The 71,580-nt window shown below is 36.5% G+C and overlaps 5 protein-coding genes, 1 long non-coding RNA gene, 4 other non-coding genes and 1 pseudogene across 11 annotated transcripts; 6 read left to right on the top strand and 5 right to left on the bottom strand.

Moving 5' to 3' along the window:
- Window positions 1-21,758: 21,758 nt before the first annotated feature.
- On the top strand, window positions 21,759-21,843 carry LOC113342008. Its single transcript, XR_003356328.1, has one exon. It is a non-coding gene; the product is annotated as a small nucleolar RNA R38 (small nucleolar RNA).
- A 96-nt stretch (window positions 21,844-21,939) lies between these two features.
- LOC113341997 lies at window positions 21,940-22,020 on the top strand. The gene has a single exon (XR_003356326.1). It is a non-coding gene; the product is annotated as a small nucleolar RNA R38 (small nucleolar RNA).
- A 44-nt stretch (window positions 22,021-22,064) lies between these two features.
- LOC113341991 lies at window positions 22,065-22,135 on the top strand. The gene has a single exon (XR_003356322.1). It is a non-coding gene; the product is annotated as a small nucleolar RNA R66 (small nucleolar RNA).
- Window positions 22,136-22,259: 124 nt separating this feature from the next.
- On the top strand, window positions 22,260-22,344 carry LOC113342476. The gene has a single exon (XR_003356692.1). It is a non-coding gene; the product is annotated as a small nucleolar RNA snoR118 (small nucleolar RNA).
- Window positions 22,345-28,917: 6,573 nt separating this feature from the next.
- On the top strand, window positions 28,918-29,751 carry LOC113329960. The gene is made up of 2 exons (XM_026576816.1): window positions 28,918-29,109; window positions 29,325-29,751. Exons 1-2 carry the CDS (start codon window positions 28,948-28,950, stop codon window positions 29,631-29,633), a joined length of 471 nt encoding a protein of 156 aa, XP_026432601.1. The 5' UTR covers window positions 28,918-28,947; the 3' UTR covers window positions 29,634-29,751.
- Window positions 29,752-40,495: 10,744 nt separating this feature from the next.
- On the bottom strand, window positions 40,496-41,699 carry LOC113326134 (protein BASIC PENTACYSTEINE6-like). Its single transcript, XM_026573943.1, has 2 exons — window positions 41,631-41,699; window positions 40,496-41,440 (listed from the first exon to the last, which is right to left on the bottom strand). Exons 1-2 carry the CDS (start codon window positions 41,697-41,699, stop codon window positions 40,496-40,498), a joined length of 1,014 nt encoding a protein of 337 aa, XP_026429728.1.
- Window positions 41,700-44,654: 2,955 nt separating this feature from the next.
- Window positions 44,655-48,033, bottom strand: LOC113289759 (apyrase 2-like). Its single transcript, XM_026539136.1, has 9 exons — window positions 47,581-48,033; window positions 47,364-47,492; window positions 47,208-47,264; window positions 47,019-47,111; window positions 46,414-46,616; window positions 46,157-46,248; window positions 45,371-45,588; window positions 45,056-45,245; window positions 44,655-44,942 (listed from the first exon to the last, which is right to left on the bottom strand). The coding sequence occupies exons 1-9, from the start codon at window positions 47,875-47,877 to the stop codon at window positions 44,827-44,829; spliced, it is 1,395 nt and encodes a 464-aa protein (XP_026394921.1). The 5' UTR covers window positions 47,878-48,033; the 3' UTR covers window positions 44,655-44,826.
- Window positions 48,034-48,521: 488 nt separating this feature from the next.
- LOC113326043 (60S ribosomal protein L14-1-like) lies at window positions 48,522-61,775 on the bottom strand. The gene is made up of 6 exons (XM_026573878.1): window positions 61,599-61,775; window positions 59,866-59,944; window positions 57,580-57,602; window positions 54,199-54,325; window positions 53,981-54,096; window positions 48,522-48,593 (listed from the first exon to the last, which is right to left on the bottom strand). The coding sequence occupies exons 1-6, from the start codon at window positions 61,773-61,775 to the stop codon at window positions 48,522-48,524; spliced, it is 594 nt and encodes a 197-aa protein (XP_026429663.1).
- A 252-nt stretch (window positions 61,776-62,027) lies between these two features.
- On the top strand, window positions 62,028-63,737 carry LOC113289753. 2 transcript variants are annotated; one of them, XR_003331100.1, is made up of 5 exons: window positions 62,028-62,311; window positions 62,732-62,858; window positions 62,953-63,120; window positions 63,243-63,396; window positions 63,587-63,737. It is a non-coding gene; the product is annotated as an uncharacterized LOC113289753 (long non-coding RNA). The 2 variants fall into 2 exon arrangements; XR_003331098.1 differs by having other exon boundaries at window positions 62,029-62,311; window positions 63,243-63,716.
- Window positions 63,738-66,793: 3,056 nt separating this feature from the next.
- Window positions 66,794-69,098, bottom strand: LOC113329950. Its single transcript, XM_026576805.1, has 4 exons — window positions 68,959-69,098; window positions 68,146-68,251; window positions 67,089-67,158; window positions 66,794-66,952 (listed from the first exon to the last, which is right to left on the bottom strand). Exons 1-4 carry the CDS (start codon window positions 69,064-69,066, stop codon window positions 66,832-66,834), a joined length of 405 nt encoding a protein of 134 aa, XP_026432590.1. The 5' UTR covers window positions 69,067-69,098; the 3' UTR covers window positions 66,794-66,831.
- Window positions 69,099-69,400: 302 nt separating this feature from the next.
- LOC113329945 lies at window positions 69,401-71,162 on the bottom strand (annotated as a pseudogene).
- Window positions 71,163-71,580: the final 418 nt, after the last annotated feature.

Raw genomic sequence — 71,580 nt, 5'->3', positions numbered from 1 at the left:
GGCCAACCGCCCATGCCTTGGTCCCAACCGGCCCCACACCCCATGGTTCCTTATTATTTTATTATTATTTCTCTAATTTCATGAAAAAACTCCTTGATTTCATGGTATTTTGCACAAATCATCAAATAATAATAATAAAAATAAAATAAATTATGAAAACTTGTGTGACCGGGCCTTGGCCGGCCGGCCATGACCTAGCCTGTCCCACACGCCCTTTGCTTTATTATTTTATTATTATTTATCCTATTTTTCCTTGAATTCATCAAATTCCTTGATTTCATGGTATTTCTCTCAAATTAGGAAAAATTCCCTCAATTCATCAAAAATATATGAAAAATACACAAAAATTAGGGAAACTCGTGGGACCGGGCCCAAGCAGGTCGGCCATGCCTTCCACGGTCCCACACACCCTTGTTTTTATTATTTTAATATTTTTTGCTTCCCTGAACTCATGAAAACTCCTTCAATTCATGGAAACTCCCTAAATTCATCAAATTTCTAAAAATTCATGAATTTTTCATAAAATCATCAAAATATTATAAAATTAAGGAAAAGGCACCACGAGACCGTGGTCGCGACCGGTCGACCATGCCTTGACCACGGCGGTCCCATGCCTCTTCATTCCTTATTTTATAATTATTTTTCATCATCTCATGGTGTTTTCCTCAGTTTCGTCGAAACCCTAATTTTGGCATATTTTCTCGAATGGATGCTCAATTGCACGCCAGAAAATATCAAAATTCTTAGGACTGAGATGCGGACGCCTTGGGGACACGAGCACACTATCTTGAACGACCAAGATTGTCTCTTTGGCTCACGGAAGCCAGTCCCATCAATTTTCACAGTTTTGACCTAATTTGCACAATTGCTCGTATTAGGTCCAAAACTCTTCCAAACACTTTGGATTTCATGAAGAGATCGTCAGGCGGTCATGTGACAACCGAGGGCCGGTTTCATGACTCCATGGTCGTTCCCTCGCCTCGTCATAATTAGTTAGGTTTTCTCGCCTAAGGCTCAGACGAGCATTTTTGAATCCATGGTTGATCCACGGTCCCATGTAGTCGCTCCCTCCTTCGTCCCATGGTTGAAATTCTGACGAACCATGAATTGATCATCAATTGATCAAATTAGGGATTCTGAATCCAAGGATCATCATTCCAGATTCCAACCTTAATAATTTTCGACGACCTCATGGGCATTAATTTTATTAATTATGCTCGGTTCAACGACCAGTATTCTAATTAATATTTTTGGTACGCTGCCAATAAGCCATCAGATGAGCAACACATGCTCAGACGATCAAATATTCAACAATTCATCACATGAGCAACACTTGCTCAGATGATAAATATTTGCTCAAACCAAGGAATATTGGTTCAACAATCAATATTCAACGATCCATCGAATGAGCAATACTTGCTCACTTCATCGTAAGAATTATACCTCTGTCTCATGACATGTTCAATTCATGAGTTTCATAACATCATGTTCAACTCAACAACTACATGGACTCATCGTCCCATCAAACCACGAAGTCATCAATTGACTAACATACCATGAGACGTCAATCGTGTCACTTTGGGGGGATATCACTTAAGGTTTTGGTCTGGCGGTCTACGACACGTGTGTTCAAACACACGATGGAATGTGAGAAAGTCGTGCAATCAGTTGAAGGAATTCACGAGGTAGTGGGTGGAAAATCGACCAAGTCTCCACACGTTGAGCAACTAGTTTCTAACACGATCTCCACTTCCCCACTCCTTGATTCCATCAACTGTCACACTTCATGGAATCATGGTGTCTAAAATTCCAGCAATATAAATAAGTATCTGAATCATGATTGAATCGGCATCATCAGTATCATCAATCTCACGTCAAACTGACAACACGAGATCATCAACTCATCAGTTGAACAACTACTCTCAATTGAGCAATTTCAATCACTCAGAGCTTATCGTATTCAGAATTTACACACCCACAATCTTTGATTACCATTGATTCCACACATTTCTTAGCTTCCCTCCTACAGATCAACCCATCCTCTCTTGTGACCGAATTTACTCCGGAACGGTCATTGTCTTGATTTAGGCCGGAGTATTACAGATTGATCTCTCGAATCTAAAGCACCCCCTTTGCAGCGGTGCATCTGTGTGAGGTTTAACATTTCGCTCGGTTCGAGGAGTCTCCTCCGTACGGTCGTCTCCTCAATTCCTTAAAAACCAGCAATTCGTTTTTCCCCATCTATAAAGATAACCCCTATAAAATTCCACAGCCGCACACCCCGCAAGGTATTACCATTAAGCACAAGTTCAAAAGAACTCTCCCCCATTTGATGTCATTCCCGAAAGAACAACAAGAGCGATCTTAATTTCGAAAGAAAAGAAGGATTTTTACTTGGACACCAAAAACCATAGGAATGATTTTCTATATCCAAAACTCAATCAAATTAATCACAAGTAAACCTATGATTGATTTAATTGGAATAGGCAACTAAATCAAACCACAAAAGTGATCAATTTAATTGATTGTTCTCAACATAAGTAAACTTACGGAGCTACGACTAAGGTAATCATACGGAGATGACTAACTTAATTGTTCACATACTCAACATAAGGAAAACCTTACGGAATATACGACTACATTAACCAATAGAACATGATTAGTATAGCCGTTCATATACTCAACACAAGGACTTGTGGAATATATGAATACTCAACTAGACTAATTACAAGAGATCTTATAATTAATCTAATTGGAAAACACAACCAAACTAATCACCGAAGTAATCAATTTAATTGTCAATTGTTTTGCTCGACAAAAGAAGACTTTCGGAGCAAATAACTAAATAACCAACCAAGATGATTAATTTAGTTCAAAGATGCTCGACATACAGTACCTTACGGAACAACCAACAAAGCTAATCACAAAATAATCAACTTAGTTGTAACGTGCTCGACATAAGACACATTATGGAGCCTCACGGTAATACAAAAAGAATGGATCAATGAAGATCAATACCGTGGAATACATACAAGGATCTATTCTATCTTTACATCACTATATGCATAATGACATAATAGACTTTATCCTTGTCACACAAAATATTTTACCCTATTTTCCATCAAATACATGACTGCATAGGCATAACTTTTGTATTTGTCAAAAATCCATTCGTCCTTTCATCAATACGAATGCCAATTTATGAACGACTTTACTTTTAACAAAATATGGGACCTTCAAGTTCACGGGCGCAAACAATACATATCCCATAACCAATTGCAATATCAAAAAATCAAAAAGATTAATACTGCAATAACATCATCCTCCAAATTTTTTTAGAATTTAAAACCAATAAACCTAAAAAATAACACAAGAAGATGAAAACAAAAATAGCTATGTGTAGTCACAATCATCGCTATTCAAAGCACTAGTTATTCTTCCAACTAATCCAAACGGAAGACATACTAGGTATCTAAACAAAAGCATTACTCATCATCTTCATCATCGGACAATTTCCAGGATGCTTGAATTGAATCCAACTCTTCCTTGAGCTCGGGACACTTGGTTCCAATCAATGCCACTTGATCTTTTAAGCACTTCACTCTTGCATTTACCTTGTACACCCCCTTGTAAACCTTTTGAATAAGCCTCAAGGTGGCAGGGTCTTCAACATGAAGTGGAGTACCTCTTTGTTGCTTGCGAATATTTTCCCTTATACGCCGAAAGGTACATGGACGAACAAGTTTGGGAACCCCAAGAGAATTTTCAATAAAATCAAGTCCACGATCACGGAAAATTTGGCTAATCAAACAAGGGTAGCCTAACATCTTGATGTGAGAAGTCATCGTCATCATTTGAAAGATGATAAAACCACAAATATCAAGATTTGTATTACCGGATGCAAGGAAGAAGACCAATTCCGCAAACTCATAACTCAACCAAGAATTCTCAATTGTGGAGGGACAAAGGTTAGAGATACCGAGTTTTCCAAACGCCATTAAAGCAATACTAAGATCATTAGTAGGAAACTTTCCTTGACTACAAACAACCTTCTTTCCACAAAGTCCAATAGAGATATCATCATATGATGGACGTTCATCACTTGGTCTAGGTAACCGTACGTTTCCCAACGGTATTTCAGTGACCCTTGAAATTAACTCTCTATTAACAAGAAACCTTTCTCTATTTATCATGGATTTGAATTTCATCTTGTTAAAATCAAAATCATGAATGTTGGCATAGAAAATCCTTGTTAGAGAATCAAAACCTTCACCAAGGCCATTAAAGATATTCCCAAGATTGAACTTTTTGAAGCAAGCTAAATCCTCTTCATGTCCACTAAAGGTTTCCAATCTCTTTTCTAGAATAAAACCTTTGGAAACAATCCTATCAAAAGTTCTAGCACAAGAATCATTCACAAACCTAATTCTAAGAGAATTTTGATCACAAGGAGAATTCAAGCTAGGGTTTTTTTGAGCTTTTTGAACTCCTTTTCATGCTCCTAGAAATCATCATAAAGAGATATACCAGAGGGAATTACTTACTTGAGGAGAACTTCAAACACCCTTCCTTTTGATTTCTTCAAAGAAGCTTTAATGGTGGAGAAGCACAAACCCTGGTTCACGTACGCGGACGAAAGATGAGGAAGGAGAAGGTTCGTGTACCACATACATATATGTCCCTCATTCACGGGCTTGGGCTATACACGAATCGTGACCCACATAAGACTTATGGGATTTTCTTAGCCCTTTCCACATTAAAGGTATGCAACCAACATACATGTGAAAGATAACAGAAGCAATAGAAAGCTAACCAAGCACAACACAACTTTACACAGCTCAAACCATTTCTTGCCCCACTTCAAGATATGTACAAATGGGGTAAATGCCAACCTTGTTACCAAGAGGCATAATGCGCAGAGGAGTTCTCATGCGACACGTCTGGTTGATAAGTGTGAGCAGTTCCTGTAGTATAATCAAAATAATGATGATAGTCCGGGCAATTAGAGCTTTCTATCCTTCGTTTATTCTGGCTAGAAGAAGGATTCTTCCGATTTCTGGGTTGTACAGTATTAACAAATTTAACACATACGAAACCCTTTTCGGAATGATTCTTAGACTTAACAGAATTAAGTTTTTCTAATAATTTAAAAACGCCTTCGAACGATTTGAACATATCTTTATCAATCGATCCTTTATGATAGTATTCCTCAAAGAGATCAAGAGTTAATCTAGTGAGGTTCCATATCCTTGAGCGTGTTGAACATTTTCTCAATTTTTCCTTCTTTTTATTTTTCCTTTTTGATTGCTTCTTAACATCTAAATTTCCCCTTTTAGATGAAGTAAGATTATCATGAGAAACCAGAGGTTTTAACCATAATAATCTCTGAACAATCTTTAAGGAATTCTGGCGTGCGTTACAGATGCCAGGAGCAAGCTTTCCAAAGAAATTTCCCATAGGAAAATTTATAAGGAACGAACAAACACAAACTTATTAGGTTTATCGTGGTTGCCTGCTCTGATACCAATTGAAAAAGCGGGGGTCTAACAACACCACCCAATATTTCGCTTAGAAATCTCTATGGACTAACTCCGAAATACTTTGCTAGAGAATCAACTAGACAGTCGACTCAATCTAGATAAAAGTATCTCAAGGAGTTAATATCTCTCTCTTGTTTTTGATATTACTCAAGCTAATAGAAATCAAAGAGTCCTAATCAAACACAAGGAATACTTGGACGGTACCAAAGACAAATGTCCAAGGATCAATCAATATCAATCAACAACCAAAGGTTGGATTTCCAATTGATGATCTTTAACGCACAACCTGTATTATTTCAATTATATAAAAAGTATAATGCGGAAAAGAAATAACACAGATACCAGAAGTTTTGTTAACGAGGAAACCACAAATGCAGAAAAACCCCGGGACCTAGTCCAGATTGAATACACACTATATTAAGCCGCTATAGACACTAGCCTACTCCAAGCTAACTTCGGACTGGACTATAGTTGAACCCCAATCAGTCTCCCAATAATTCAAGGTACAGTTGTACTCCTACGCCTCTGATCCCAGCAGGATACTGCGCACTTGATTTCCTTAGCTGATCTCACCCACAACTAAGAGTTGTTGCAACCCAAAATCGCAGACTTGATAATAAACAAATCTGTCTCACACAGAAAAGTCTATCAAAGGATAAATCTGTCTCCCACAGAAAAACCCTAGGTTTTTGTTCCGTCTTATGATATGAAATCAAGGTGAACAGGAACCAATTGATAATCTGGTCTTATATTCCCGAAGAACATCCTAGATTAATCAATCACCTCACAACATTCTTACTTGTATAAACAAGAGGACGTCGAGGAATCGAAAACAGTGAGACGAAGATGTTTGTGACTTCTTTATCTTTCCTATCGGAGAACTCTCACGATCTCAAGCCAATCAATAAGATTGTACTCGTACGATAGAAGATGCAAGATCAGATCACACAACTACGATAAAAGTAGTATCGGTCTGGCTTCACAATCCCAATGAAGTCTTTAAGTCGTTAAGCTGGTTTTAGATAAGAAAACCAAAGGTTAAAGGAGAATCGACTCTAGCGAGCGCACTAGTATCACACAGACGTGTGGGGATTAGTTTTGCCCAATGCTAGACGTCTCCTTTATATAGTCTTCAAATCAGGGTTTTGCCTTAGGTACAAAGCAATCAATATTCACCGTTAGATGAAAACCTGATTTAGATTCAAGCTAATATTTCTCAACCGTTAGGTCGAAAACTTAACTTGTCACACACACTTGAGATATACGTTTACTGGGTTTGTGAAAACCGTGCCCAAACGTGTACGTGTATGTTGGTTCAACATAGTAACCCAAAAGGTTAACCATATGAGCATTTCATATTAACCTTGTTCTTCTTCAACATAACTAGTTAAATTGACTCAAATGAACTAGTTAGAGAGTTTTTCAATTGCTATGAGATCTTATGTAACTACACAAGACATAATAAAACAAAGATGATTAGATTCGATTGAATCGGCTCATGAACTTTATAGCCACGGTTTGCATCCTGCATTCTTTAGTAATTTAAGTTTCATGTTCAGAGCACATCTTTAGATCATAACGCACTCAAGTACGCAAACAAGTTCGCGGACTTAAGGCAACCGACAGAGTTTTCCGAACTCAGCAGAAAATCTCGGAAGGAGACTTCTGCCAGTTCGCATACTAGGTTCGCGGACTGAGTTCGCGGACTAAACACGCAAACGAGTTTTTGGAAAATCTCAGAAGAAATTCTCGGTAAGAGAACTTCTGTCAGTTCGCGGACTGAGTTCGCAAACTGAGTTCGCGGACTTGGCAAAGCCAATTCCTCCGGTTTCTCTCAATCAACAAAGTTCGCAAACTTCGGATTAAGTAATAGGACTTATGCACATATGTGTTACCACACAATGCTTATATCCATCATTGGTTATATTGACCTAAACTCTCATTCCAACCTTTGAAACATTCTTAGAGGATGTTATATAGTTTCTACACTATTTCTTGTCAAAGCGATTTCAAAGTGATTGAAACATTATGACTTTCGTCATTTAGTGAAGATAAACTCGATCAAAGAGAAACGCTTTACCAACACATGATTTTGAGATATAGATAGGCGAGATATACTCGGCTCGAAATATCAAATGTGTATGATCCAGTCTATATAGCATACGAATTTTGTCTCATAAGAAGTAGGACATAGAAGAGATAGACTTTTGAGTGATAGATAAGTTCAAGTCTCCACATACCTTTTTGTTGATGAAGTTCCACGGTTCCTTGAGTAGATCTTCGTCGTTGTATGATGAATCACCATGAAGTCCTTGAGCTCAACTACACTTTTCTATCCTAGTCCGAGACTTAGATATGTAGACTAGAAATCAAGACTGATAGTTTTGATCACTAACATTGACAAACATGCTTGATATAGCAACGCGTGCCAGGTCGACCGAGCTATGCTCTAACAACCATGTAGAATGATAGATAATGGAAAATATGCCATGTGAATAATAGATGGCAGAAAATATGACATATGAATGTATATGCATAATCATGTTCATTAACACTCAAGACTTAAATCATAATGTTAGAGCACTGCTCGGTCGAACTCCCAAGCGTTGCTATCTCAAGCTTGTTTGTCAAGTTTAGCTGCAAAAACAATAAGTCTTGATTTCTAGTCTACTTATATCTAAGTCTCAGACTAGGATAGAAAGTGTAGTTGAGCTTTAGACTCCACGGCGTTCATCATACAAAGACGAAGAACTACTCAAGGAGCCAGTGGAACTTCATCGACTAAAAGGTATGTGGAGACTTGAACTTATCTATCACTCAAAAGTATACCTACTCTATCTCCTATCTTGAGACAAAAGTCTTATTGCTATATAGACTTCGATTATACACATTTACTATTTCGAGCCGAGTTTATCTCGCTTATCTATTTCTCGAAATATGTGTTGGTAAGCTTTCGCTTTGGCCAAGTTCATCTTTACAAGTGACGAAAGTCATGTTGGTTGTTGCTTGAAAATCGCTTTGATGAAAAATGGAGTGTGAATAACCTCTATATAACATACTCTAAGAATGTTTCAATGATTGAAATGAGAGTTTAGAATATGTAACCATTTGGGATATAAGCATATAGTGTGTTCGCACATTAGTGTATAAGTCCAAAACCGGGAACCAAATGTATGCATACTTGTGTGTGTACTAAATGATTGATGGAGACTGGGTAAGTATGTGTATCGGAAGTTAACGACCGTGAATTTCTGATGAGTTTGGAAATCAAAACCAACGCAACCCGGTTACTTAAGTATGCGTACCCGTACGCATACTGGCGGAAAGTTCACGTCCGTGAATTTCTGCTGAGTTTGAAAACCAAAACAAACTCAAATCCGGTTACTTAAGTATGCATACCCGTACGTATACTTAAGTGTGTTACTTTCTAAAATTGGTTTGTTCATGAACTAAAACATTTATATATTAAGGAATGCAACTTGCAAACCGTGGCTATAATGTTCATGAATCGAATCGAGTGAATCAAAACTGATTTTGCTTCGATTGAGTCTTGTATACTTCTATAAGATCTAAGCAATTGAACAACTCTCTAACTAGTTCTTTTGAGTCATTTGAACTATTTATGGTGAAGATGAATATGGTTGATATGAAAGTGCTCATATGGCTATCCATTTGGTTAACTACTGTTGAACCAACTAGGTGTACACGTTTAGGTACGTTTACACAAACCTAAATGAACGTGCATTTCATTTGTGTATAACAAGATAAGATTCGATATAACGGTTAAAAGATATTAGCTTGAATCTAATCAGATTTTCATCTAACGGTGAATATTGAATGTTTTGTTACCAAGGTAGCATTGATTGCAAACCCTGATTTGAAGACTATATATAGGAGAACTCTAGCAACTAGGAACCTAATCCCCACACCTCCTGTGTGATACTAGTTGTATAAGCTATTTCTCCTTTAACCTTAGGTTTATATCGAGACCCTGTAGGTTAACGACTTGAAGACTTCATTGGAATTGTGAAGCCAGACCCAACTATTTTGTCCGTAGTTGCGTGATCTGATCTTGCTATTTCTATCGTATTGAGTACAATTGTAAAATTGGATCGAGATTAATTTCTCTTATAGGAAAGATAGAAAAGTAGTCACAAACATCTTTGTCTCATCGTTTGTGATTCCGCAATATCTTGTTTCGCTAGTCGATTAAGATTATTGTGAGGTGATTGATAATTATAGGTTGTTCTTCGGAAAATATAAGTATGGGTTATCAATTGGTTCTTGTTCACCTTGATTTATCAAAACACGAAAAAAAACGCGTAGGTATTTCTGTGGGAGACAGATTTATCTATTCCTGTAGACCTTTCTTTGTGATACAAATTTGTTTATTAAAGTCTTCGACTTTGGGTCGTAGCAACTCTTAGTTGTGGGTGAAATCAGCTAAGGGAATCATGTGCGTAGTATCCTTCTGGGATAAGAGACGTAAGGAGCGCAACTGTACCTTGGATCAGTGTGAGATTGATTGAGGTTCAACTACAGTCCAGATCGAAGTAAGTTTGTAGTAGGCTAGTGTCTGCTTAATACAGTGAATGTTCAATCTGGACTAGGTCCCACACTGATCCAAGGTAAAATTATGCTCCTACGCCTCTGATCCCAGTAGGATGCTACGTACTTGATTCCCTTAGCTGATCTCACCCACAACTAAGAGTTTCTACGACCCAAAGTCAAAAACTTTAATAAACAAATTTGTATCACACAGAAAAGTCTACAGTAATAGATAAATCCGTCTCCCACGAATAAACCTACGAGTTTTTGTTCTGTCTTTTGATAAATCAAGGTGACCATGAACCAATCAATAACCCGGACTTATATTCCCGAAGAACAGCCTAGTATTATTGATCACCTCTTAATCGACACAGCGAAAAAAGATATTGTGGAATCACAAACGATGAGACGAAGATGTCTGTGACTTGTTTTCTATCTTGCCTATCGGAGATATAAATCTCAAGCCAATTATTTCAATTGTACTCGTAACGATAGAAACAGCAAGATCAGATCACACAACTACGATAAAAGTAGTATCGGTCTGGCTTCACAATCCCAATGAAGTCTTTAAGTCGTTAACCTGGTTTAGAAGAAGAAACCAAAGGTTAAAGGAGAATCGACTCTAGCTTAGCACAAGTAGTATCACACAGAATGTGTGGGGATTAGGTTTCCCAGTTGCTAGAGTTCTCCCTTATATAGTGTTTCAAATCACGGTTTGCAATCAATGTTAGCTTGGTAACAAAGCATTCAATATTCACCGTTAGATGAAAACCTGATTAGATTCAAGCTAATATTTCTCAACCGTTGGATAGAAAACTTAGCTTGTTACACACAAATGAATGTCCAATTTTGGGTTTATGAACCGTACCCAAACATTAACATTTGTTAGTTCAACAATAGTTAACCAATGGTTAGCCATATAATCACTCTCATATCAACCATATTCTTCTTCACCATAACTAGTTCACATGACTGAAATGAACTAGTCAGATAGTTGTTCAATTGCAAGGAAATATTATGTAACTACACAAGACACAATCGAAGCAAAAACGGTTTGATTCACTCGAATCGGTTCATGAACTTTATAGCCACGGTTTGCAAAAGCATTCCTTAGTTTATTTAATAATGAGTTCAAGAACAACCGGTTTTAGATTTAACCACTCAAGTTCGCGGACTGGGTTCGCGGACTTAAGCTCATGGAAGGAGTACACAAACTCCAGCAGAAATTCTCAGGTTTGGGAACTTCGCCAGTTCGCAGACTGAGTTCGCGGACTTGGCTCACGCCACTTCCATTTCTCTTGATCAACAAAGTTCTTAAACTTTGGTTCAAGGAATAAGGACTTATACATATATGTGTTTCCACAACAATGCTTATATCCTAGCAATGGTTATGTAATCTAAACTCTCATTTCAATCATTTGAAACATTCTCAGAGAACGTTATATAGCCATTATTCACAGACCATTTTTCTTCAGAGCAATTTCCAAAGTGATTGAAACATTACATGACTTTCGTCACTAGGCAAAGATGAATTTGGCTAAAGCGAAATCTTACCAACACACATTTCGAGAAATAGATATACGAGATAAACTCGGCTCGAAATAACAAATGTATATAATGAAAGTCTATACCAAAACGACTTTTGTCTCAAGAGTAAGAGATAGAGTTAATAGACTTTTGAGTGATAGATAAGTTCAAGTCTCCACATACCTTTTAGTCGATGAAGATCCACCAGTTCCTTGAGTAGTCCTTCGTCTTGTATGATGATTTCCATGGAGTCTTGAGCACAACTACACTTTTTATCCTAGTTCGAGACCTTTAGCTATATAGGCTAGAAATCAAGACTTATAGTTTTGATCACTAACATTGACAAACATGTTTGAGATAGCAACGCATGCGAGTTCGACCGAGCAATGCTCTAACAATCTCCCCCTTTGTCAATTTTAATGAAAAAACTATTAATACATATGGAATACAAAAAATAAATAAATTAACTTTTGTAGCTCCTATTCAACGTGCCTAATCTTCAACATTACTCGAAATCTTCGTCACTTCCAAGTACTCCAATGATCCCAAAGGTTGTAAGTTTAGCATCATCGTTTTTGAAAATTCGTAGCTATAACAACATGAAAACAATAGTTCTCAATCATTGTTATACAGTGTCATAGTATCATTACACAGCGTAAATTTCAATTGTATCACAACTTCAACAACAATACTATGGTGATATGTATCACTCCCCCTTAGTCAATACTCCATCTCATATGGAAACCACTCCCCCTTACATAATGATCCGAAAACCATATGTATTTGTAGTGTGAACTACATATTAATTCTCCCCATTTTTGTCAATAAAATTGGCAAAGGTACAAGAACGAGATCCTAATGAAATTTCCGAAAGAGACATTTCATGACCAAAAGAAAGAAACACACATCATCTTATTTAGATGCAATCATAAAGCTGAAGCTAAATGCATTCATCAAGGAGTTTAAAGATACAAGATAACCCCTAAAATATTCCACAGCCTCACTCCCCATAAAGATATGGCAATTAAGCGCAAGTTCAAAAAGAACTCTCCCCCATAATATGTCATTCCCGAAAGAACAACAAGAGCGACCTTAATTTCGAAAGAAAAGAAGGATTTCTTTGGACATAACAAATCACATACAAATATGAATTTGAATCCAAAATATTCAATTAAATTAACCACAAGAGAAACCATGATTAATTCAATCGAAATACACAACCAAACTAATCACAAAAAGTAATCAATTTAATTGGCCATACTCGCATAAGAGAATCTATGGAGCAATGACTAAGTTAATCATGAGAATAATCAACCCAGTCAAGAGTGCTCAAACATAAGAAAACTTATGGAGTCATAACTAAATAACCAAACAAGATGATTAATTTAGTTCAAAAATACTCGACATAAAGTACCTTACGGAACAACAACAAAGCTAATCAACTTGGTTGTTATAATGCTCAACATAAGACACAATTACGGAGTCTCATAGTAATACATAAAATATGGATCAGGGAAGATCAATTACTGCGGAATACATAAGGATTCATTCCATTTTCCATCACAATTTGCACAATGACAAACAATAGACATAATCCTTAGAAAACAAAAGATTTTAACCTATAGTCCATCAATAATTGACAATATAGGCTTAACTTTTGTATTTGTCAAAAGTCCATTCATTCATTTATCAATATAAGAATATCTACTTACGAAAGACTTTACTTTTGACAAGATATGGGACAATCATAGTTCACGGATGCAAACACACATATCCCATAAACAATTGAAATATATAAAACCATAAAGATTAATACTGCAAAAATCATCTTCCAAACAAGTTTAGAATTTAAACTAATAAATCTAAAAACATGAAGATGAAAACGTTGGACATACCTATGTGTAATCACAATAATGACTATTCCAAACTCTAGTTATTCTTCTAACAAAACAAGAAAAATAGAAGATTTACTAGATATTAAGACCTTTGAAGAATTCTTTCTCGTCCCCGAACACCTTGTCGTCAACAACCATTGGGACATAAGGTTCATTAAGGTAGGAGTTTATATCAATAAACCTTCTTGGCTGATGATGTCGAACCAGGGCCTTCTGAATCTCATGAGTCTTATACGCAAAATCCTTTATTTTTTGAATCTCCTTTCGCATCTCTTTCAACACCTCAAGAATATCAGAAAACTTATGAGAGTTTGAAGGAACGGATCTTGGCTTCCTCACATTCCTTCTTTTTCTTTTCAATGTTGAAGCTAACGGAGATTTTTCTTTTTCCTTCATGATTGATGGCTTAACAATCATATTAACATCCTTTCCATCAGAAGACAGGGCACTTGGGGCTTCCATAGGTGTATGGGTTTGTGAGAGGAAATCAGAATCTCAACAAGTAGTCTTGAGATAAAAAAGAGTTTCAAGGAAGGAAAAGGAATGTAGGGTTTCAAAACCTTTAACAGGTTTGTACACGTCCAACTCTTAACCCTATAAAGAGAGAATTGACAATCATAACCCTCTCTTTTTGTTTAATAGACACAAAAAAGAAAATCTAAGAAAAAGAAGAGAGAAAAAAAAACTTTTCTTAAAGCATGTGAGGTAGAAAATCATTGTCTCTTTTGATCAGGCACATGAGACAAGATTTTAATCAACATAATTAAATTGCGTTGTGGTGAACAACAATTTGTCCACCATTTTCTTCTTGATAGGAATCCTCAGACTTTTGTCTATCAAACCGGCTTGACCATACTTTCTTATCTAATGGTCTTGGTTTATCCTTGAAAACTAACTTCTTAGATGAAGATAAGATCCTACATACCTCAGCCGTCTTCTGAGCAAGTTTAATCTTCCTTGCTAAATGATTTGCTCTTCGTTGAAGTTTGTTGACGTGTCTCAGTTGGTGTTTGTACTTGTAAAACCTTGAAAGTTCATGACCCCTTTGAGAACAGTACGAACACGTCAATCTAGGATAGAAGTCAGGCTTTTGAGATGTGCACGCAGCTAGGCACATAGTGGAACCTGAAACATTAATAGAGTTTCCAAAGAATGGATCAACTTTATCTTCCAGATTAGTTGGATTATCTTCTGAAAGAATATCAAGATTGATGTATGTATTGCTACAATTATCAAAATCAATATTTTCACCAAGAAGTGCAAAACTTGATTTCTCGTCTTTATTAGAATCGTAATTGTCAGACATTTCATCAAGAGTTGCCGCAAGACCTTTGTTCCCAGTGTATTTTCTACGATTTGGACACTCATTTGAAAAATAACCAAATCCTTTACACTTAAAGCACTGAGGCATATCCTCATCATCAGTCTCATCTGTTTCCCTGTTTTTAGGAGGAATACAATTATGAGGTTTAACTGATGTTTTAGGCTTATATCTGGAGAACCGTTTACTTCTCTTCAACAGAAGATCCCTAAACTGTATTGTGATCATCAAGACTGATTTGTCAAGATCTTCATCTGATGAATCTGTCTCAGATTGATCATCTTCAGAGATATACACTTTTTTACTCTTATCAAGTAATTTAGTGTCCTTTTGTGCTTTGAACGCAACATCCTTGGTTTTGGATGAATGTTCGTGATCAAAGATCTTAAGCTTCCCAACCAGCGTATTTCTGGAGAGGTTATCAAGGTTATTTCCCTCAACAATGGCATGCTTATTAGAATCGTATCTAGATGGCAGCGATTTGAGAATTTTCATCACAATGTCCTTTTCATGAATAGTCTTACCCAATGCAAAAGATGCATTAACTATTTCAGACACTTTGTGATTAAACTCATCAAATGTTTCTTCATCTGCCATATGAAGGTTTTCACAATCGGAATTAAGGTTTTGAATCCCAGCTTCCTTTACACTGGAGTTACCTTCGAATACGGTTTCCAAGATATCCCAAGATTCTTGTGACTTAGTGCAATTAGTCACATGGTGCTGAAGATTTGGGGTACTGGCATGTATAATGGCATTCAAACAGTCAGAGTTTTGCTTTGCAGCATTTATCTCAGCAGGGGTGTATTCACCAATAGGTTTGGGAACGTTTACATCTCCAACTGCCACAACAAGAGGATTATAGCCATTAACAACATATACCCATGATTGAAAATCACGCGTCTGAAGAAAAGCTCGCATAGAAATTTTCCACCATAAGTAATTAGAGCCATCGAAGACTGGTGGTATGTTAATAGAGATAGCACCTCTGTCCATAGAGTCATATCGCTACAAACACAGACTTGTAAGGTCTTAAACGTGTTTGTCTGCTCTGATACCAATTGAAAAAGCGGGGGTACAACAACCACACCCAACAATTCGATCAACAATCTGTATGGACAAACTCCAATATACTTTCTAGAGAATCAACTAGACAGCCAGACTCAATCTAGAGAAAAGTATATCAAAGAGTTTATATCTCAATCTCTCAATTTGATATATACTCAAGCAAATAGAAATCTGCGAGTCTTTATCAAATACTAGAGAGATAACTTGGATGGTACCAAAGACCAATATCCAAGTGTCAATCAATTTAAATCAACAACCAAAAGGTCGGATATTCTAATTGATTGAACAACGCACAACCTGTGATATTTCAATTATATAAACAAATATAATGCGGAATAGAAATAACACAGACACCGGAATTTTGTTAACGAGGAAATCGCAAATGCAGAAAAACCCCGGGACTTAGTCCATATTGAACACACACTGCATTAAGCCGCTACAGACACTAGCCTACTCCAAACTAACTTCGGTATGGACTGTAGTTGAACCCCAATCAATATCACACTAATCCAAGGTACAATTATGCTCCTACGCCTCTGATCCCAGCAGGATGCTACGTACTTGATTCCAGTAGCTGATCTCACCTACAACTAATAGTTGCTACGACCCAAAATCGAAGACTTTAATAAACAAATCTGTATCACACAGAAAAGTCTACGGTAATAGATAAATCCGTCTCCCACGAATATACCTACGAGTCCGTCTTTTGATAAATCAAGGTGAACAAGAACCACTCAGTAAGCCGGACTTATATCCCCAAAGAACAACCTAGTATTATTGATCACCTCACAATAATCTTAATCGACGCAGCGAAAAAAGATGTTGCGGAATCACAAACGATGAGATGAAGATGTTTGTGACTTATTTTCTATCTTGCCTATCAGAGATATAAATCTCAAGCCAATTATTTCAATTGTTCTCGTAACGATAGAAACAACAAGATCATATCACACAACTACGTAAAAGTAGTATCAGTCTGGCTTCACAATCCCAATGAAGTCTTTAAGTCGTTAACCTGGTTTAGAAGAAGAAACCAAAGGTTAAAGGAGAATCGACTCTAGCTTAGCACAACTAGTATCACACAAAATGTGTGGGGATTAGGTTTCCCAGTTGCTAGAGTTCTCCCTTATATAGTCTTTCAAATCACGGTTTGCAATCAATGTTAGCTTGGTAACAAAGCATTCAATATTCACCGTTAGATGAAAACCTGATTAGATTCAAGCTAATATTTCTCAACCGTTGGATAGAAAACTTAGCTTGTTACACACAAATGAATGTCCAATTTTGGGTTTATGAACCGTACCCAAACATTAATATTTGTTAGTTCAACAATAGTTAGCCATATAATCACTTTCATATAAACCATATTCTTCTTCACCATAACTAGTTCACATGACTCAAATGAACTAGTCAGATAGTTGTTCAATTGCAAGGAAATATTATGTAACTACACAAGACACAATCGAAGCAAAAACGGTTTGATTCACTCGAGTCGGTTCATGAACTTTATAGCCACGGTTTGCAAAAGCATTCCTTAGTTTATTTAATAATGAGTTCAAGAACAACCGGTTTTAGATTTAACCACTCAAGTTCGCGGACTGGGTTCGCAGACTTAAGCTCATGGAAGGAGTACACAAACTCCAGCAGAAATTCTCGGTTTGAGAAATTCGCCAGTTCGCGGACTGAGTTCGTGGACTTGGCTCACGCCGCTTCCATTTCTCTTGATCAACAAAGTTCGCAAACTTTGGTTCAAGGAATAAAGACTTATACATATATGTGTTTCCACAACAATGCTTATATCTTACCAATGGTTATGTAATCTAAACTCTCATTTAAATCATTTGAAACATTCTCAGAGAACGTTATATAGCCGTTATTCACAGACCATTTTTCGTCAGAGAAATTTACAAAGTGATTGAAACATTACATGACTTTCATCACTAGGAAAAGATGAATTTGGCTAAAGCGAAAGCTTACCAACACACATTTCGATAAATAGATATGCGAGATAAACTCGGCTCGAAATAGGAAATGTGTATAATGAAATTCTATACCAAAACGACTTTTGTCTCAAGAGTAGGAGGTAGAGTAAATAGACTTTTGAGTGATAGATAAGTTCAAGTCTCCACATACCTTTTAGTCGACGAAGATCCACCAGTTCCTTGAGTAGTCCTTCGTCTTGTATGATGATTGCCATGGAGTATTGAGCTCAACTATGCTTTCTATCCTAGTCCGAGACCTTTAGCTATATAGGCTAGAAATCAAGACTTATAGTTTTGATCACTAATATTGACAAACATGCTTGAGATAGCGACGCATGCGAGTTCGACCGAGCAATGCTCTACAACAACCTTTAAACTTTTCCTGAAGGATGTACATGTATGTTGAAAATGATTGTGAGAATCACATAACATACATGGACCAACATCTTTAATCTCATCTAAGTGGTTTTGAGTCCTATCAGGTTTTACAAAGCCTAAACCTCGCTTATCTCCTGAATTGCGACAATTCTTCAAGGAAGAATTAGAAGAGTTATTCAAATCCATTGAAGGAACTTTTACAAACTTCAAATCCTTATACTTTGCAATTTCTGCAATAAGATCAGGCTTGATCCGGATTTGTTCATCCAACTTCTTCTAGAGAATTTCATTATGATCCCACTAGTTTTCGTACTTTTGCCAATTTATATTGACAAAAAGGGGGGAATTAATGTGTAGTTCACATTACAAATACATATGGTTTACGGATCATTATGTAAGGGGGAGTGGTATTCATTGTGAGATGAAGTATTGACTAAGGGGGAGTGATACACATCACCGTAGAATTATTGTCAAAGTTGTGATACAATTGGACTTTGATATTGTGTAATAATACCATGACACTGTATAACAGTAATTGAGAACAACTGTTTTCTTATTGTTATGGCTACGGATCTTCAACAACTATGATGCTGAGTTGAACACGTTCTGAATCACGGGAGTACTTGGAAGTGACGAAGATTTCGAGTAATGTTGAAGAACCAAGGAAATCAAGTATTTGAATGAGAAGCTACAAAGTTTATGTATTTTGTAATCCATATGTATTGATAGTTTTGTCACTAAAAATTGACAAGGGAGGGTGGGGGATTGTTAGAGCACCGCTCGGTCGAACTCGCAAGCACTGCTATCTCAAGCTTGTTGTCAAGTTTAGTTGCCAAAACTATAATTCTTGATTTCTAGTTTACTTATAGTTATGTCTCGGATTAGGATATAATGTGTAGTTGAGCATTATACTTCACGACGTCCATCGATTGAAGATGAAGAACTACTAAGGGGAGCTTGTGGAACTTCATCAACAAAAAATATGTGGAGACTTGAACTCATCTATCAATCAGAAGTTTATTTCTATTCTATCTCCTATTGAGACAAAAGTCATATAGCTATGTAGACTTTACATTATACACATTTGATATTTCGAGCTGAGTTTAACTCGCTTACATATTTCTCGAAATATGTGTTGGTAAGCTTCCACTTTAACCAAGTTCATCTTTATTCTTGACGAAAGTCAAAAGATGATCATGTGAAAATCGCCTTGTAACATCTTACATGATTTGTGTGAGACAGTCATTTGATGTAGACTTATTGATCTATTAATCACTTGAAAATTGCTTTGAAGCTAATAGTTTGTGTGAGACATCTATTCCCGTCTTCCAATAATGTTTTAATGATTAAGATGGAGTTTAGAATGATTAACCATTGATTGAATATAGCATAGTATGCGTACTTGTATGCTAACTGTTGCAAGTTATTCAAAGTCCGTGAACCATAATATGCATACTCGTATGCGTACTGGTTGGTTAGTTGAAAGTCCTGGAACTTAGTATGCATACCCGTATGCGTACCGGTGTAAAGTTCAAGTCCGGGAGTTCAACTGAGTTTGGAGGTATGCGTACCCGTTTGCATACCGGTGAACCTAAACTATGTCCGACCACTTAAGTATGCGTACCCGTTTGCATACTTGAGTGGGTTAAGTTCTAAAATCGGTTTGTTCATGAACTAATACATTTATATATTAAGGAATGCAATATTTTGCAAACTGTGGCTATAATGTTTATGAATTCATTCGAGTGAATCAAAATCGATTTTGCTTCAATTGTGTCTTGTATACTTTTATGAGAATATAAACAATTGAACAACTCTATAACTAGTTTCATTTGAGTCATTTGAACTAGTTGTGGTCAAGATGAACAAGGTTGATATGAAAGTGTTCATATGGCTAACTTCGTTTAACTATTGTTGATCCAACCATGTGCACACGTTTGGGTACGGTTACTCATACCTAAATGAAGTCACATTTCATTTGTGTATAACAAGCTAAGTTCGATCTAACAGTTAAAATATATTAGCTTGACTCTAATCAGGTTTTCATCTAACGGTGAATATTGAATCCTTTGTTACCTTCATTGCAAACCCTGATTTGAAAAATATATAAGGGAGAACTCTAGCAATTGGGAAACCTAATCCCCACACCTTATGTGTGATACTATTTGCGACTACAGTCGATTCTCCTCTAACTTAGGTTTGTCCTCTTCTTTTTTTCATAACCTAGGTTTTCCTAAAACCATTATTATAGATTAACGACTTGAAGATTTTATTGGGATTCTGAAACCAATGTGGAGTGGCTTTCAATGAGAAAGAAAGTCTCACGCCACACAAGTACTAAATATCCATTGAATTTTTTCCCTTTCAACAATAAGCTAGAAATTTGGCACCAAGATATTTCATCACTCCTCTTTAAAGTAAACCTTCGGGAAAACTTCAGTAGAAACACAAGGAAACCTTGGATATTAAAAGCAGCTTGCACTGCTTAGCTCAAAACTTGTTATTGTATCCTTGTACAGTATTTCACTATTTAATTGACTATCTACCTCTTCATTCAGAAGTTATATACATGTGAGATCTAGTAAACCAGTTGAAATAAAGATAGTTAGTGTTTTTTCTTTTTCTTTTTTCCTTTTAATTTGATATGTTGAAGCCTATAAAAAAAGTTACTAGGACCATTAGACAGTACAACTTAAGTCAATAGCATTTTCAATTTGTTGTATGAGATCATTATGGATCTTTGCATTCATGATCCTTTACATAACTTATTAATAAATCTTTGGTTTTTTTTAAGCAAGTGTAGTTCCAACTTTGGTACGAGGTTGGCTGCCTGCCTGTAACCAAACCTAGAAAATGCAAGTAGTTCTCATTTGCTTGATGGCAGAGAGATCATAAATTTGCTAATGGTACAATTTTATGTAATGAAAATGACGTGTTCAAGTTCTAAACGCGGTTGTAATTCTACAGTAATCCATCATATAAAATATTTAACAACATAAAATTAACTGTATGTGTAAACCAGAGAGAATCTTGATCAATGCAATTAAAAATCCGACATGTATTGGATTGGATATGGACGAGGTGAGAAAACAAGTTCAATCCCCAAAATATTTTTCACTTCAGGACTCGGTCAGACTATTGTGGGTTTCCTTCCCGGATAGTAAGAAAATAGTTGGGCCAACAGAGCCTAAAAGTAGGCCCATATGCTTCTAAGATTATTGAAAAACCCTAATAAAATCGTATAAAGATGTAGCTTCAGAACCAGCATTGCTCGTAAAACCCTAACCGTGGTCATCTTTTCTCTCTAAGATCTTATTAGCCGATCACTTTCTAGAAGTTGTTTTCTGTTTTTTTCTTGTTTGTTTTGATACTGTGGCAGATGATGAGCACTTACTACTTGAACTGAGTACTCAATCTAAGGATTGGGTATTGTGATTTTCAGTTGAATAGGAAGAGCTGATGCCTTTATTTGATTTTATATTTTGATTCTGAATCTATTTTTCGTGGATGATGAGAAGTTGAAATCAATCAGTTATCCCTGTCTGATATAATATATGCTGATTTTTCTATGCTCTGACACTATCTACTTGCTCACTCTAGATTTTGACTGTCTTTTTAATAGGAAATCAATATTTTCCTAGGAAATCTGTCAATGGTTTTGATAAGTTTTATTCTACAGAATTTGTGGATGATGAGAATTAAAATTAACAGTTATCCCTGTCTTAGTCACTGGTGCTGATAATGTTAAATCTGACACTTAAATCTCTTGTGAAATTTTAGAAAATCTTGTTTTATATGTCAAGGATCCAATGATGGTAATGTAATCTTTGAGACCTGATTATTTCTTGATGAGAGCTATAAGCATTTTCTGAGGATCCTTGTAGAACAAATTACAATTTCTTTTATTTCGTTGATTTTAGCTGTTTATTATCTTTAAGCTTTTGTTTGTTCTGATTTGGTTAGGATGTTCATTCAATTTTTGATTAATTTGTTGGGTTAAGTATATGATGAAGTTTGCACTGGGCTCTGAGCAGAATTTCTGCGCTAACTGATCGATATGCGGCCTAGAAAGCCAGTTCTGATACTTTTACCTTAACTAGTTTAGTAACTTTGATGTTTGTAATTTGAAACATTAAGATCACTTAATTGAGATGTTCTGATTTGTATTTAATTGCTTGCTCTAGATTTTGGTCGTTTCTTTTTTGTTTTTATACAATTCCAAAGAAAATCAATTCGTTAATGTTTTTTCTATTGGATACATTTTTCATTAAGATTTCTTGATAGTTCTGATAAATTTTTCCCTACAGGATTTATAGATGATTGAAAATTTAAATTAACAGTTATCCCTGTTGTCATTGGTGCTGATAAATTAACAGAATCGTGTGGATGATGATAGATTATACTTAGTAAATTTAAAATTACTTATGAAGATCGATTGTCTATTTTCATGATTCAAATAGTGATCACTACTGCAATACTCCTAATTTAAATACTTCTTTTTTTGTTGATTATGATTCAAATTGAATGTCTAGTAGGGTAATAGATCATTCGATGATGCACAGCTTATCTTGTTTTTACTTTTGTCGACGGGCTAATGGAGTGGACAAAATTTACAAGAGGAACTAAAATTCCTTTTAAACTTGATCCTCAAGCTCAAGATTGATTAATTATAAGGTGACTGTTTTATAATAGAGAAAACCTCAGTATTTTATATATGTACGGGTGGTTCTATGTATCAGAAAATAAAATAAAACACATTGCATATCACTTTTAAAAAAAAATAAAATAAACACATTGCATATCACTTTTGATTCATATTGCTAGAAACACAAAGGAGAAGTTGCATGTAAACTATGATGGGTATTCATAAATTTTTCATTAGTACCTCAAATATGTCCCGTGTTTCTATGTCCTAGAAACACAAAAAAATATAAGTGTTAGAAATAGTACTTTTTTTTTTTTTTTTTCTGATTTGGTGCGTTTTCACTCTGTTTTTTTCGTTTTTCGGGTTAGTACATCTGGAGATTCATCGTTGATGAACTTTTAGCAGTTTTTTTCTTTGATTTTGGTGTTACAATCTTTTTACTCTTTTTCCTTGTTGATTTTGGTCTTGAAATTCTTGAATGGTCTTCTGGTGTCCTATGAGCATTGCTATCATCCATTATCTATATTGCACGGACACGACACGGTTATGACACTTGCCGACACGCATGGACACTCCACATCACAAGTCGCATGGACACTCCACATCACATGTCGCATAAAAATCGACATTAGACACTTTGCTAACACTATTTGGACATTTTCGGACACACCATAAATAATTAATTGTGGCTTAGGAAATTAAAATAAACTAAATATGACGCTAATTTATTATCTTTTTAGTTAAATCCAAGCATTATTTATGAGAAACTTTACCATTATTTCGTTATTATTAATTTTTTAATTAACAATTAAGTATTATACAAATAAGAACAATTATTTTATGGAGCATATTGTTGTAAAATCTCATTTTAATGGTGGAGATAATAATCAAATGTGTCCCCGTAATCCACTTTTTGGAGATTTGACGTGTTCTCGTAACCGTGTTGTGTCACGTGTCCGTGCAACATAGTCCATTATTGTTTCTTCTTCTTGGATTGTTCTTGTGATTTTTCTTCCTGTAACCATTATCAGAATCTAGGTTTTAGGGTTTTCTCTGAATAAGAATTGTTGTTTTCAAACTAGCGAAATCTTCGAATGATTTTTGAGATCTGTTGTCTCTGAATGAATTTGGGTTTTGATTCTCTCTGAATTCTTTCTGTGAAGAGAAAAGTTTGTCTCTGAAATCTCTGTCCTGTAATGTTAAAATTCATTTAATGAATTTCTGACTATTTTCAACGATTTTCGTACGGGAAACAAAACCGTAAGAAAGTGGTGCATCTTCACACGTGTATAGTGCTGGGGTAAGTTGGTCATTTTGTTAGTTTCAAACCTAATTATTTGAAACTAGCAAAATGACCAGCTTATCCCAGCATACCACACGTGTGAAGATCCACCACTTTCTTACGGTTTTGTTTCCCGTACGAAAACCTCTGAAAAAAAATTCATTAAATGAATTTTAACGCTAGAGCTAGCACTATGGTGGCTCTCATCCCTTCCCTATCCCTCATATGTATGGAAGGGATAACACAAGGAAGCCAACCTCACTATGGTGCCCTCTTTTCCTTTCTCTATATGCAACGGCTACTGAGTAGCCGTATTTTTTTTTTCAATTTATTTTTGTAGGTAAAAAAGATATTTTAGGGTAAAAAAGAGATATATAATAGGTAAAAAATGAGTTTTAGTAAAAACAAGAGTGAAAATGGAAAGTTTTAAGGTAAAACTTTAAAAACCAGAAAAAATGTTACGGCTACTTAATGGCCGTAAAGTGTAAAAAAATTCGTCAACTGAGTAGCCGTATGGTTTCCCTTCCCTACAAGCGGGATCAGATGTGATCCTCCATGTAGGGATTCCTGTGAATATCCCTACATGAGTAGGGATTTGGGAGACCATAGCACTTGTTTTTTTTGTGTTTTTAAGGGATAGTGGGATAGGGAGGGGATGAACCCCTCCATAGTGCTAGCTCTTACAAGACAGAGATTTCAGAGAGAAACTTTTCTCTTCACAGAGAGAATTCAGAGAGAATCAAAACCCAAATTCATTCAGAGACAATAAATCTCAAAATTCATTCAGAGATTTTGCTAGTTTGAAAACAACAATTCTTATTCAGAGAAAAACCTTAAAACCTAGATTCTGATAATGGTTACAAGAAAAAAAAGTCACAAGAACAATCCAAGAAGAAGAAACAATAATGGATGATCGCACTGCTCCTAGGACATCAGAAGACGATTCAAGAATTTCAAGACGAAAATCAACGAGGAAAAAGAGTAAAAAGGTTGTAACACCAAAATCAAAAAAAAAAGCTGCTAAAAGTTCATCGGACGATGAATCTCCAGATGTATTAACCCGGAAACGAAGAAAACAGAGTAAAAACGCACCAAATCAGAAAAAAGATATTATTTCTAACACTTTTAGTATGTTTTTTTGTGTTTCTGGGACATAGATCCACCAGTACATATTTGAGGTACAGATTAAAAATTTATGAATACCCATCATAGTTTACATGCAACTTCTACTTTGTGTTTCTAGCACTTAGAATTGGCAGTACATAACTAAAAAACTGTAGAATAAGAATCAAAAGTGATATGCAATGTGTTTTATATTTTTTTTCTGATACATAGAACCACAAGTACATATATAAAATACTGAGGTTTTTTCTGAATTAGGTTGTTTTTTGGCAGTACATAGTAACATTGTTTATGTGTCTATTTATCACTGTTTGTGTTTCTGGTACATAATTGTCAGCCCATAATTCAAAAACCGAGACATTGTAGTGTTTATGTACTCTAAATTCATCAGTTTCTTTGTTTATGTGTCTAATTTTCATTTATGTGATAATGATCTTTGGATATGCAGTACATAAGGCCAATACTGATTGATTGTGTTTATGAGATGATGAATGTGCAGTCCATAAATGTTATACTGAAATAAAACCAATTAAATTTTGCAGGTTAGGTTGTGCCAAAATTGTTAGGAAGTTGTATAGGTCTGGTTTCACAGCATTACATAGCCTGGTTGCCAGAATGAAGACGAGTAAATTTACTTTGAATGAAGCCACATTGGAAAAGATAGGCGAATCTTCTTATGGACAAATATTCTTGATGTTCTGGCACACTAAGTACACAGAAAGTCATTGGGAAAAGTTGGAAGGTGCCGTGAAAAAGTACTTGAAGTGTTACAAAAGGGGTCGAGTCAAGAATGAGCTCACATTTGAGTTTGTTAGAAGAGGTGGAACACAGATTATCACGTCGACACCAGAAAAAATGGGTGTAATGTTTGGAATGCCAAGAATGGCAGGAAGAAGAACCGATGACACCTTTTTGATGGGAGGTGGTGGATGGAGACAGAAACCATTCTACATTAGACACTTTGGTGATAGCAACACAGTTGGAAGACCAATGCTACAAGATGCCATCCTGAACCTGCTCAAGCGTACTGGAATCAAGAAGAAGAATTCTGAATCTGAAGATGGCGAAGACAGTGATGAAGAAGTACCGGATAGTGAAGATGATGAAGATATGGAGTACATGATACCAAGAGTAGAAACTGAATAAACAATTGAAGATATGGTCAAGCTACTATGCCTGTTTATGTGTATTACCTTGTTTTTTACAACAAAAGATGCTCATAAACCCAAAGAAAAGTACTTTGGTTTAGTTGATGATTTCGAGAAGTCAAATAATGTATCTTGGCCTGACCTGTCTATTTGCTGGTATCGATCATCTAGTACAAGCTTTTTTTTCCCAAGTACATATTTACTCTACTGTCATTTAAGATTATGTATTTGATTCTATTGATGTTATTTTTTCACAGTTGTTGTATGCGGAGCATACTCACTTGGTGAAACCACTGGCATTACCAGATGATCGATACCTTCTAAGAGCGGCAAGGTGGAACATCAAAGAAATATCTGTTGAGTTTCTAAAGGATATGGAGGCTTCGCAATACACAGTAAGTCCCTAAGAAAAACAATACATATTACTAGGATAAGTTTTATTTCATTATGCTTCTTGTAGTTTTGGTTTAGGAAACAATGATGCACCAGTACATATCTCAAAAACTGATTAAAGTTGGTGAATTAAAGCATACTTATTTATGTTTTCATACATTAAATGATTTTTTTAGGCAGGACACTATCAGAAAATCAATTTTCTGATTGACCAAAATGATTGTGTGTGTGTTATATGCACTATTTATTTGAGTACATATATGTTATACTGATACAAAAACTGGTTATATGTGTGTGTTATATGTACTTTTCCAGTTCTCTAAAGAATTTAAGGATGAATATACTATGTATGAAAAATAAATGTTGAATGAAATTTCTCAAAGGCTTCCAGTTGAAGACGTACCATTGACAGTAGATTGGCAATAAAAGTTTGAGGATTTGGAAGTACAGCATGAAGATTTGAGGCTGACAATTGCAGAAAAATGGGGCGAGTTACAGAGCAGGAAAGAGGACGGCCTCCCCATTGATGTGAGTATCCTAGAAGAGCTTTTGAATGATATACATCACAGAGCTTACCCACCTCCATAACCAAACTCGGGAGAAGAAGAATCTAGCAGTAGCTCTGAAGAAGGCCATGATGATTTAGATGACACCGTTCCGTCAACAACTACTCCCTTGGTAACAGAGGCTGAAAAGGAAAATCCAGTTGATACGCAAGAAAAGTGGAATGAACAGGGAAATGCTACTCCAACCATGCCTGTTATGGGAAGCTCTGAATAAAATCCTACACAATTCGATCTTGAGGTTTCACAGTTTAAAATTTGGGCTCGATCTGATTTGGAGCGAAAGGTGAAAGAGATGCAAGAGGAAAAAAGCATGCCACAACTATCACAGGTAAGTTGTAATCCTTCTAGTATTAGTTCATTAATAGTAAAAAACAAAAATTGTCAGTACATATCCACTATATTGAAAATGCATACAAGTACATATCTGCAATACTGAACAAAAACATATCACTATATGTTGAAAACGAGGCTGAAGCAGCCGAACTCCAACAAACAGCAGCGACACAATTTCTGGGTAATATTGAATCGGAAATTGGTTCTCTTAGAGAGAGACGGGTGAGAAAATTGAATGTTACACTAGTTAGGTCAATTTCATACTTTGTCATCCTATAAAATAATACGGTTTGGCATTGCATTTATGTAGGGTGCATCTCTTGAAGAAATGTTGCCGAATATGCAGTTTATGGCCTTGGTTTGTGAGCCGCCGAGTCTCAAAGAACTGCATACCGTGCCGATGGAGAAACTGATTGACTTGGCCATCCATGGCAAGGGTATTTATACCGATGAGTACTCAAAATATCTACAAGCTGAAATTATGGGAGATCCTTATTCATCCTTAGGAAGTCTTAATCTGGAGTACCCGTCGACTGGTAGTTTACCAAGCTTGGAAAAAAAATGGAATCTTCTCAAATCTTTGATAAGTATTATGTTAAAGATCTGTATCCTCCATCACAAGTTTCAAGACCAACTTTTTACTTAGGTTTAGAAACGGATGATCAAAATGGAGAAGAGGTGCAGCAGCCTGCAATTGATCTAGGTGCACCTGATCCACCTCAAATCCATCTTGCAGCTGCGCCTGCGCATAATGAAGCTCCAGTTGCTAGAGGAGCATCAGATCAAGCTCAAACGGATCCCTTGGCTGAGCAAGCTCAAATCTATACTGCATCTACACTTAATGAAGCCTCTGCAATTGTTTTAGCTGCAGCCGAACAAGCTCGTTTGAAAGCTGATCTTCATCAACCTCAACAAGAAGTATGAACATGTTATAAAACCTAGTACATATATTATTATGATACATAGAACCAGCATTACGTATATCAATTTTTAGTCAAATAGTTTGTAGTATGATTTGTTTCAAATGCAGGAAACAAGGAAACCTTGGGATCCCATTCCATTCAATAAAGTAGAAAGGAAGCAGAAAATTAAGAATGACAGAAAGCAACAACCCGCTGAAGGAGAGAGCTACAAAGAATTAGAGAGTCTTATACGTACCTAAATCTACTTTTGTTCAATGAGTTTATGTTTTGTTTTTAATGATGCTTTTAGCATATGTACTAATGCTGCCGATTCTCAAACAGAAGTCTCCAGTTTTAGATGCTGAAAAGGCAGAGGAAGCTCGATTAAAGAAGGATATGAGCGCCGAAAAAGCTAATGCATATGCTGAGACTCTCCAACTTCTTTCTAAGCTACAGAAGGTAATTATAATTAGCAAAAAATTGAAAAGTAACATCAAATATGTTCAGTAACATGGGAAAACCCAACAGTATATATGTTATGTAATCACTGAAACTAAGAGTACATAAGTTCTGTACTGAAAAGAATCCGACAATACATATGTTATATTTTGTTCATTTTTTTTTTTGGTTTTTTGGTCTCTCATTTGTTTTTTTACATTTATGGTATATTGAAGGATAACGAACCTTGGGTAAGTCAAACATCAGAGGAAGATGACGTAACACTTGCCAAGAGACTCGAAGATAGGCTGGCTACAAAGAGTAATGGAGTCAAACCAATAGAGAAGGCGACTACGTCAGTCATAGACAAGGAGAAGAAAAAGCCGACTATCTCAGCCAAGGAGAAGAAACTTACTCCAAAAATCACATACACCCCTCATAAGCCAGTAACTCGGATCCACCCGCAGAAAAGAGTTGATCCTGAGTTCGCGAGTGGCAAAGGACTGTCTGGAACTAAAAGGCGAAAAAACAAAGTCTATAACTGAAAACCCAGTTGAACAAGATTGCCCAACAGAGAAAGTTCAGAAAAAGGATGGCGAGAATGTGAGAAAGAGAAAAGCTAAAGGTGGTCCAAATCTACGAGAACTGCCTAAAAAGTGAAGTCTGCACGCAAGTTGTTGAACCTAAGAAAATCTCCCTTCTATAAGGATTTGAGTCCACAACAAAGAGCGCTCCTCTCTCCTTTTTTTTTGACAAAGCAACCTCAATGTGAGTCTCTCTTGGATAGGTTCCTTGCATTTTAACAAAACTTTATGTACTTCGTTTAGAATCAAACTTACAAATGATTTGGATTATTTGAATTTGCAGCACCAGTGCTTGGAAAGCTCCTGCTGTGGTTGGTCATCACATATTATCTGCAGATACATTTGAAGATCTGCTACATAAAAAGGCTTTAGAGGGAGATCTTATAAATTATTGGCAATACCAACTGAAAAAAGCATATCATAATGAGAAACTGGTGAATGGACAAAGAAAGTACATTCCAGTACTCCACATTGATCCAACTGGCTGGGTATGTTTTCCAATTTATCTCGATAAACAACATGCATCATGTCTTTGTAAAGTGCAGTGCATATCTCTCATACTGTTTTACATTGAATCCGAATTCATGCTTATTTTGTTTTATATATTTAGAATTTGAATAGCATATCTCCGAAACTAAACGAAACAATTTATTTTTTAATGTTGTAACAAATATTATGCTTTCATATATGTGTTTTACGCTATAATTTTCAGTACATATTTACTACACTGATATCTATGTATATATATACATTTATTTTTTTTACTTTTTCAATTTTGTTTAAGTGACCCAGTGCATCAAGTAGCAGCAAACATTGCTGTCTTCTTACCCATCAGGCATATGGAGGAAGGAACCAGGAAGACTATTATTCCAATGTCACATCAAAAACGTGCATTGGACGCTTCTTGTGTATGCATGCGAGAAAGGCGAATTCTTCCACTACAACACTTGGGAAGCTGTATCCAAAGACGAGCATCTCGATAATGCTAATCTTATGGCAGAATACTGCTTGTTAGCAATTAATGAACGCTTGTCGAGCCTCCGCCTTCCACTTGTACACAGAGTAAAGATGATCAGTTACCCAACATCTCAACAGGGAGACTATCCAGATTGTGCAATATATATCATGCACATCATGAAGAAAGTTGCAAAGGAGGAAGTAATTGATGGAGTGCGAATGAGCTTGGGAAACCCCGAAAAACTAAAGGACAAAATGCATAAGAATAGGATCTCTTTAGCATGCGACATACTCTCAGCAACATCTCCTCCTGAGGAGAGCTGGAATATTAATGCTCCAAAAGGTTTTAAGACAATACTTATATGAATTTATCCTAGAGAACATATTCAGAGTTTACTAGTTTGTTTTAGACACTATCAAAGTTTACTAATTGTTCTTACTTATTTTTATAACAACTGTTCTCGAAACTATGGTGTTTGTCTTTAATCTATGTACAGTTGTTTCGCTTATAAAAATGTTCACATGTTGGATGGTAAAAGTCCATAGTATGAAGTGTTTTGGTGTGTCTTATGTAACATAGATCAGCTATGAGATTCAACTGAAGAATATGACTCTCTAAATCAGTTAATCATGATGGGAGAGAATATGAATCTCATAGCTGGTCTCTGTGTTTGGTGTGTCTTATATGACATTTCCTGTCACCTGGAAGAACACAGAGTACATAATAGCTGTACTCAAAAAATCCTAAACAACCATAATATACCTGGAAGAACACAGAGACATAATAGTTGTACTCAAAATATCTTGAACAACCATGATGACCTGGAAGATATAGTTTTAATATTTATGCAGTGTATAGGTGTAACATATTGTAACATTTTTTCAGAGTGCATTCACCTGGAATTTTTTTTTATCCAGATAGTTGTTCATTACAGACTAGATAACAACTTAGAGTACATAACTCCTGCACTCTTAAAACAAACTTAGAAAGCAACTAAAAAACAAATAATACTAAAAATGGATAATGTTATCTGATTAACGAGTCCTAAATGAACACAAATTACCCTGTTCCAAAAATATATCAAACAGTACATATTGCAGTACTCTAAAAAATGAAAACAGAAGTTTAAAATGATGCAGAAACAGAATCTGCATTGTGAACAATAGAACTAATCATGGAGAACTGAAAACCTAAAACTCAGGGGTACGAAGGAATGACAGTGCAGGTTGCCTTGTTGTGATGAGTTTTCTTCTTGCATTTTGAACAACAGACGGACTTCCTAGCTTTCTCCCATGCATTTTTGATACGATTTCCCTTTGGCCTACCTGGTGGAACTCGTGGATGAGGTGGAGAGATAGTATCCTCTGGTAGATACTGCTCTGGCTTGTTGTAATTAGGGATTGGTCTGATAGCAATTGAATACATCTGCTGAAAATTCGTAACTTTGAAGTAGTCTTCGATATAATCTACGTATCTATCACCCTTGGCAGAAATAGCTGTTGTAGCATGAGAGCATGGAAAACCATAAACACGCCATCTTTGGCAGGTGCAAGTCTTGCTTAGATTAACAGTATGAGACCTGTAGATGTGCAGAAATTTTTTCAGCACAAATAACTTAAAAGCAATACCTATATGTAGTACTGCAAACAAATACAGAAAAGAAACAAAAAAAACGATTCAATACTACATGTATGATATACTGCAGAAGAACTTGTTTTAGGGAATAAAGCTAACTTAGGTGAATGAATCTCATACTCATACTCAGATGACTGAGTAACATTCCAAACTCGACCAATTTGAATATGTTCTTTAAGTAACGCCTGGTAGGTAGGAGTGAGCAACTCAAGGTCCATCATAGTCTCAGTTCGTGACGTTCATTCATCAATTCCATAATGCGTAACCTATGAATGGAACAAAAAGAACACCTGTAATAAACTTTTGAACAAAAAAAACTGAACAAAAAACAAAGAACACACCCAAAAAAACACACACACAAACCTGATCATGTCAACGAGGGCGCAGGCAGGAAACCTCTTGTCTTTCCGAATCCAATTATTGAAAGACTCAACAACACTTGATGTAGTCTGACCAAATCTACAGCCAGTGAAGAACGCGCTGGACCAATTTTCCTTAGGCATATTGCGGCAATAGTTAGCAACGCCAGGCCTTCCCATTAACTCCATTTCCATAAGTGCTTCTTCATATCTTGCTGGTGTGAGAGCAGAAGTCGCTTTTTTGAAACAGGACATCACTTCTTTGTACTTCTCGTCCGATTTCCTGATTGGTAGGTTTCCTTTCAAGTGGTAGTAACAAAAGCCATGATAGGAAGTAGGAAAGTGTGCAGGAATAGCCCTCAACAATCCTTCATGACGATTAGACATAAACGTGATAGGACGGTCATCAATAATGTTCTTAATATTGCGCATAAACCAATCCCAACTGTCAACATCCTCTCCTGGGACCAGTACAAATGCTAGCGGATAAAAACCTGCAAAAAACAAACAATACATATATCATATACTGTCACAAACTATGTCGCTATACTAACAGGCATATAACAGGTTGTAGATACTAGTTGAAACCGTAAAATAGACTAAGAATTTCCAGTACATAACAACCATACTGTTTAACAAAAAAGGGTCTTATGCTTACATATATGAATCTGTGTGTGTTAGACACAATAAATTTTCAGTACATAAATGGTATACTAGTAACAAACTAGTTAATTTGCAGTATATAAACGGTATACTCAAAAAGTTCCAACGGTTATAGCAGTAAAAAAATTGTAAAAATAACATTCAAAACGTAAGAAAGAGCACTTGCCTTGATTCCCATTCAGACAAGTCGCAACCATAAGGGTACCTCTAAATCTCCCGGTCAGAAAAGTTGCATCAACAAAAATCATTGGTCGAAAAAGTTGATAACCTTCTATACAAGCGCCTATTGCAATGAATAACCTTTCAAATGTCTGAGTTGCATCGTTAAACTGAAAATCCACATAAGAGACAAGATTTGTTTCTTTCAATGAATTCACCCACCAAACCAGATCAGAGTAATACTTTACATCATTGCCAAAAATATCATGGTGTGACATCTCTAAACCATGATATGCATGGTGATATTTGATATTAACACCAGCACCAACTTTTATGTAATCTTCAATTTTACGAGGCTTGGTAAGTGGGTTGTGCATGACACGATCATGAATAAGGTTGTGTACCAGCTTCTTCGATACTTTAGGACTTCTCAACTTGACACTACCTCTACAAGTGTGCCTGCCAACATACTTTTTTATCCTAAAAACATCGCAAGTAGAATCAATGGCGACTGCATGGATCATCCAAGTGCATGGGACCTTACTGCATTTCATTGTGAACCTTTCACGATCATTCTTCACTTTTGTAACGTGATGAGTGCTAAAAAGTGCATATTTCTATATATTTTTCTTGGCATTTAACTCATCTTTTGTGCATTAATTCTACATTTTATCCCATATTCTGCATTTTCATTGTTTTCAAGAATAAATATTTTTCTTACTTAATTTTGCATTTTTAGGTAATAAATAAAGTCTGGATGACTTGCGGAGCGGAAAAGAGCTGAAGAGTAGTGAAAAGCCGGGAGGAATTACGCAAGGAAGCCGCAAAGAATGGAGCGCACGTCCAAAAAGCTGGAAATGGGCTCAAGAAGGAAGAATTGTTCTTAAAGAAGATATGGGCTTGGCATACCCAAAGCCCAAAACCCTTACCCAAACCCATTTTCTATATCCATACCCGCCTCCATTCTCAACCGTTAGATTGGATCCAACTCATCATCCTACGGTCGCTCATTCATAGATCATCAAAATCTGAAGTCTCTGTCAAACACCATAGTGCCTAAATTCCAAGCCTTCAGATTAGATTGTAGTTGAATCCAACGATCGCTTCTTTGCCTGCGCATCAAACCCAGATACTTCCGCTTAACACTACAACACCTAACTCCATCTGGTGCCGTTAGTTTCGTTGTATATCTGCATCCAACGGTCGCTGCCAGCATCTTCACTTTTATCCGTTAGATCAATCTTCATCTCCACACCCCACGGCTTAGCATCGCAAGACATCGAAATATGATGAGCCCGCCTCACACTCGAACAACCTAACCCTATACCCATCAAACCAAACAGACCTTACCCAAATTCTCATCTTCCTCCTTCGAGCAGTCGAGCTCTGCTCCTGCCATGTCCGCCACCTTACCCTGCCCCGCTCAACCACCACCTCAACCACCACCATCTCCTCTCAAATCACTCAACAACCCTAACCCACATCATTACTTCCCCTTTCACCAACTCTATGTCCTCCTAATCACTCAATTTCACGCCTCTCCCATGTCAGGAACCCTAGAGGTGAAATTGACAAATTAGGTGAAATAGAGTTGCAATCGGAGGCGTGGATAACATCAGGAGAACAATTAGAGGCGTGGGTCGAAGTCAGTAGCGTGTAATCACATCACTATGGGTAAGAATTACCAAACCCTAAATTTTCTGATTTGGGGGAATTTATTAAAGAACCCTAATTTTCTGTTAGGGAGAGTATTGGAAGATATGGGTCTGATTTGTACTGTCAAATTAGGTAGAAACAATTTACCTAATTTCTGTTTGATTTTAGGGATTTTTTGTGTAGAACCCTAATTGTGATTGTAACTATAAATAGATACTGTGGGTGTGATGTAAAAAACTTATGCCTGGAATAGCCGGCGTCCAGGACTTTCATGTTCTGTGTAATTTCAGTTTTCTTTTACAATCTTTTTTGTTCACTGTTTCTTCCATTTTTATGCCCTGTTCATGTTTATCTCACTGCTAAGTTAACTGTTAATGTTTATATTTGCTGTTTTCCATTTTGTTCTCTGTTCCTGTTAAATGTGTGTTGTTCCTCTTAATATCCTGTTGATGTTCATGTGTGTTAGTTTAAATGTTGTGTTGTTCCTGTCAATCATGTGTTATTCCATTTGTTTTCTCATGTTCTGAGTTCACTGCTGAGGCTCAGATGAAGCTTTAGTGGACTGTTAGATAGTGGAATGCTAGGTTAGAGCCTTAGGATGCATAGTTTTGATTGAGCAATGGGAGAAATTAGTGCTCATAGCAAGCTAATTCTCTTTCCATTCCATTTGTATGCTTAGGATGCATTGTTTTGATTGAGCAATGGGAGAAATTAGTGCTCATAGCAAGCTAATTCTCTTTCCATTCCATTTGTATGCTTAGGATCATAAGTTGACCTTAGCTGTCACTTAGTTCCATTAGGAATTCAACCTAGAATTACATTGTCTGGATAGGTCACAAGGGTGGATTCTAACCTTAGCTTAGTCACTGTTAGCTTCACCATCTCCCCCGCCCTTGGCTTAGGCCTTGGTTCACTTGCATTGTTCTCTGCTTGTAGTTGCTGTGTTCTGTCACCTTCTCATAATCCTTTTGCCCTGTGTTGCTTTTGCCCTGTTTTGCCCTGTGTTGCTTCCATTGTAAATTTTCTCCATTGTCTTTGCTTCACTGCCATCTCTGTTTTCTTCCTTGCCTTGTTCTGTTGCCTTGTCTCCCCCTGCTGCTGTTTTCTCCTTGCCTTGCAACCCTTCTGCTGCTGCTTTCCTTCCACTGCTTGTGCTGTTGCTGCTACTTTCCTTCCACTGCTGAAGCCACTGCTGCTGCAACTGAGCTTGGCTCACAGCAATCCAAAAGCCCAAGCTCAAACCAGTTCAAGACCAAGCCCAGGTTTGAACCAAAAGTTGAAGCCCACTGTCCATTGTTTGTACAAACTGAAGCCCAGTTCATTAAGGCTCAAAGCCCAGTTCATTAAGGCTCAAAGCCCAGTTCAGTCAACTGTGGGCTTAATCCCAAAGCATGAACTCAATTAAAGGCCCAATCCAATTCAGGCTTAATCAAAAGCCTAATTCAGAGACCAAAGCCCAAGCTCAGTTCATTTCATTGTTAAAAACAAACCCATTAGGCCCAATAGCAATTTAGAGCCCAAATAGCTAAACACTACAAAACACTCCCAATCTCTGTGGATCGACCCGTACTTGCACGAGCTACAACCGACGACCGTGCACTTGCGGTATTACTGTAGGCCCGTTTTCATTTCGCTTAAAAATTATACACTTTCCCGGGCCCACCATAACGTGATACCCAGTCTTCAAACAATAGTTTTGACAGGCTAACCGAACAGCATCAACATCACCACGAAAAAGCTTGTCCGGATCTTCAAAGACATTCTCCCACCTATCGGATAAAAGAGGTTTAGAAACTTCTTTGCCATCAGTTTCATAATTATCTCTAGCTGCAATAATCAGATCTGAATTGTTGTCGACGTCGCTGAAAGTAGAGGAACTACATGCACCAACAGAAAGAAACTCCACATGCAGCTCAAAGAACGCCGATTTCTTTGAAAAATACAAGGCAGTGAGACCATGAAGTTGAAAGTCAGCAGTCACAGGCACTTTGACACCATTCTCAACATAAGTGATGACAATATCAGAAGGGTTCAAAGTTCTCCAGTTTTCACAAATAAGAAATTTCAGGTCATCAATACTAGACTTAAAAGTAAACAAGTGAGCAAAATGATGATGCTTATGATAGATGTATGCATAGCAGTAGGTATTTGGATTGGAACACTCAGCATCAGACATGTTTTGAACCTGCAAATGTGACAAAGATGTAACAGTATTAAAACACAGTATTTCACATACGTACTGATGGATCAAACTAAAAAGAGTGAGAGATCTATGAAAGAAACAGAATCTAAGAGCAGTTTCTATGAGTATTCCGTATATGTACTGCAGATTCATGAACTACAAATCAACTGCATGACAAGAATAATTAAGAATCTATGAGAAACAACAGAATCGAAGCACATAATACGGTATTTCACATACGTACTGATGGATCAAACTAAAAAAAGTGAGAGATCTATGAAAAAAACAAAATCTAAGAGAAGTTTCTATGAGTATTCCATATTGGTACCGCATATTCATGAACTACAAATCAACCACATGACAAGAATAATTAAGAATCTATGAGAAACAGCAGAATCGAAGCACATAATACGGTATTTCACATACGTACTGATGGATCAAACTAAAAAAATGATATATCTACGAAAGAAACAAAATCTAAGAGAAGTTTATATGAGTATTCCATATATGTACCACAGATTCATGAACTACAAATCAACTGCATGACAAGAATAATTAAGAATCTATAAGAAACAACAGAATCGAAGAACATAATACGGTATTTCACATACGTACTGATGGATCAAACTAAAAAAAAGTGAGAGATCTATGAAAAACAGAATCTAAGAGCAGTTTCTATGAGTATTCCATATATGTACTGCAAATTCATGAACTACAAATCAACTGCATGACAAGAATAATTAAGAATCTATGAGAAACAGCAGAATCGAAGCACATAATTCGGTATTTCACATACGTACTGATGGATCAAACTGAAAAAAAGTGAGAGATCTATGAAAGAAACAGAATCTAAGAGCAGTTTCTATGAGTACTCCATATATGTACTGATGGATAATACGATCTGAAAGTACAAACAAATCGAAAACAGAAAGATAATCAAATCGAAAGCAAAAATCATTAAAAACATGATAATCTAACCAAATAACTGAATAAATACGAACAAGATTCATAAAATAAAGAACAAAAACGACCGAGCTCTATGAGTATTATGTATATGTACTGCTGGATAATACGATCTGAAAGTACAAACAAGCCTGATTTTGAAGCGAAAACAGAAAGATAATGAAATCGAAAGCTAAAATAAGCTAAAACATAATAATCTAACCAAACTGAATAAATACGAACAAGATTCATAATCAAGAACAAAAACGACCAAGCTCCATGATTCCTTAAAGAAAAACAATAGCAGAAAGAAGAAACAAAAAAGATTACGAAACATACCTGTAATAATCACGAAACAAATCTTCAGAAACCCTAATCTTCTCGAGCAGCAGAAACGGGATCTGAGAAATAACTAAAAAGAATTTTGGAAACTTTGAAATAGCCTGCTTAAATATATGTAGGACTAGCAGGATATTTTAGGTATTTAAAAATTTCGCATTAGTTATCCCACATGTGTGCAGGACCTGGACTTAAAAAGTTAGATCCATTTTTATGTTTTCTTTTAATTATGGACCTCTGGTTACTGGGCTTTAGTAGGTGAACCTGCCACTAATTAGTATCACTAAACTAGTACCTATAGGTAATTCCTACTTTATAATATTCAATCATGTAATCTGGTATCTTAATCGGTTTTAAAATAAATTAAAACGCAATCGGTTTTGCAAACTGTCCCAATTCATCCTCAATCCTATGGTTCTGTGAACTGACCACTTGATGCAACAGGGTCAGTATCACTAATGTCTCGTCACTTGGCTCAAGGGGGCTGGTCTTATTGAGCTATTCTGAAGAAATACTCAGGCACGGAGCTACAGAAGGTCTAGTGGGGACATCAGTCCCCCCTAAAATTTTCAAATCACATATTAGGCTTTAAGTAATTATCTTATTAGGCTTGAAAATTTTAAGTATTTATAAATTCGTCCCCCTTATCTTTATATATCACTTAAAGAACTTTGAATTCTCTACTATATTTACTATAAAAAGTACTGCTAGTACACATTTATCATATAAACTCGGCTTGAATACAAAAATTACGTCGACAAGAAATGGAAACTATCAAAATACTAAATCCAACCACTAATTTAAACGTCTACAACTCAGTGGGTATCTTGGTGACATCATTTGAAAGAAAAAATAACGGCCAAAAAAATTTGCAGCCTTCGGCTGCTTACTTTCACGACATTACTACTTTTCCTATATATATTTGTCCCCAAACAATAAATCCTGGCTCCGTCCCAAGGCAATATTTGTAACCGCTAAACTTCCAAAATATTTGTAAGATTTAACTTCCAGATTGGCACGGAGAAGTGAACAATTCTGATTGAAGGGATTCCCAAGGCAATATGAACTCGCCTATGGACCCAGAATTCCGCCTATGCTACTAGTCTGTAGCTTCGTAACAAGAAAGAAATTAAAGATATTGTTTATATTTGGTTCGGTCCGCGAGTTATAACCCCAAATGTGTCACTATCCATCCACAAAAAACCGTCAAAACAAAAGTAACATAAAAATCCCAAGAAATAAAATTTTGATGAAATCATAATTTGGTTTCATCATAAAATTTGACGAAACCTCATAAAATTTGACGAAACCAATTTTCGGTTTCATCATAAAATTTGATGAAACCAATTTTGAAATTTGGAATTTTTGTATCAATTTTTTAAAATTTGGGGTTTTTGTATCAATTTAGTTTAAGATAAAGTTTTAATGAATCCCAACATTTGAGTGGGGTTTTTGTACCACAAGTTTGGTCACCTTGGGTTGTTTTTATGACTGGTTTTGTTATTCGGTTCCTCTAATATAACATTCATTGGAACGGATAGTGCTCAGTGTATTTGCTCTGTGTAAAAAGTAGGACTGGAAACTGTCACAGAAATTTTGAAACTTAGCAGTTCTTAATCTAACAAAAAGATGAAACTTCAGATAAGACACTTAGCCGCCACCAAACTTTGTACAAACACAAAATGTATGTTCATCTCATCTCAGGAGAGAGGAAACCTTGTTCTTTTTTATCGAACCTTCTTCCCTTCGTTCCTTCCTGTTTCGCACTTCCTTCATACCTGATACTTGTGATCCGAATATTCTATTCAAAAGCTTGCATGTATCTTTGTGATCATACCACATAACAAGTTTCAGCAATCTTATACCACTATTAGGGTCATCCTATAAGTTAATTTATGTCCAGTATTGTTTTTACCTTCTTGCTGTGTTCCTACTTGATGGTGCTGTAGCGATTTGTCCCATGTCTAGACCAATGATCCTTTAGATCAAGTGGTAATGACAAGTCATGACCTTCCGCAGACAACCGGCTTACGAGCTTTGTGAAAGCGCCGCCACTCATCTTCCTTCCACCAATGCGAGAGCTTCGCTTATTATCCATCACAGGCAGAGGATACACCGACAGAGTTTTTGTGCAGCAAACAGACTGCCAACCTCCTTTACCCCATCTATAGCACTGTTGTAGGGCACCGGTGCACAAGCAAACAGGAGGCAGCATATTAGACGCGTCAAAATTCACCTGTTTTAGCCCTCTTTGCTCCAACTTCGTCCACTGTTGGTCTTCCTCCTCTTCACCGCTCCCATTACCAAACATTAACTGCTCATACGTGTTGGCAACTGTGGCAGGCTTTTTCAGGCCCTCACCTTCTCTCTTAGCCCTCTTTCTTGAAGGCGGCTTTGATGCTGTCATCTCGCTGGATGATATGACCTTGTTCTCCACTGGACGCCCACCCGGTCCAGGTTTCGGAGATTCCGGCATAACAGCTGATAAGGAGGTATTGTCATGTATGTGCATCTGCCTTGGATTGTATGAAGCTTTTGCCATTGGGTTTTGCTGCATGTGCTGTATGTGGTGCATGTATGTCATTCCACGTGCAATATCAAACTCTGAGGGGCATGTTGGAGACACACTACTGCCTATCACAGAAGACTTCAGTTTGTATTTGAGGGCAGCAAAAGCGTTGTCTCGCTCCATCATTGCATTATTCCTCTCAGAAATGGCAGCATTTCTTTGCATGATTGCTAGATCTCGCTCAGCCAAAGCAGCCTCTTTCTCTGAGATAGCCAAATTCCGTTCTCTGATTGCAGTGTCCCTGTCACCTAAGATGCTCATGAATTTCATTATCCTTGCCTGGTCATCCTTCATTAGTTGTGGGGGAAGTATAAATTGCACCAGTAAAATTGTGGGAGGATCGAATTATCAGTATTTCGCAATTTGCCAATGAGTGCTGAAATATGTAAAATGATAATTTTCCTTTGCATAACTTAAGTGTTTCAACAGAACAATATAGAATAGAAGGAGGTAAATAAAGAGTCCACAATAGATGGATCTCTAGTTGCTTCTATACCTGAGGGTGAAACTGTTTGTAAGACTCATGTCTGTGCCTCCCATTACCATGCTGCCCACTATCATCCATTTTACAAATATCCACGCGGAACTATGTTGATGCTAGAAGAATTTTCTACTGTCACATTATAAGTTCAACACTCGATGTGATTACAACATCAGACCAGTTGGTCGCAAACAAAGAAAAAACGCCAGCAATGTAAATGGTTTTACGAGCTGGATAGAAAAGAAAAAACTCCCAAAGATAAGAAGCATGCCTTGGAAAAACCTTAAGCAGGTGCAAATATAAAACCTAAGAAACCATCCAAAAAATCTCAGATGGAAATCACTAGTCCCAACAAATACCACTGCAGACCCAGTAAACTTAGATTGCGTATCTTCAAAGAAGCACAAGCCACATAATAGAATACGTAGTGCTACAAAAAATAGCATGCCTGATGATAGTTGATAGATGGAAATTTTGAATTCAGAACTTTGTGTAACTGGTATATACAAGTCGAAGTGTTCTGCAGACTAACTATTAGTATTTACTAATAAGAACATGTCACAACCAATCCAAATCAATTCTACGTTCCTAATCAAAACTACCAAACGACTGTTACCATGGTACATGGACCTAAACAACTACCAGTTCTTAGTTTCTATTTGAATGAACCCCGAGGACCAAAATCACAAATTCGGTTTAGGTATTACCCAGTTCCAGTGAAAAGTTCTTCAGAACACCACCCTGAACCCAGAAACATTTCATGTCTGTAAAATGCATTTTTTCCAGTCTAACAATATCATGATACATCATGGAATACAAGGGCTTGCATATCAGCAATTTTCAATTTCAAATCCAAAGACTGCAGAGGGTACTGAATTTCTGGTCTGTTGCATATACAAAGTAGTACTAACTAAAACACAAAAACCAAATACAACGGGTCATGAATACAATTTCACAGGAAACAGTTTCTTTCAATGTTTCTGTAGGTACACATTTCATCTTCTGTCACGTGTCCACAAAGATACACGTGGAGGACATGCGGCTGAGAGCATCAAGATATGATATCATACGTGGACAGCCAAGAGACGCGCCTTGTCAAGATAGCGTCGCCACCCGCCAGATCCAACGGTAGAGGATCGAGGAGACAGAAACACTAGAACACTGCGAAGCACTGGAGGATAACCCAAGAGTCACTTTATCCTATCCCCAGAAAGATCTAAGATCTACGGCTGGGGATAGTCAGACTGACGCAAACAAGACAGGGGCAGAGGACAGTTGTTTACCGCGGACAGACATCTCAACTACCCGCATTAAATACCCTCAAACAGCATACGTGTCAGTCAGCCTGTGGAGGAGAGAGAACCGAGAACACGAAAACCTTTGTGTAAGCGGCACAAGAGGATAAAGTTATAACGGGCTTCAGAAGTGGACCCCACGTAACCACCCTATAAATACCCCTCTCCCAAGTGAAAGGGGGGCGAAAAACATTGAGAAGAGAATAGGAGAGAGACAGAGAGATAGAGAAAGTGTAAGTGAAGTTCCTCCTGCTACGCAGGCTTATATTGATCTCAAAGTCATTCGACTATGTCTGTAACCCTCACATATATAATGAAAAATCCAATCCCAGAGACAGAGATCTAAGTGAGAATCATATAAGTTAATCGTTTCGTCTATGTTCATACATTTATACTTTGTATGTTCAATTTGGTACTTATGGTATATCATGTTCGTACATTTCATACTTCGTCCACTATTTATCTTATTGTATGAGCTAAGGACAATGATTGTAGTTGATGAGACGAGGAAGAGTATTAGAACTCCGAGTCAAGAATTCGACATAACCAATCCATTCCCCTCAGGCGAAGCCTATTTACTGTATTGTCATGAGTCTGCGCGCATTATTTGTGAATACTCGGATGACATTGATCTGTGTGTTCACAGTTTCACTATTCAATAAATCAAAATCTCAAAAACCTACTGCAATGGGGTCTTATTGAATTTCATCATGGTAAGAACTAAGAAGGACATTGCAAATAGACCATCAAAAGTAAACTTGCCAAAAACTACTTGATACATGATATTTGATAATCCACAAACATTGACCATAGTAAGTTACATGCATGCTAAGGCTAGCATAAGAAATTCAATGCTATTCAGATAGCAAAAATAAATTCAGCATAGAAGGAAGTCAAGACCTGCAAGCTTCAGAGATGCGCTAAGTCAGATAGAGATAGCCAAATACAAAAGAAACCTCCATTAAAGAGAATTAAAGAGAACAAAGAAGAAAACAAAAGCTTACTTCTGAAGCTTCCAGAGAGAAGAAGAGAAACCCAACCCAAAAATCCTGCTTGTCGTGGAAATCGCACTATCCTTCTCGTGTCGTTCAGTTATTAAAGTAATATATAACACGGGAAAGAATTACTGCATAAATTTCATTACTTTTGACTATGTTATTTCCCTCGTTTTTGAATGAATGAGCACCGTTGGTTAAGAATCTAACAGTGCAGAATAAAAGGAGACGGTTATTTTTGGTAGTTTAACTTGTACTGAAGAATGTGAATTTGAAGTTTACCCCATAAAAACTCTGGAAAATGTGAAGAAAGTAGTAGAAGAAGAAATGTGTTGAAACTTCCGAAGCTTATCGTTCATGCTATGCACGTTGAAGCATCTAAGTAGTTAGACTTGTCAAATGAAGTCAATAACTGTGATGCAAAAGTCAAACTTTAAAGGAATGTGCTCAAACATTTTCTGACCCAGTGACAGTGTGAATGGGTTCGACCCCTCCCAATTGGCCATCGGTATCATCCACCCGAATTGAATACAGAACAGGTTGGTCTGGGAAGTTAGTGAATTTAAGCGATATGGTTGGAATTTCAGACACGAGGGCAAGAACGGAATGAAATAATCATTAAGGAATTCCAGGAAACTGGAACCAAATGAAACTGGAATCGACATTAAACTCTTCATTACATAACGAACTATGTAAGATGAGTAGATTTTTGTGTTTTATTTTGTAAAGTAACTTGAATTAAATGTAAATGAAATAAGTCCAACTCTATTGTTGTGATATATTAGGTCATTTTGTATGATTGTATTGCAGAAGCAAAAAAATAACAGACTGCTGTATATTTGAAGTTATAAATTGGTATTTCCTGTAAGATATAACAGTCTACAAATGGCTAATGATAATGAATCATACTCGTTACAATCTTCACTTTGAAGAAGAAGCAACTTCAATGGCACTTCCTAGAGGCCATGCAGCTTCAACCAAGGAATTCCCATACTTCACCTGCTTCACTAATGTTATCAGTTGTCTTGGAGCTAGCCCTGTTACAAAAATAGAAAGAAATAGAGAGGGTTGAGTGAATGGGGATATGTAGTGGAGAAGTTACTGATTATCTGAATCCATTTGTAATTAACATTGTAATGATTTAACATACCAAATCCATCTGTGAGTAAAGTGTATTGATACATGAGGTCCATGCATATGTATGGGAGATTATCCGCCTCCACATGTGGATAGGCACTCTTAGCATCTGTTAGTTTTGTTGCACAGGCACGCACAGCTGCATCCAGAAAGTCCATGGGCCGAACCTGAGCCGTAGGGAGTTTCGGATTCACAAAACCAGCCTGTAGTTTGAAATATAATCTAAGTTAGGATGCTAACTAGCAAAGGGCCTCGAGTGTTCATATGATGTTTGACCAGATTAAGTGGTCTCAACTCTCAAGTATGTTTGCTCATGGATCATTATTACCTCAGCAGCACGGTCAAAGAAAAATGAGGCAACAAATAAATTTTTCTGTCCATCCCCACCACCGCCATTCCATATCCCACCAAATGTGCACTTCATCGCTGTGCACTTTGGTTCATCAATTTTTAGAGCCTTGTAAGCTACTCTCTGGCACTGCTTCACATTGGAGCCAGAAGGAGAAGCTGATGCATCATAATCGGCTCCACCATATTTGTAAGAACCTTGAGAAATAAACAATACAGTTATCCTCAAATATTTTCTTTTCACTATGAGCCTGGAATCAGGTCAAAATATATCAAACAAAAATATATACAGTATCATTCATCCACTGCAATATAAGGTGTCTGCCTGCTTCAAGCATGGCACTTCCCCTTAGAAAATCAGGGACTTATGCAGTAATTACCATGTTCAAGTTTCTGGGAATCAGTTTATATAATCACGAACGATTTTCTGTACTTGTAACAAAATTATCTCATGCATACAGTCAGGCTTCTGGGTGTTCTTCTATTTTCTCAGGAAATCACAGGAAAAAAATGATAAGTGCGACAAAACGTAAGGCTAAATCCCTGTGTACACATAGGATAAGGATTAGTTTTTCACTTTCTTTCAAGCATAGTCCTGATCATGAGAAAAGTGATTTGCAAACAGAGCCACTTAAGTTATAAACTTCTGTTTGCTGTTAGGGGGTAAAAGTGGCTTGTGTATGTTTTCGTTTTTTGTGAAAACGAAAGTTCGGATTGTATAATCACTGTGGAAACTAGACTGCCTGCGAAACTATTAACAGCATACCTTGATAACCAGACAAGATGCAGGGATTGCCAGAGCCATCTCCTGCCTTGATAATCTCTGCTCTAGCTGCTAGTAATCCATAACGCAAGTAACTGCAACGATAAATCCAAAGCATTTGAAAATGTTATTCCAAACGCTTCCAAAAGGGAAAATCTTCTTGCTACCCAAATCTTACATCATACTCCTCCCACACAACAAATCCAGAGACACAAAATCCTAGAAGCCATGGCATCAATAGTTGGAGTAAGATAGATAACCTGTGCACATATAGGTAGTATTTGGTTCCCTTAAGAAACAGTTCCTTCACGTACGCACCCCCATCTGATGGTTTTGGAGCTCTTTCAGCATCCTCAGCTGAGATAGCGTATGCCATTTGAACAGATCCACCTCCAAGATCAACTACTCCAACTGTCTTTGTATATTTCTTTCCCAAATTCCCTAGCAGGTAGTTTATCGTAACCTATAAAAACGAGAGGTTACAACCTTACAATCTAATTTGATGCCACGACTATTAATAAGGATATAAAGAGAACACTGATAAAACAACAATAAAAACATAGGGTAAAATGGACGAAATGCCAACTTGGGGGCAAGTATCAACACCAAGTCCATCAGATGGAAACTTGACAACATGTCATACTAAACAAATCTACATTTTTGAATTACTATTTATCTCAAGTGTTAACTTGAACCCCTCAGGATAATTTGCATAGCAATAATTTCAATTAAGTATCTACAAGAGTACTTGTCCAGCATAAAAACATGAAATGAAAATGAAACAAACACCAGAAAAACAATGTTCAAAAAGAAACCAAAAAATCATGGTGTCACAAAGCACGAGAGAAGTGTTTTTACAACATACCCACTGAAACGCACCTTCTTGAGTCCCATCCAAAACGGTGACTGCATCAGGACTTGATTTCAATGTACTATTCTCTCTAAGATAATCTCTCACCTGTAAAACAAATCATACTTCCTACTTGTCAAATTTCTCAACATAAAAATTGACAAACAAAAACTTCAAAAAACAAAAGAAATCAATGTCACCAACCGATTCCAAAATCCTCTCTGATGCATCGCCTTTCAATTGCCTCAAACCCGCTGTTGCCTACAACAAATTTAGAAAAACATTAGCATCAAGCATAATCAAAACAGTATAAACGAAGTACAATTCAACCAAGAAAAACAAAATGAACTAAAATTTTACCCCAACTCTAACTGGTGTTTTCCTAAGTAATTCCTTCGGAATCACATTCTCGGCTTTCTGTAACAGCGACTGAAGTGATTCTGCAGCTAAGTATGGATCACTAGCATAAGCACTCAACCCTGGTTTTTTCTACACCAAATTCAAAACACAATCAATGCAATTCCAAACCAATTCAAAATCCAAATCTCAATATACATCACGAAAATTAAATAATTACCTGAATGAAGAGTTCGAGATCGTCTCCAATAGGAACAAGATTCAAATTACTATCAAAACAATAGACATGAACTCTACTACCAGAACTACCAGCATCAAAAATGACTGCATAAGATTTAGATCCAGCAGTAACAGGATTTACTTTCCGATTAACAATAACATCTTCTTCATTTTGAAATGAATGAGGCATTAAAAACAGAACAAATGTGATTAGAAGTAATGGTACTGATACTACTAAAATCAATCCTCTAAATCTGTACATCTTTTCTGACATTGTTTCTTGTCTGTTTCTCCTCATTGTTATTATTATTCAATTGAAGATGATGATGGTGAAATGAAATCCCTAGATTTTCTTCTTTCTCGGACTCTCTCTTTCCAGAATTTGGATCTAGAGAAGAGAACAGAGTAGAAGAAGAAGAAAAACTGGGAGTTTGATTTAATGCGACGATCAAGATTTTTTTATTTATATAGGGTTTTTTGCACGCATCGTTTAAGAAGTTGACTTGATTGGTTAATGGGTGAATTTGTGGTGGGGCGTAATGATATTGTGTTTCGGGCGGTTTCGTTTAAACTTTAATTCGCTTGTTTTTTAAGTTTACACGTGGAGTAAGATTTGGGAAAAGGAGTTCATTTGATTAATTAATCTTGTTTTGTTTGTGGAGATGATGGGGTTTGATGGTTGATGATCGACCGACGGTGGGCAAGTAAGGATGGATGGAGTCGGTTGCAAAATGTAAGACAACAACCGTATATAGACAAAGTGTGATGGTTAAATTTTACATAACATAATCCAGTTCAAGTAGATTACATACAACTGTAATTCTTGAATCTTCAAAATGGCCAAAATTCAACTACTAATTTTTCTTTTCTTTCCTTGAACGTTTAACTTTACAAGTGATGTCCAAAACTTATGCAGCCTGGTGCTCCATCTCAGCCTTCATCTCACTCAAGACCCTCCCTCCTAGCAGCCACTTCCTTCAACTTCCTGAGCTCCCGACGAGCAGTTTTACCCCTCTGCCACATTCAAAAGTATTGAATTAGCTACTGATGCTTTCAAAAGCTCTGTTTACAAATAAAAAAGAACTCTATCGAAGAACCGAACAGATCTTAAAGAGGCAAAACATTTGGATATCTAGTGGAATTCTGATAATCAAAATCATCTCTGGTAAATTCGGCAATTTCAGTTCATTTACTACATTTTTTTTTCTTTTGCTTTGCAATAAGCAACCCCAGCCTTTCCAGAAACGGCTTGTTAGTTTTCATGTTTCCCCCCGTCAAGAGTATATCAGCAAGCATCTAATATATTCTTTGCAGGCTAAACAAATTAAAAGAAAATATTTGCTAGCAAGCAAAGACTAACTGCAGTTCAATCTTTAAGTAGCTAAAATTCGACTACAAAACTCCCTTTTCTTTCCTAAAACGTCTAGCTTCACAAGTGATGTCCAAAACTTATGCAGCCTGGTGCTCCAGCTCAGCCTTCCTCAGCCTCAAGTTCCTTGTGACTATCTCCCTCCTAGCAGCATATTCCTTCAACAGGTAAAGCTCCCAACGAATAGCTTTCACCCCTCTGCCACATTCGAAAGTATTTAATTAGCTACGGATGCTTTCAAAAGCTCCGATTTAGAAAAATAAAATAAAAAGCTCCATGGAAGCAAAACATTTGGATAACTAGTGGAGTTCTTTCAAAATACTCCCTGAATTTCTATATCTCCAATGCAAAATCAGTATAGTAAGTGTACACAGTAGGGAATAAACTAATGGCAACTGCAAGATGAAACTTAGCTTATATAAAGACAACTCTCTTTATTGATGTTTAGAAAATCTCTCAAAACTAAACACAAGCTCTAATCTTGCTCATATGATCAACCACAACTTTGGTGAGCATATATATAGAACTATGAATTCCTTTTCCTAGTCCTATTACCTTATTACATGTCTTTCCTTTTCTTAGAACTAGATGACTTCTAATTCCCTTAGGATTACATCAATTGCCTTTTCTTATCCTAACCAACTTGTTAGAGATTATCTTAGGCTTAATGTTGAAGTTTAACCAACATTCTCCCCGTTAAGCTTCAACCTTACCCGTGACATATCTTGTACTCCAATCAATTGTCTCATTTCTTCAAACTTGATCCGAGCTAATACCTTTGTCAATATATCTGCTTTCTGCTCAGTTCCTGGTATGTGTTCAACGTTGATGATCTCCTTCTCGATACATTCTCGTATGAAATGATACCTTTTGTGAATGTGTTTCGTCTTCCCATGAAACACTGGATTTTTAGTGAGTGCAATTGCAGTCTTATTATCAATCTTGATGAGAACTTTTTCAGGTTCTCTTCCTTTGATTTCACCCAACAGTTCTTGAAGCCATATTGATTGTTTAGCTGCTTCTGTTGCGGCCATGAACTCAGCTTCACAGGATGAGAGGGCTACAGTGTCTTGCTTCTGTGAACACCATGTAATAGGTGCTTCACCTAGATAAAATATATGACCAGTTGTACCTTTTCCATCATCTTGGTCAATATTATGACTGTTGTCACTATACCCAACAATTCCTTTTGATCCTCCTCGACCATACTTCAATCCACAGCTGATTGTTCATCTTAGATATCTTAATATCTGCTTTATTACATCACCATGAGACTTGCGTGGACTCTGCATATAACGGCTTGCTACTCCCACAGAGAAAGCCAAATCTGGTCTTGTGTGTAATAAGTATCTTAGGCATCCAACATTTCTTCTATAACTCATTGAATCAATCTCTGTTTCTTCTTGTGCCTTTGAAACTTTAAGTCCAAACTCCATTGGTATCTTAGTTGGATTACAAGTTTCAAGTCCTGCTTCTTTCAGAATTCTCCTTGCATAAGCTTCTTGTTTAATCTAAATCCCATCTACTCCTTGATGGACTTCTATGCCAAGGTAATAAGTGAGTTTTTCGAGGTCTGACATCTCAAAATTTGATGACATTTCTCTCTTGAACTCATTGATCACCTTAAGGGAGTTGCCAGTCAAAAATAGATCATATACATAGACTGCAATCACAAGAAGCATTCCCTTTTCTTCTATTTTGTATACTGATGTTTCTTTAGAGCACTTAAAAAATATGATTTCTCTTAAGATTTGATCTAACTTTGTATTCCAGGTTCGAGGAGCTTGTCTTAGACCATATAGAGTAAACCTTATGCTCTTGTCCTTTTACTTCAAAACCTTCTGGTTGTTCAACATACACATCTTCTCGCAATTCACCATGTAAGAATGTTGTCTTAACGTCTAAGTGGTGAATTTCCCATGAGTTTGATGCAGCTTCTGCTATTAAGAGACGAATTGTCTCTAGTCTAGCAACTGGTGCGAAAACTTCATCAAAGTCTATGCCTGATTCTTGAATGTATCCCTTAGCTACAAGTCTTGCCTTATATTTGTTAATAGTTCCATCAGCATTTATTTTGACCTTGAAGATCCACTTGAGACCAATCACTTTTACCCCACCTGGCTTATCAAATAGAAACCAAGTCTTGTTTCTGTTGATTGAAATAATTTCTTCTCTACATGCTTGTGTCCATTTAGTCGAGACCTTTGCTTCTTGAAAATTCCTTGGTTCATCATTAACAGAAAGTAGCATAATCTCACATTCTTCTACAGCTTGAAGAACATAATCCTCCAGATATTGTGGCTTTTGTATCTGTCTTGTTGATTTTCGCAGTGGAATGGGTTGAGTTATTTCATCGATCTCCTCTTCTTCTTCTTCTTCTTCTTCTTCTTATTCTTCTTCTTCTACTTCTTCGTTATTATCAGTGTTTTCATTATTTTCTTCTTCTTCTTGATTAACATCATTGTTTCCATTGGTATTGATGATTATGGGTCCTTCGCCTTCATCAATTACTTGACCCCATCTCATGTGAAACATTCATGGATCCCTACTTGGTCCATCATTAGTTTCTTTCCAGTTCCAGTTTGCTTTTTCATCGAATACCACATCTCGTCTCACTATTACTCTTTTCGTTGTTGGATTTTGAATAATCTGTAAGCTTTGGATCCAGGCTCAATTCCTAGATGCACAAGAGTCTGAGATCGATCATCCAGTTTCTTAAGAGTTGCAGAATCAACTTTTGCGTATGCTTTGCAAAATGATTCATAGATCCTTGATTCATCGTTTATCTGTGGTAGCCCTCGAACCATCTTGTTCTGAGACATAGTTTTTAAGGTTCTGAAACTTATGTGTCCTAACCTTGCGTGCCACTTCCATGTCTGATCTTCCAGTCTTATATTCAGACACATTAGCCTTCCAATCATGAGACTTATCTTGTAGAGTCTATTATGTGAGCGTGAGACTCTAACTAAAAGTCTTCCACTTGGGTCATGAACTGTTAGATAATCTTGTCGCATTCTAATATCACATCCAACTTCTGTAGCTTGTCCTAAACTTAGAATGTTGCTTTGTAAGTTTGGGATGAAGTAGATGTTTGCGACAAGCTTATGTTCTCCGGTCTTGCTCTGAAATAGAATTGATCATTTCCCTTCAATTTCTACAGAAGATCCATCCCCAAACTTCACTTGTCCTTTGATTTTCTCATTGAGTTCAGAAAAGTAGTGTCTCTTACCAGATTCCTTCTTCTCCATCCTTTGATTCGTAGTTATTTGGTATTAGTTTCCCTTCGTTTAAGAATACAACTTCGTGCATGAAAAGAGCGTATCTGCTTCCCTTGTTTCATTCTTGTTTGCTTCTTCCATCTTTTGTATTCTTTCAGGGCATACAGAGGAGAAGTGTCCTGGTTTATCACATATGTAACAAATAATGTTTGATCTATCCTTCTTTTCTTTCCCTTGGTTTTGATCATTCTGACTTGTTGTTCTATCTTGTGAGTTAAACCTTCCTCCCCTTCCTCGGCCTCTGTTTACTCTACCACCTCTTCCACGACCTCTTCCTCTTGTCGCAGTGTTTTGTTGGTAAGAGTTTGTGTACAAGAGTTTTCCTTGAGTTTATCCATAGTTTTCTTCATCAAGGATTCTCTCTTCATATTCTTTCAATCTTCCAATTATATCTTCATAGCTAGTCTTCTTTAAATCTAAGACTTGTTCGAGAGAAGCTATGATATGAATATACTTGGATCTTGGTAAACTATTGAGAAACTTCTTTACCGGTTTATCTTCATCAATGGATTTTCCAAGTGACGCAGCTTTTGAGGCTATCTCTGATAGCTTTCCTGCAAATCTATCAATAGTATAAGTGTCTTTCATCTTCATTCTTTCAAATTCAGACATTAAGGTTTGCAGACGGGCTTCTTTAACTCGATCAGCTCCGAGATTACGTGCCTTTATTTCATCCCAAATTTTCTTTGAAGTTTCCTGTTCACCAACCTGTAAAACAAGACATTCTGGTATTGCTTGAAAGAGTAATCCAATGGCAACATTGTTTTTGTCTGGGTCCAATGTACTAGGATCAATTTTTTCCCACACCTTGTAGATTTTCATCAGTAACTTCATTCTCATGGCCCATACTGTGTAGTTTGTGGCGTTGAGGATTGGAACTTGTATTGATGGTGGCGTGAACTGTTTTGCACCCACAATGGTGGTTTCGTTTTTCATGGCTCAGAAACAAGCTCTGATACCAATTAATGGCAACTGCAAGATGAAACTTAGCTTATATAAAGACAACTCTCTTTATTGATGTTTAGAAAATCTCTCAAAACTAAACACAAGCTCTAATCTTGCTCATATGATCAACCACAACTTTGGTGAGCATATATATATAGAACTATGAATTCCTTTTCCTAGTCCTATTACCTTATTACATGTCTTTCCTTTTCTTAGAACTAGATGACTTTTAATTCCCTTAGGATTACAACAATTGCCTTTTCTTATCCTAACCAACTTGTTAGAGATTATCTTAGGCTTAATGTTGAAGTTTAACCAACATAAACAGGGTACAGATAGAAATAGGATGTAGAGACTAGCTCCAGAAAGTAGAACACAATTTCCCATAATGATATCACTTGAGTCCTTCCATTGGGAAAGACCCCTATTTACAGTTATTTCCTCAAATGGGGATGTCAGGAATGTGTCCTTTCCTATCTTTCCTTATCTTGCAACTGTCCTCCCTGGCCGTACAACTGTACTTCAGATTCTTCTAGATAACTTCTCCCATGTGACTCCCTTACATGTGTACTTAAATGCTAGGAGGAATGGAACACTCAGCGGTACCCCTTCTATGATATGGGGGAAACCAGGTTCCCTCCTTTGTGTCAGGCGTTATGTCGCATCCTTTTTAGGATACGGGGAGGCCATACTTCTTCCTTGGTATTTTCCAAGTATCTACAGTAAGCTTTTACCAAAACAAAGACAGGTTCGAAACACCCGATCTAGGAAATTTTTTGCAAAATAAAATAAAAAATCGCTGGACAAACCTTGATCTTTGCCAACATGACCTTGAACCTGTCAAAGTCATTCAAGGATGCTCTTTTCTTTTGAACAATGAACTTTCTACCCCAAGAGCTTCTTTCCCATTTCTTCTTAACATCTGTAAAACATTTAAACAAACAGTATGATTAGTGATAAGGAGATGCAGTGAACATAGTTATCACTTTCTCTAAACACTGCGTGAATAAATCTGGTAACTTTCCTGCAGCCTCCATGGCGCCAATCAAAACCTTCTTCTTGGGGATTCTGCCAATGTCGATCTTGATGTATGTTAACGAGAGCCTCCCGAAGCTCATTTGGCTTCTCACCATATCAGGAGCATCAACAAGTGCCTGTTCCATTCCCAGAAAGTAAAAAACCAAAACATCCACAGGTTAACACAGTGCAAACCAAAAAGTACAAGGCATTTAGTGTTTCTAGATCCATGGGACCGAAAACTAGTTAAGACAACATGAAACTAGCAGAGTAATCTTACTAAATATTATAACCCAGTATCATTTATTTACCCTTATAGCTATTATACAAGTTAGAGGGTATCACATTTTGAAGAGAACTAACTAAATACCGAAGGTAGTTTGTAGAAGCATTACATAAAGGGATGGTGGGAAATGTGCAATTCCTTCTTATTGATACTAAAACCTGATATGTGCCATTTTACATATACCAAGAAAAAGGAATTAAGTGAAACAAATTTCTAAACCAAACATGCAACAAGTCATGTTTGGAGCTACCTGAGAGGATGCAAGCAAGTGGCTCTCTGCTCTTCTCTTGACACTTCATTCCCCTAAAATGACCAGCTTATTTAGAGTAAGGAACACATGGTACATTGTAAAACTGATTCACATTGATTTATTTCAGCATGTTTCACGATATGTATCAGTAAGTTCATTGCTACTAAAATCTCATCTGGAGGCATAGTGAAAAAGCGGGGGTCTAACAACACCACCCAATAATTCGATTAGCAATTTGTATGGACAAACTCTGAAATACTTTGCTAGAGAATCAACTAGACATTCAGACTCAATCTATATTAAAGTATCTCAAGGAATCAATATCCCTCACTTGTTTTGATTTACTCAAGCTAAAACAATAGCGAGTCTTTAATCAAACATAAGGAATAACTTGGACGGTACCAAAGACCAATATCCAAGGATCAATCAATATCAATCAACAACCAAAGGTTGGATTTCCAATTGATGATCTTAACGCACAACCTGTATTATTTCAATTATATAAAAAATATAATGCGGAAAAGAAATAACACAGACACCAGAAGTTTTGTTAACGAGGAAACCGCAAATGCAGAAAACCCCCGGGACCTAGTCCAGATTGAATACACACTGTATTAAGCCGCTACAGACACTAGCCTACTCCAATCTAACTTCGGACTGGACTATAGTTGAACCCCAATCAGTCTCCCATCGATCCAAGGTACAGTTGTACTCCTACGCCTCTGATCCCAGCAGGATATTGCGCACTTGATTCCCTTAGCTGATCTCACCCACAACCAAGAGTTGCTGCAACCCAAAATCGCAGACTTGATAATAAACAAATCTGTCTCACACAGAAAAGTCTATCAAAGGATAAATCTATTTCCCACAGAAAAACCCTAGGTTTTGTTCCGTCTTAAGATATAAAATCAAGGTGAACAAGAACCAATTGTTAATCCGGTCTTATATTCCCGAAGAACAACCTAGATTGATCAATAACCTCTCAACAATCCTTCTTGACTACACAAGCGGTTTGTCGAGGAATCACAAACAGTGAGACGAAGATGTTTGTGACTTCTTTATCTTGCCTATCGTAGAACTCTCACGATCTCAAGCCAATCAATAGATTGTACTCGTACGATAGAAGATGCAAGATCAGATCACACAACTACGATAAAAGTAGTATCGGTCTGGCTTCACAATCCCAATGAAGTCTTTAAGTCGTTAACCTGGTTTTAGAGAAGAAAACCAAAGGTTAAAGGAGAATCGACTCTAGCGAGCGCACTAGTATCACACAGACGTGTGGGGATTAATTTTGCACATTGCTAGATGTCTCCTTTATATAGCCTTCAAATCAGGGTTTTCCTTAGTTACAAAGCAATCCATATTCACCGTTAGATGAAAACCTGATTTAGATTCAAGCTAATATTTCTCAACCGTTAGATCGAAAACTTAACTTGTCACACACACTTGGGTAGACGTTTACAGGGTTTGTGAAAACCATGCCCAAACGTGTACGTGTATGTTGGTTCAACATAGTAACCCAAAAGGTTAACCATATGAGCAATTCATATTAACCTAGTTCTTCTCCACCATAACTAGTTCAATTGACTCAAATAAACTAGTTAGAGAGTTGTTCAATTGCTATAAAATCTTATGTAACTACACAAGACACAATTCAAACAAAGATGATTCGATTCGATGAATCGGCTCATGAACTTTATAGCCACGGTTTGCATAAAGCATTCCTTAGTAATTTAAGTTTCATGTTCAGAGCACATCTTTAGATCATAACCACTTAAGCTCACAAACAAGTTCGCGGACTTAAGGCAACCGACAGAGTTTTCCAAACTCAGCAGAAAATCTCAGCAAATAGACTTCCGCCAGTTCGCGGACTAAACAAGCAAACGAGTTTTTGGAAAATCCCAGCAGAAATTCTCGGCAAGAGAACTTCCGTCAGTTCGTGGACTTGGAAAAGCCAATTCCTCCGGTTTCTCTTAATCAACAAAGTTCGAAAACTTCATATTAAGGAATACATGGTTATGTGATCTAAACTCTCATTCCAATCATTGAGACATTCTCAGAGGACGTTATATAGCCTTTATTCACAGACCGTTTCACGTCAGAGCAATTCTCAAAGTAATTGAAACTTTTCATGACTATCGTCACTAGGTGAAGATAAACTTGATCAAAGCGAAACGCTTTACCAACACACGATTTCGAGAAAAAGATAAGTAGTGAATATTCAGCTCGGAATGTCAAATGTGCATGATCCAGTCTATATAGCATACGACTTTTTGTCTCATAAGAAGTAGGAGATAGAATAGATAAACTTTTGAGTGATAGATAAGTTCAAGTCTCCACATACCTTTTTGTAGATGAAGTTACACGGTTCCTTGTGTAGATCTTCGTCGTTGTATGATGAATCGCCATGAAGTCCTTGAGCCCAACTACACTTTTCTATCCTAGTCCGAGACATAACTATAATAGACTAGAAATCAAGACTCATAGTTTTGATCACTAACATTGACAAACATGTTTGATATAGCAACGCATGCGAGGTCGACCGAGCTATGCTCTAACACATAGATTGTACTACTATTATCTATTTGTAGGTTAATGTCAGTTCCAGAGTCATCCCTAGCAACAATCTCCAAGCTGTCAAGCATCTTATAAATTTAACACTACACCATGCACAAATGCTATAAAACCCATCACAAACCCTTCCACAGGAAAGCAACATAGAGAGATATATTAAAAAAAAGATAATTGTGTAGCTCAGAGATCCTCTACATGTTACAGGAATTATAAATTCATTCAGTGATATACTCAGAAGTAGGAAAAACAACAATGGGATTAGAAATAAAAAGCTATACCCTGTTTTGGTCAATGACATCAAAAATGACCAGGGACGGTACTGGGGGTGGCTTACCCAGGCTGCAGCACCCCCCCCCCCCCCCCCCCCCCCCCCCCCACCCCAAATATGAGACACTCCTTTTTAGCCAGCCTATTCGTAAGGAAAAAATGAAAAAGGCCAGGTTAAAATTATAGTTAGCCCAAAATAAAATGCGTGAGTCCATGCACCACACTCCACGTATCCCACAACCCACTAATAACTCTTTGTCTATACAAAAGAAACCTGTTTTGAGGCATACTCATTTTCTTTGAGGTATACTCATTCATTATACCATTTAGGGTGGGTTTATAAGGGGTGTCTAAAGGTAGTGCAATTACCTATATATCCTTAAACAATTTAAATTACTAGAGTTTCCTTATCCTCAAAAACCTAAAATCAAAATAAACTTTAAACTCAAACATCTTGGACTCTAATTCAAGCAAGAAGTTGATCAAGCAAAGCAAACACGAATCGGAGTTAGCGATGTTGGAGTGCGAAATCCAAATCTCAATTGCTCTTAGATGTATTTTAGAATGTATGTGTAACAAACCCATCTTGTTTTTGATTGATTTTATTTTGGTTGATCGATAGAATATGATTTCAAAGATGAAATTAGGTTTTCAGAAGATCAGTTCGGTTGATCCTGGAGTATCAATTTTGAGCCGAACCTAGTGTATGATTTAGAGAAACACAATGTTCGGCGAATGCGACTTTGCTAGATTTTGTTCGAATCACCCGAACCAAAATTCGTCAGTTACAGAACCTCAATTTTTTGAAAATATACCTAGGTTCGGATGATAACCTAGGTTCGGATGATAACTTGTCAGCCGAACCTCAATTTTTTGAAAATATACCTAGGTTCGGATGATAACTTTTCAGCCGAACCTCAATTTTTTGAAAATATACCTAGGTTCGGTTGATAACTTGTTAGCCGAACCTAGGTATATTTTCAAAAAACGGAGGTTCGACTGAAAAGTTATCAGCCGAACTGTTCATCTGAAAAGTTATCAGCCGAACTGTTCATCTGGTCAGTAGATATGGGTTTTAAAAATTCATTTTTTTGACAGATTCAACTTATAAAAAGAAATTAAACCTCGTATAGACACCTATGATTTAAATCACACATTTTGATCACTTCTAATCACTAAAATCTCAAAATTCAAAACTCAAATTTTTTTTTCACTTCTTCTTCTTCCTCTCAAAATCCCAACTCTCTCACATAAATTTGATTTATCTACTAATTCACCACTAATAATTTAACTTTTAATCAATCCTTAAAATTCCTAGATAATCAAATCTAATCATAATCATTAACACCAATTATGTAAGGGTAGTTATGCCATTATCAAAAAGAATGGATAAGGGGTGATGCTGTTTTTTATTTAGTGACCCTATTTTGACATTATTTAGTATGCTTCAAAAAAATTCAGTATGCCTCAAAATAGGTTTCATACAAAACTAGTCTTCTGTTGACTCCCTCCAACCTTTTTTTTCTTCTCATCTTACGCTTCTTTTTAGTTTTTAGGTAGGCTGCATCCCCACACTGAAAAAGCTTATTTAGGGTAGCCTAATTGTTAAATAATTATAGATTAGCCCAGGGTAAAATTTCCAATTAGCCAATTACTATGACATATTCATATGACTTCTTCCTATTTTCATTGTTATGTTGCGATTATTTCTTCTTTTAAATTTTTGTGTCATCTTCTGCCTCGGTTAAAGTTTAGAAATTAATTCAAATTTCTTCCTATTTTCATTATTATGTTGCGATTATTTCTTCTTTTAAATTTTTGTGTCATCTTCTGCCTCGGTTAAAGTTTAGAAATTAATTCAAACGGTGAAATTAACTCCCACTCCATCACAATCTGATCTATCCAGCTCATGTTGTTTCCAAATATTTACTAAAACTTGGTTCATGTTGTTTTCACAAACAATGACAAAAATTTGACATTTAAATGTTTTGATGTATCGGTTTTTTATTTCATGATCTGATTTGAAAACCATACAAAGATATAGAAGAAACATTTTAAAAATTCGAAAATTCGGGCGGCCTTCGGCCGCATTTCAGATAATAATATTTATTTTTATTATATATGTTGTCTTCGCAATATAAAATATTGTCACTGAGCTGAACCTTACTATACATAAAATGATAAGCAGCATGCATCGCTTTTATCTATTTAAATTTGAGGCATTTGGATTGTTATAATCTGGGTGTACGGAAAAAAAAATAGCCCACCCGTGCACAAATTCTTGGTTCCGTCGCTGACAATGACTACAAGTTTACCGTAACTTTCTCCATAGTTAACGAGAGCAACTTTCCCAATATCGACATAACGCTTGAAAGGCTACGAAATCAGAAAAAAATAACGTCACAAATACTGTTAACTAGGAAATCACACAAATCAAACATAAAACCCTAAAACAATGATTTGTCGGATTAGATAATAACGGAACTTGAGTAGATGTTATACCATTTTGAGATTTCTGGTGGTGGGAACGGAAGAGAAAACGATAGAGGAGGTCGCTGAGTTTGTTTGGATCGTGCATGGATTAGGGATTTGTGTTCCCACCTTTTCATTGTAGCAAGAAGTGGACATCCCGCATTTTTATTTTGTTTTTTTTAAAGCCGAAGTTTTGTTTTTTGTTTTTTTTAAGATATTTTATTGATGATAAAAATTCTCTTAAACTTCATAGAATACCAAGCCAAATTATAAGTTATTTTGTTGACGTGTATTAGTTTCGTACTTAGTTTGTTTCTTTATGTTTTTTTCTGATTCGTCATTGCTAAGGAGAATTCACGGTTAAATCCATAGGTGTGGGTATGTCAAGCTTTATATATATTTTGTTTTTCTAAGCTCGCAACGGAATTTACTGAATGTTGTTACACGAAGGTAGGTTTTACTCGTGGAGTCATTGAAGTACAACTGGAATTATTTTCTGTCGAGAAAATTATGAGACGTTCCTAATGATTAGTTAGTAATCTTCTAAGTATTTCAAGTTAAATTACTACTCCCTCCGTTCCTTTTTAATAGGCTGGTTTTGTTTTTAGAGAAAATTAAGGAAATTAAGAGAACTAATAATTGAAAGTGGTCCTCATGACACTTGTCAATAAAAGAAGTGAAGTGAAATGGTCCCCATGACACTTGTTAGCAAAAGAAGTATAGTGAAATGGTCCACATGACACTTGTCATCAAAAGAAGTTAAGAGAAAAGTTGTCCCAGAAAACTAAAGTAACATTCGACTTTCTCAATTAGGAAACCAGACTATTTTTTCGAAACATTTATTTTAGGAAACCAGCCTATTAAAAAGGAACGGAAGGAGTAGTTATCTTTGCAAGTTTTGATGTTTAAATTTGTTCTTTTTTTACTTGTCATTGTTAGAGCGAGTATGAAGAAGACTTGTGAAATTTCGTAACAAACACGAGAGCAAAATTATTTATACAATTTGATCTAATGAATCCAAAATGTAGCAAAGTTACCAGTGAAAACTTTCCCAATAATGAGTCTGCGAACCCAAGTTGTCCGGAATTCGCTTGTGCACTTTTTACATCTCGAGTTCACAAAGCATATCTTATAACTAACTACTAAATAGGGGTACTCCATAAAAATCCTAACAAAGATAAGGAAAACCAGCATCCTTAAGAATCTCCTCCAACGGCTTTGGAAATTCATCAGGTTCAAAAATTATTTCCTTGGGCTCGGGTCCCTTCAGAAACTTTGCCATGAAATCAGCCCTTTGATTACAATATCTGTCCCCGGAGACTAGCACAGAACCCCTAAAATTCTGGTGTCTGAACAGTACAATGTCTTTGATGATTTTGCAGTTCCAGGTAAATTCATCATCATGCACCCCCATAGTGTTGTTCAAACAAGGAATACAAAATATGTCAAATTCACCTACAAGATGACGATGACATTTTGTTTGACCGTAGAAGTTGTAACATTGTTCCACCATCCAATAAGCCCAATCTTAATTTCAAGACATCAAGACATATCTAACGTTCTTATCGTGAGCGAGTTTAAAACCAGCTAGGATCCCCTCCAAGAGGTGATAGAATCCTGAAACCGGTCTTTCTGAAACCCCAACTAGAGCAGCAATGGACTGATAAGATTTGCACCGGAAAACTTCCCCATACCCTCCTAGTCCTCTGCCCGTTCTGTAATAGCCATCTACCATTACATAGTAAACAACATCTGGGTTGATCACCAGAGGGTCGTCAACAGCGAAACTAGAGCCACACGTATTAATTAATAATATGATTTCAGGTGATTTTTCTTTGATGTGGTTAAAAGCTGAATCAAGATCTCTTCTTTGAGCTTCTGGCTCCACCTATGATATTTAGACCAATAGGAATCGTTGGTTCTTTCGTACCACCAATTTTGGGTATTTTTCACCCCGATTCTCTTTTTTTACTCGCGATCTTACGTCCTCTCTATTCCTTTTCTTCCCCTCACCGCTACTTCTCCATTCTCTCTTATTCTGTTCCAAACCAAACCGATACCCTAATTCAATTATCGTCCCTTTTCCATTTTCATCTCTTTTATGTGCCGTCACCACTGATTCTATCCTGAATCAATGGGTAAATTGTAGAGGCGATTTTTTTATGAAACTAGGGTTTTTGATTTTAAATATTTGATTTGAACTGCAACCCTATTTAATTTGTTTTTGATGTTGTAGGGTTGTTGTTGTAAAGCACATCACAGGTTTCAGAGGTAAAAAATTGATAAAAAACCTAAAAAGTGTTAGATTTCCTATTACGAATTAATGATGTCTTCTTTGTGTTCTATGTGGTTCAGATTTTCTTTATTGATTCAGCTATCCTGATTTTAATTGTTCACCAAATATTATCAACCGATTCAGCTATCCAGTTGATAGTCATGTTTTGATTTTATAATTATTTATTTGGGTTTCCACAGAACCCTAGTTTAGAATGGTTTAATGTTATTACAGGTATATGCTTAAAAACCAATTGCTTCAGAATTTTGTTGGCTTCCTATGGTTGTTTTGACCGAGGTTTTAAGACTCAAATATTGTTGTTCCCCTTGCATTCTTCTCCGTAGGTAACACTTAATTTTTCTTTTCTGATTTCAAAGGTTGTAAGTAAGCTTGGGGTTTTGTTACTTTTTTGATAGAAAGAAGATGCTTCTGCTGCTCTGGATAATATGTATAATGCTGAGCTTTTTGGAAGAGTTTTTACTGCTAATTATGCTTTGCATAAGAAAATTAAAGGTGCGGAACAGGGTCGGGTTGCATAACCAAGTACGTTTTCCGCTTCTCTTGGCCTAATTTTATAGATCTTTAATTTTAATTTATTTTTGATTTTAAGAACCTGACATTCTCAAATCTTCTTCAGTCAGGCAGTAAATTGAGAACTCCTTTGAGATTCTGGAGCATCCATGTTAAATGTCAATTGTATTTGTTCGGAGATTATTGTCTTTTGGTTCAGTTGGACAGTTCGAATCTTCATTGGCATGCTATGTTGAGAACCTGAAACTTCCCCCCTGAAACTATAGTGTAATAGGTAGGAAAAATACTGTCATTAATCATTATGGATTTCGCTTTATCTGTAGGTTTTTGTTTTAGGCTCCAGGTTGGTATCATGGATGCTATAATTTCATTGTGGGATTTTGTGTGTTATTGCAGTTTGGGCAGATGCGGGTACATGGTTTGAGCGCCGGCAACAAAAAAAATGCTACGTGTATGGGCAGAAAATCATGCTAAAATGGAAATATAGGAAGAAGTTAGTTGACTAAACGACAGTTATTGGAATACCCTACTGATTGAGCTGTCATTATCGGTAGGGTGCTATAGCTAATCTTAGATTTTTCGTTTACTATGTGGTTATTGCTTTGTCTTTGCAATAAAAGGGTTTTGTCCTCCAATCCATATAGATGATGATGGTATAACTAGATATCTGATATAACTTAGTATAAAGTTGCTTTCTGCTGTGGATAATATGGATAATGTTGAGCTTTGTGTTACTGCAGTTTGGGCCAGCAAAAGAAAATAGAAGTTTTGCGCAAAATAATTTTTACCAGCTCTTGGTATTACTAGCTGTACTAAGAGGAATGTAAATATATATCTTTATTTCATATGTTCTTTTTGTTGTTGGTTTAATTGGAATTTTAGATTATGCAATTGTAGATTATAGTTATGGGTTTTAGGTTGTCTGAACCAATAGCTATGAGTAGTATGGACAAGTATAATTGTTTTATAATCACAGAGCATATTGAGTTGGACTACGGTGGGTTGTTTATAGGTTGATAGTGCCTGCGAGGAGTTTTTACCTGTATTAGAAGCTTTGCACCTGATATTTTCTGCACTTTTTTTCTTTCTGCAATGTGATAAGAAGATAAAAAGAATCATACGTTTTCTTTGTAGTTTCTTTATGACGACGTGTTAGAAGTACAAAGCATTTTGTATGAAAAAGAGGATCGCTAGCAGGAAACTGCTTTAAAGAAAAAGAACTCCAAGTGAAATAGATTGGTAACATGAAGATAATATAACATTTGCTTATTCAACAAGTTAACATGAAGATAAACTCCAAGTGAAATAGATTTATATTACATACAAAGTATATTCCATAGATTTTATTATAAGTTATAATCTCCTAATAAAGATGATGATGTGGCTCTTTGTTCATGCCAGTGCTTTTTGATCCTCTTCTACTGACAGACTCGCGTTTATGTATTTACTGCGGTTTGTATGTAACGAACACTTTCGTATTTCATTATGAAAGTGGATAGATTAAGACATGGCCTTGCTAAATTACTTCGTTAACCCCTGAAAAAAGAGAGACAACAAAGTCGTAGTCATTCTATCCGACAACAAGACATGAAAGACTACACTGAATTCTTTTGGTGCTTAATTTCATTTTTTCAGATACTTAAGATTTAATTTTTAGATTTGATTATTTAATTTGGGATGTGATTTTTGAAAGTTACTTATAATTATCTTTTTTAGCATTATGCTATTGTAATTATTATTATTTTTGTTCCAAACTTCATTTTTATATCCCAAAAATTACACCCCTACCAAAACATATTTTATTCTAGGCCCGTGCAGAGCACGGGCATCCCACCTAGTGAGTATTGACAATAACCATACCCTCCGGAACACCCCTTTGCTTCTTCTTACCATCTCAGGTATCATCTTCAGAATCATCATAGTCATCTTCCTTCCCAAAACGATCAGGCTTTATTTTCCAGACAATTTCTTTCTCCTCATCAGAACCGGGAGGAGAAGCTGAAAAAGGACCCGCACTGGAACTGTTACCAGGATCCATATCACTGCCAAATAAACAAAATAGTAAAAGACAATATATCACTGTCAACATATACTACTGACATAATAACCGGCAAGAATCAATAGAAAACTTACATAGAAAGTAAGGAATGCTGAAAACCCTCTGCTCCCGATCACGGTGCCTGGCTGCAAGAGAGAAGACAACGAAGTAGCCAATCCTAATTACTTGCGCCCAAGATATTACAACCCAACACAAAAAAAAGCAACATATATATACCGATTTCCTCCTTGTATCCACGTTAACTCACTACTTATTCAGTTTCCTTTTTTTTTTTGGTTTTACCTAGTTCCTAACCCCATTTTTCCTAAATCCCATCCAACCCACACATATCAATTTTTGTTTGACTTTTTATAAAATGAGTAGACAACACTTACCGTATTATATTGATAACATCTCATCTTCGTTCAACAGGCGTCTTCCTTTGTCCTTTCTCTCTAAAAAATAAAACAAAAACTAATCATAATAATCAGCTGCTATTAACATGTATCGCACCATTCCGCCACCTATATATTATCATCACAGTACTCTAGTCATGATCTAATAATGGTTTTCAACCAAAACCTAGAAGAATCAGCACGATAAATGATGGCAAAAATAACTGTAAAAATGAACCCAAATATATATTGATTAAACGGGAATACATACTTTTCATTGATTTTTCACTATTTCAATTAGTTTTTGATTCTACTCAATGGTTCCCAAATTGAACAATTTAGACTAAAGGATTGTTTTATTTTGTTGTCCACAAAATCATATTATATACGTAAATGAAATCGATTTTTCCAATTTGATCTTCAAACGCGAGTAAGGCGGTGAGTTTGGAATCAATTTCCAAATGTGATCAATTTTAGGGCATCCGTTATGATAGTTTAATGTTCATTTATCAAACATTATAGAGGGAGTTATATCTACCCAATTTTAAATGGGTTTTATAAAATATGATTTGTGTGGTCGGATGGGATTTAGGAAAAATGGGGCTTGGAAATAGGTAAAACGTTTTTTTTCTTTTTCTTTCTTTCTTTTTTATATCAGAATCGGTTTCTTTTCTTGGGGTACTATGAGTCATGAGTCTCATGACCCGTGCCGTTTAAACTGATGCTCTCAAGCCCAGTAGGTAGTGTACTGTAGGCTCAGGTTCTTTATACAGATAATATCTGAATGTAGTAATTTAAATGAAACAGTTTAGTCCATAACTATTAACTAATGATGATGATTCAGGGCTGGACAGATTCCAGTCAAGTATAAGAGATTGGTGATTGGTGACATTGATCGATCAAAAGGATGTAGTATCTAGACTCCTTTCGTGTTTGATGCAGTATCAAGAATCACAATTTTTAGAAAAATCATCAACCTTTAAGTCGTTTAAATCGCAAAATTGGCTACTGCAAAGTAGCTTGTGGTATGCTGTACGGAAATAAGTTATGAATACAAAAGTACAAACGGTGGTATTACAGCATTATTTTCAAGTGACAGACCAAAAATAAGAAGAGCACCAATCTGATAATACGGTTCCATATTAAAGTTCTCTCGTCACTTCCTTGATCAACCACAGGCAATGAAACTTGAAAGTGCACACCCGACAAAAGATTTTTAAACCAACACATCGAATGGCATAAGATTTTTAACAATCATATGCTTGGCCAGTATCATAGTGAGTGCAGATAGGTTCCTTTTGTGTTTCTGAGTCCTCTGACAAGTACTAGCGGATCAGACAGGAGTGAATCAACATTAAGCTATTACTTGAACAAAATACGTGGAAAAAAAAGTTAAGGAAGAAGATGATGAAGATTAAAGTTTAAGATGGAACGAAATGGATGAACCCAAACTTGGCTCCTTAAATAAATATTCATCAAAACTTGGCTTCTTAAATAATACTTTTCTCTTTCGATTATACAATGTCAGCGGAAAGTTGTCCTCTGAACTTAGTTACTTGGGTCTCCTACGGTAAGGGTACATCATATCATCATCATTAGCCTTGATGTAGTTGCCAACTCTATATCTGTTCTTCAATAGACCAGACTCCACTATATTTGCATTACGAGCAAACCTACAACAAGATATACATTACAACTCAGAAAAAGCTTCAGGTTTTCGCGCCATAGCCTCTATATGCATAACATTAACAGAACACAGTCGTGGTAATAATAACTAAAAAGGAAAATAAAATAACTCAATAAACTTGCCTAGGCAAGAATTCCTCTGCTGCAGGCTGCGGTGGCTTGCTTGGTTGCGGTTGCGACAAAGGTTGACCATCTTCAAAGTAAAACAGGAGACAATCATCAATCAGTTATTCGGAAAAAAAATGAGAAGTGCATAAACAGGACCATGTTCTAAAGACTTAGTGGCACATAAAACTCAATTGATTTTCCGAGGAAGAGTATCTTATTCAATGGCGGACTGCAGAAGGTGTACGGATAGCCTTATGGGATGAGTGTGCATAAAGCTTTTCTAACTATGCACGTATGAAAAGGTTACAATTCCAAGATGAGGAGTATCCAATACTAACAAACATAAGAAAGGTCCTGGTAAATGGTTACATATAAAGTACTGAATCTAGTTATCTGCTAATGGTGATGGTTTTGCAGGTATTGGAGGCATCATTAGGAGTGAAGGAGGAGATTTTGTTGCTTGTTATAATAAACATATTTTCAAGAACACAAATAATGTTGCAGAAGTTTGGGCCATTAGAAATGGGCTTCGTTTGGCTATGGAGCTGGGCATTACTGACTTGGAGGTGGAAAGTGATTCAGGATATCCAATTCAACTCTGCAAAGGGACTTCCCAGACGCAGTGCGAAACAAAGAGGCTCATCAGTGAAATCAAATCTCTCAAGGGATGCTTCAATAATCCAAGGTTCAGCCAAAGATACAGAGAAGCTAATAATGTTGCTGATATACTTGTTAGAGATGGAACTTCTAAAGAAAATGAATGCATTTGGATAGGAACTTTACCTAGTTTTTTAATTCATGTATTTCAAAATGATGTAAGAAGGATTACTACTCCTAGACTTGTTAAACTGCAGATCTAGCTAGTCTTTTTTAGAGGCCTGCTTAAAAAAAAAAAAAAAAAAAAAAAAAAAAAAAAAAAAAAAAAAAAAAAAAAAAGGAAGAAGAATCTACTCCAAATTATGCACAAATACTAAAAGTAATGAATTTTATAACACAAATAAGAGACAAGTAGAAATGTTTTATAGTTTCCGACAGGCATAAAATGTCTCTATAGCAAACAATCATTGGTCACCTTCCGTTTTACGAGCATGTGCTGGGGCATAGGCTGGAGCCCGTCCTGGAACATGACCTGGAGCGTGGCCTGCAGTTGCTGCTGCAGGTCTTTCATCCACCAAAAGCTGCAAGAAGGATTATCCGTGTGAATAAAATATGCGAAGATGCAATAGTTAATACAAGTGTGCTAGTTCCTGTCGGGGTGCCTAATGACAAACTTAGGACGCCGAATGAATCCTACCCATGACCCTTTGACGACTATCCTCACTCTAAATCTCTAACTGCATATACACTAAAGACAAGCAGTTGTTAACATCAGTGGTTCTGAACATATAGCATAGCCTAAGAGGGTGGTTAACAGTTCAAATTTTTAGACTATAGAGTGAGCAATTGTCAACGAAAAATGACTTGAAATTATGTAATCACAACCAAGGACATTAAACTACACAGTAAGTGTTAAAAACTGACATACTGATTAATTTAATAACCCTGACCAAGGCATCCAAAAGGAATGACAAGCTACTACTTACTAGGTTATAATTCATTAGTCACAGGAAGGTTAAGATAGTAGTCTCAAACCAATTGATGAGATTAAAAGCAACATATAAGAAAATCAAAATGTTATCTGGATTTGCGAGAAGCAAGCTCCAAGTTTTCATGTGCCATTAATATGTGTAGTCGTTATTATCACTTGAATTTCAGAAATGATACTTCAGCCAATTTGGTATAAAGACGTTGTCAAAATAGAGTTGGATACTGAACAGATTTTTACACGCTATAAAGACTACTGATGGGATCTAAGTACAAAACACATGAAGAAAAAAATTCTAACCTCAACACCAATACAAAACGGCAATTCAGAGTGTTTCCCTTGTGGAGTTGATGGGTTTCTTGCCCCTGCATCAAGATTCATAGATGGATCTTTATCTTTGCCATCCATGTGCACTGAATAGCCCACACATGCATACTTAAAATCTGTCAGCCTTCTTCCCTCTTTAGAAGCTTCCACCTCAGATTCTCCAACAATGTGACTAGCTACTGGCCAAAAGAACACAAACGTAACCCAAATCAGAATCTATTTTGATGATATTATGAAGAAACTACAAGCAAAGATGTAACTCTATAACCAAGAAAGTTAGACTTCCACAATCATTAAAAATAAAAATCATTTTTCAACAAACCCAAATTTCTAAAAGCACCGGAAACATAACCAAACTCAAAAAATTAGCTAAAAGTCGACTACAAAATTCCTTTTTCTTTCCTAAAAGGTCCCTCTTCACAAGTTATGTCCAAAACTTATGCAGTCTGTTGGTCCAGCTTAGCCTTCTTCAGCATCAAGTTCCTGATGGCTAGCTCCCTCCTAGCAGCATTTTGCTTCAACAGGTGAAGCTCCCGGTGAATAGCTTCACCCCTCTGCCACATCTTAATTAGTACAGATGCTTTATAGCAAAAATAAAATAAAAAATTGTTGGACAAACCTTGATCTTTGCCAACATGACCTTGAACCTGTCAAAGTCATTCAAGGATGCTCTTTTCTTCTGAACAATGAACTTTCTACCCCAAGAGCTGCTTTCCCATTTCCTCTTAACATCTGTACAACATTTAAACAAACAGTATGATTAGCGATAAGGCAGATGCAGTGAACATAGTTATCACTTTCTCTAAACACTGCGTGAAAATATCCGGTAACTTGCCTGCAGCCTCCGTGGCGCCAATCAAATCTTCTTCTTGGGGAATCTGCCAATGTCAATCTGGATGTCTGTTAACGAGAGCCTCTTGAAGCTCATTTGGCTTCTCACCATATCAGGAGCATCAACAAGTGCCTATTCCATTAACAAAAAGCAATAACCAAACATCAGCAGATAACACAGTGCAAACCAAAAAGCACAAGGTATCCAATGTTTCTAGATCCATGGGGCAGAAAACTAGTTAAGACAACAGGAAACTAGCAGACTAATCTAACTAAAGATCATAACCCAGTATCATTTATTTACCCTTATAGCTATTATACAAGTTAGAGGGTACCATTTTGAAGAGAACTAACTAAACACCGAAGGTAGGTTGTAAGCATTACATAAAGGGAGGGGTGGAATGTGTAATTCCGTCTTATTGATACTCAAACCTGATATGTGCAATTCCTTCTTAAGTGAAACAAATTTCTAAACCAAACATGCAACAATTCATGTTTGGAGCTACCTGAGAGGATGCAAGCAAGTGGCTCTCTGCTCTTCTCTTGACGCTCCATTCCCCTAAAATATGACCCGCTTATTTAGATTAAGGAACAAATAGTACAAGTGTAAGACCGAGTCGCATTGATTTATTTCAGCATATTGTCCATACGTTATTAGTAAGTTCATTGCTAAATCGGCAAAAATCTCATCTACAGCTATAGATGATTGTACTACTATTAACTATTTGTCTGCAATGATCAGTTACCAAGTCATTCCTAGTAACAATTTATCTATGGCATCTAGGGAAAATGTCCAAGTTATCAAGCATCTTACTAATTTAACACTACTCCATACCAAAATGCTACTTGCCCTTAATGGATTCAAGAGTTTTTTCTTTTATATATATGATAAGATGATACAGTAAAACCCATCGCAAACCCTTCTAAGTACTGGAATGCTGAATGCATATAATCACAAACGGAGATATGAAAAAATTGCGTAGCTCAGATTATACATTCATACAGCAAAAACAACAAATCGATCAGAAATAAAAAAGCTTACCCTGTTTTGGTTTATGACATCAACAATGACTACAAGTTTACCGTAACATTCTCCACAGTTAACCAGAGCAACTCTCCCAATCTCGACGTAACGCTTGAAAGGCTACGAAATCAGAAAAAATAACGCTACAAATACTGTTAAACCCTAGATTGAAAAATAGAACTAGGAAATCACACAAATCAAACATAAAACCCTAAACCAATGATTTATCGGATTAGACAATAAGGGAACTTGAGTAGATGTTATACCATTTTGAAATTTCTGGTGGTGGGAACGAAAGAGAAAGATAGAGGAGGTCACCCAGTACAACATGAATTTTGTTGGCATGTAAAGCTTTATACAATATTTTGTTTTTAAAGCTTGATGAAATGCAATTTACTAAAAGATTAAAATGTTGTTACAGAAGGATAAGTTTTACTCAAGTTAAATTATTTTCTCTGGAGAAATTCCTAATGACAAAAACTGTGTGTATCCTCTAAGGGTGTCCAGCCAAATTACTCCTTAATTTCACAGAGTCCTCCACAGACTGCCGCAACCAACGGATCTTGCAAGTTTAGATGGCTGAGATTTAAAGTAAAAAGACGCAGTTTGGTGGGTAGTCAATGACCCGGTCAATATTTCAGAAATTTTTCGGCCTTTTGTCCTGTACTCCTGTCTCTTCTCCCGAGTGAGAGGCAAACTTTTGTTTCTTCTTCTCTCTGCTCTGCTTACTCTGTTCTAGA

The sequence above is a fragment of the Papaver somniferum genome, chromosome 1 (genome assembly GCF_003573695.1).
Source record: "Papaver somniferum cultivar HN1 chromosome 1, ASM357369v1, whole genome shotgun sequence".
In the NCBI taxonomy this organism is placed as follows: Eukaryota; Viridiplantae; Streptophyta; class Magnoliopsida; order Ranunculales; family Papaveraceae; genus Papaver; species Papaver somniferum.
This window is presented reverse-complemented; position numbering and strand designations above follow the sequence as displayed.

What these genes read in the sequence shown, in the direction of transcription:
- LOC113329950 (XM_026576805.1), bottom strand. Translation starts at nt 69,066, where the DNA reads ATGGATGGCAAAGATAAAGATCCATCTATGAATCTTGATGCAGGGGCA. An exon ending in ACATGCTCGTAAAACGGAAG is followed by an intron (nt 67,159 to 68,145) that starts GTGACCAATGAT and finishes TTTACTTTGAAG; the next exon opens with ATGGTCAACCTTTGTCGCAA. An exon ending in GCAGAGGAATTCTTGCCTAG is followed by an intron (nt 66,953 to 67,088) that starts GCAAGTTTATTG and finishes ATCTTGTTGTAG; the next exon opens with GTTTGCTCGTAATGCAAATA.
- LOC113326043 (XM_026573878.1), bottom strand. Translation starts at nt 61,775, where the DNA reads ATGGTAGATGGCTATTACAGAACGGGCAGAGGACTAGGAGGGTATGGG. An exon ending in CGGTAAACTTGTAGTCATTG is followed by an intron (nt 57,603 to 59,865) that starts TCAGCGACGGAA and finishes CCCTGGTCATTT; the next exon opens with TTGATGTCATTGACCAAAAC. An exon ending in TCATGTTGGCAAAGATCAAG is followed by an intron (nt 48,594 to 53,980) that starts GTTTGTCCAGCG and finishes TGAATGTGGCAG; the next exon opens with AGGGGTAAAACTGCTCGTCG.
- LOC113326134 (XM_026573943.1), bottom strand. Translation starts at nt 41,699, where the DNA reads ATGGATGATAGTGGGCAGCATGGTAATGGGAGGCACAGACATGAGTCT. An exon ending in ACAAACAGTTTCACCCTCAG is followed by an intron (nt 41,441 to 41,630) that starts GTATAGAAGCAA and finishes CAATTTATACTT; the next exon opens with CCCCCACAACTAATGAAGGA.
- LOC113329960 (XM_026576816.1), top strand. Translation starts at nt 28,948, where the DNA reads ATGATGCTTTTAGCATATGTACTAATGCTGCCGATTCTCAAACAGAAG. An exon ending in TTCTTTCTAAGCTACAGAAG is followed by an intron (nt 29,110 to 29,324) that starts GTAATTATAATT and finishes GGTATATTGAAG; the next exon opens with GATAACGAACCTTGGGTAAG.
- LOC113289759 (XM_026539136.1), bottom strand. Translation starts at nt 47,877, where the DNA reads ATGAGGAGAAACAGACAAGAAACAATGTCAGAAAAGATGTACAGATTT. An exon ending in CAGAGAGGATTTTGGAATCG is followed by an intron (nt 47,112 to 47,207) that starts GTTGGTGACATT and finishes TTTGTTTTACAG; the next exon opens with GTGAGAGATTATCTTAGAGA. An exon ending in CATCTTGTCTGGTTATCAAG is followed by an intron (nt 45,589 to 46,156) that starts GTATGCTGTTAA and finishes TTATTTCTCAAG; the next exon opens with GTTCTTACAAATATGGTGGA.